Raw genomic sequence first — 72,089 nt, forward strand, 5'->3', positions numbered from 1 at the left:
GGCGGTGGAAATCGACGTCTTACACTCAAAAAAATGATTCTTGGCTTTAATAAACATGAAGTAATATTTTAAAGTAAAATGTAACAGAAATATATGAAATTTAAAGTTTATTTATCCGAAAAAGTCAAACATAATGTGAATATGCTTAGTATAATGGGAATCTAAAAAAATAAAGTAAACTTTATTTACTAGATCACATAAAAAGGCTGAGCGTCACAGCCAAACACAGTTTATGTAAAAGTTTGCATTAACTAAATCAAATCTGACTGAAGGTATTTAATTTATTCATATTGACTCAATATCATAGAAAAAACATTGTATTAAATGCAACTCTTTACATTAAACTTATGTAATAAAATCACATGGAAAATTTACATGTAATTAAAATACATAAAGTCAACATTTTTGGCTTAATTATTTTTTTGAGTGTACTTGAATCTCTAAAACTGACCATAAATGCTCAATAATGTTGAGGTCTGGGGACTGTGCCGGCCATACGAGATGCTCAACTTCATTAGAATGTTCCTCATGCCATTCTTTAACAATTCTAGCTGTATGGATTGGGGCATTATCATCTTGAGATGAAGGTGTTTCCATTATTTTGTCCAACCCCTGTATAAACCCAATTTGGTATGAATTCAATCAATAGTTTTGCTCCCAAGATGTTAACGAACAAAGAAACAAACAAGCCAAACCAAAAACAATACCCCATGCTTCCTCTTCCAGGGGGCGGGGTAATATATTTCATATTCAGAGTGGTTTTACGTCTGTAACCGTGTTGGTTTGACAATTAACAACATGAGTCACTGCCTGAAGTTCTGTGTGGCTTTCTTGTAGCGGTGTGTATTGGCAAGAATCTGATACAAATCACAATACTAGGATCATGATACGATATATCATAATACTGCTAAGAAGGCAGTATTTTGTTTGTTTCTTTTTTTTAAATTATTATTTCCTTGAAGAATTGAATTACACCAGAAATATGCACAAATACTAAACACATTTTTATTTGATCAGAACAGGATCTAATGTCATATCACAAAATGTTCCTGTGTTCAAACTTAAATTAAGTTATACAGACATTACAATTTAAGATCCTGTTCAAATGTTCATATTCTATTAGTTCAGAACTAACATCAGAACGCCCTACAACGAACTGGCGAAATGTCCAGGGTGTATCCCGCCTTCGCCAGTAAGTAGCTGGGATAGGCTCCAAGAGACCCCCATGACCCTAGTGAGGATAACGCGGGTTCAGAAAATGAATGAATGAATGAATGAATGAATAGCATCATAACATTATTTTTGTCCAATCCCAGCAAAGGAACTAACATGATTTAATAAAAGAGTGTTAAATAATAATAAATAAAATATAAACAAAAAAGAAAAGAAAAAAAACAAAACAAAAATGAACCTCCACTATATCTGCATTTGAATAAATACCTAAAAATATCGATACAGTACTTTTTAATGTCGATACAGTATCGTGAAATGAAACATCGCGATATATTAGAGAACCGACATTTTCTCACACTCCTACTTCCTTGTCATCCTCGAGTCGAAGCTCACATCAAACTGTCAGTCTAGAGCTGCAGCCGATTAATCGATTAGGTGCTTGAAGCCAATGCGAAAATTCCCAATTCAATTAATCGACTCGAATTGATTGAAGGGAGATATTCTATCGCAGTTTTCCTGAATTGAAGCTTCTTTGTGCGTCACAATAAGCGTCCGTGTGAAACACAACAGTGGAACCAATGTTTAACAGCAGAAAAATGAAGGAAACAAAGCTTTGATTCAGGAGAATTGTGGTTGAATGATTTTTTTGGATCACTTTGAGTCGATTAATCGGTTTGCAGCTCTATGTTAGTCAGCGTCAAGCGTTCAGTTCCAGCCTCCATCGCGACTTCTCTAATAAAGCTTTCGGGCCATTCGCAGTCTGACTGTCTAAGCGTTATAAATCATCGTCCATGCCAAGGGAGACGGCGTCCTTCAGTGTGACCTGCAACCTTCACACATCCTCACCCAGTCGAACCTTACGACACGGCGCGAGGGTAGAGCAATGACGTGCGAGCGGTTCGTCACATCCATCAACTCTCGACAAGGAACAATAATCCATAAAATGGTGCGAGCGAGTCGAGCGGCTCAGCTGAATTATGTCTGAGAAATACATCATTGTTTTCCACTGAATAAAAGCGAGCTACCTTTAGGAGTCTTTCTACCTTTTTTACTCACATTGATTAACCCGCGGGACACAACCGAGTTAGTAATTGCACAGAAAACTGAAGGAGGGATCGACTGCACGCAACATAAATTACACCGTCTGTGATTAAGCTATTCACCAGGTTTTTACCGTTCTACTGCGAGTCACCGAATATTTCTCCTCTGACATTTATCTGGGCTTTCCCATTGCTTCGCAGAGTCCAAACTGCAGATTATAGCCGCACAGATATGAACTATATGATGTATGATTCCCATTTTCCCGTGCAGGTGTCAAAGCCGTGTATGTGCTAATGATGAGTGTGTCCAGAGGAGCGAGAGGAAAAGCTCCCCAGGGCGATCTGGCGTTGGCGAGAGCAGGCCACTGTTCCAGACTGTCATTTTTATCAAGGGAGGGGCTGGGACTGACTGCGGGGTCAAAAACTGCTTTGCGTGGATTTTTTTTTTTTTTTTACAGCCTGGGAGATAGTATTTCTTCTGACTTCCATAAACTTTGTTTTTTCCTGACCTCCACATGGCCTTGGTTACTATGTATGGAATGCATGAGGTCCTGTGCAGAAATTAATGTGTAACTAGTGAACACACCTTTGATAAGACTATGTGACATAAATGGGCCTTTTCACCCTCAGTTTCCCATGAACAGAACACAAAGAATAAATCCTTATATATTGAACAAGGTTTGGACACATTTTTTGAGGTCGAATTCAAGTGGTTTTAAGGGTCATTTTCAAATTTTACCAGCACAGAACGCTAACGCCGGAGTAAAATACACACAGTCGTGGAAAAAATGATTTGACCACCCCTTGTTTTCTTCAATTTCTTGTTCATTTAATGCCTGGTACAACTAAAGGTAGGGCTGCTCGATTATAGAAAAAAAAAAAATCACGATTATTTTAGCAATAATTGCAATCACGATTATTAAAAACGATTATTTGTTAACCTTAAAGTTGTTTATTTTTTTCTTGCAAAACAATGTAAAATATACTCTTTAAACATGAATAAAGCTTTTAACCACTAAAACAAAGTATGTTCACTTTTGTACGAAACAAAAAAATCTTTGAATGCAAATAAGTGTACTGTAAATTCAAGTATGTTTCCTTTTGTAAACAAATAGTGCACTGGAATTAAACTGCTATAGACTTGCCATAGAACTGTAGTAATAAAAAAAAAAAAAAACTCACGTAAAGTGCAAATTATAAATTTAAGTATGTTCAATGTAGTATGAAACAGTAAATTCAGTGGCGTGCCGTGAGGTTTCAGTTCAGGCCTTTTGTATACATCAGCCATCTAGAATACGTATGTTAGGGTTATACAGGTTAGGGTTAGGTTAATACGGGAGTTGCAGCATAAAGAGATTCGGAGGCTGAAGATTGCATTGTGGACGAAGTTGTAAACGGAGTTGTTTTTATGTGTTTTAGTTTTTCATAAGATTATGATAAAGGTGGCGGTGGTTAAACTTTAGATGGTTACAAAGGTTTGTTGTGTTACCGGTCAGTGCGGACACAACTACGAAACACTTTTTGCACGTGATGTGTTTTTGCTCTTCGTCTTCTTCTTCAAACCCAAAGTGATTCCATACAATTGAATTTGACTTGCCTTTTTTGTTTACCAAGCACTTCTGCTGTGATTCTCTTGCCGTTTTTCCAGACCGCTAGGTACAACTTTCCTCTTGGGGTGGACCTGTCAGCTAGCTGGCAGCAGTAGCTTAGAGGGGGGCGGGGCAGAGCAGCTCATGGTAGCTTGCGTGCGCGTGAATTAAAACAGCTCAAAATAAATAATCGTTTTTTCTCGATTACATAATTTTTGTAATCATTGCGTGTAATAATCGAAATCGTAATTGAATTTCGATTAATTGCACAGCCCTAACTAAAGGTACATTTGTTTGGACAAATATAATGACAACAACAAAAATAGCTCATAAGAGTTTAATTTCAGAGCTGATATCTAGTTATTACCTCCACCAAAGAGGTAATAACTAGATACTAGTCCGACCATGCCAAATTCAGACTTGTATGTGCTTGGAGATAGATTCTGTGCATTTGAATGTTTTATTTTGTTTTTATTTTGTTTTATTTTTTGGTTTTTTTTTTTTCATGTTCAAAATAAATAAATAAATCAAATCAAATACGTTTTTGCCGGTGTTGGTTTGTCTGTCTGTCTGTTTGTCTGTCCGTGTGCAAGATAACTCAAAAAAGTTATGGACAGATTTGGATGAAAATTTCAGGAAATGTTGATGCTGGCACAAGGAACAAATTATTACATTTTGGTGGTAATCTGTGGGGGGTGGGGGCACTGACCTGCCTTGGCAGAGGTGTGTGCTCTACGAGAGCTTTTCTAGTTGTCTATGTTATGGACAGTTTATGATTTTAGTCAACTGTTATTAAGATACATGAACTGTACAAAAAAAACATCATTGAAAACCAGAAAAGCACTCCAAGAGCGCAGACCTCCACCAAGGCAGATCAGTGTGTGTGTGTCCCCCCCGATCACCACCAATATTTAATCATTTGTTCCTTGTGCCAGTATCAACATTTGCTGAAATTTTCATCCAAATCCGTCCATAACTTTTTGAGTTATCTTGCACACGGACAGACAGACAGACAGACAGACAGACAAACCAACGCCAGCAAAAACATAACCTCCTTGGCGGAGGTAAAAAATCTTTCTTTACTAAAACTATATGCTGTATATGACTGGAGAAACACATCTGGAATGAATATATTACAAGATGCAAACAGATTGCATGAATTCCTTTTGAGCAGCAAAGGTCTCCAGAAGAATAATATTGATTTTTTTAGACATTTTTAGACACCAAAGTTTCTTGATTAATCGATTGTTTCATTATATTGACGAGCTGTTGTCACATTATATACAGTGACGGAAAAAAATATTAGACCACCCTTCTTTTCTTCCATTTCTTGTTCATTTTAATTTAGACCATCAAAAGTCATCAAAAACAATGGTTATACAATCGAGTACTAACTCCTGTGTGTGTCATGTGACTAAAACAGACAGAAAATAAAACATGGAATGCGTAAAAGCACTGTTTTTGTCAGTACAATGCCATAGATATTGATGTAAAAACTGAAGTGATTTTGGTTATTATCAAGAAAACATGGAAAATGGATAGATATCAGCTCTGAAATGAAACTTTGATGGGCTATTTTTGTTGTTATCATTATTTTTGTCCAAACAAATGTACCTTTAGTTGTACCAGGCATTAAAATGAATGAGAAACTGAAGAAAACAAGAGGTGGTCCAGTCATTTTTTCCACAACTGTAGATTGAAGCACTTTTCAGACCTTGAAAACACATAAAAATTCAAGCATTTTTAAGTAATTCAAGCACCTTTACGAACCCTGATTAAACTCTGTCCTCAGGTGTTTTTTTTTTCTCTTTTTTTTTTTTTAACCATCTCTCCCATTTCAACACAAGCTCAGACCAGAATCTTAAAAAATTTTAATCACTCGAGTCCATCCACTGGTTTCAGTACCAGGGGCAAATCTGAAACACAATCTGCTCTCACTGAGTGGAATCAATGTTGCACTTGTGGCAGAATATCCATATTTAGTTCCCTGTTTATCATAAACATTCAATAAATTCCAATTTTTGTTTAACTTTTAAAAACACACGATTAATATTCAGTCATGCTTGTGACATCTGCAGCCTTGAAGAAATAGACGAGTTTATGAAAAAAACATGATCTGAATACTGCATTAATTTGGGTCAAATCGGCTGAAATTCACACTTAAAGCCAATCCAGTCTACAGGAATGGAAGATGGCACGGGAAAAATTATTATATCATCAAAAATCATCAAAAACAATGGTTATGCAATCAAGTACAAACTCCTGTGTGTATCATGTGACTAAAGCAGACAGAAAATTGGTGTAAAACACAGTTTGTCGTCTCATAGTTACCGTGGAAACACCGTCATCTTCTACAACATTGATTCAGCAGTAAAACCCGTGGAGTTGGATCAATGACAGTGGATGAACACACCGGGTTTATGTTCAGTTAATGATAGATTTTGTTGAAAAAGCCACTTTTTCTTCAATTTTCTCTGTTTTCTGATATAGTCGCAGAAAAAATTATTAGACCATCAAAAGTCATTGAAAATAATGTTTATGCAATCAAGTACTAACTCCTGTGTGTGTCATGTGACTAAAACAGACAGAAAATAAAACATGGAATGCCTCAAAGCACTGTTTTTGTCAGTACAATGCCATAGATATTGATGTAAAAACTGAAGTGATTTTGGTTATTATCAAGAAAACATGGAAAATGGATAGATGTCAGCTCCGAAATGAAACTTTGATGAGTTATTTTTGTTGTTATCATTATATTTGTCCAAACAAATGTACCTTTAGTTGTACCAGGCATTAAAATGAATGAGAAACTGAAGAAAACAAGAGGTGGTCCAGTCATTTTTTCCACAACTGTAGATTGAAGCACTTTTCAGACCTTGAAAACACATAAAAATTCAAGCATTTTTAAGTAATTCAAGCACCTGTACGAACCCTGATTAAACTCTGTCCTCAGGTGTTTTTTTTTTCTCTTTTTTTTTTTTTTTAACCATCTCTCCCATTTCAACACAAGCTCAGACCAGAATCTTAAAAAATTTTAATCACTCGAGTCCATCCACTGGTTTCAGTACCAGGGGCAAATCTGAAACACAATCTGCTCTCACTGAGTGGAATCAATGCTGCACTTGTGGCAGAATATCCATATTTAGTTCCCTGTTTATCATAAACTTTCAAAAAATTCCAATTTTTGTTTAACTTTTAAAAACACACGATTAATATTCAGTCATGCTTGTGACATCTGCAGCCTTGAAGAAATAGACGAGTTTATGAAAAAAACATGATCTGAATACTGCATTAATTTGGGTCAAATCGGCTGAAATTCACACTTAAAGCCAATCCAGTCTACAGGAATGGAAGATGGCGCGAAATAGCGAGCTCTCAGATTGATTTATGATCCTTCACACATTTAGTATTTTGCATTATGACAGCCTCTTCACCGCAACCATGTCACATCAGCTCTTTTCGCCAGACGCACATGCAGCATTAGCAAGTTAGATTTGTCTAACTAGATGTTCTGAGGACTGTTTGAAATTATATATGTCTTCTGCACCCAACCCTGTCTCCTTCTCCCCGTGGAGCCCAAAGGGGACAGGAGACAGCTGCTAATTACAAGTCTGAACCCAGCACATGGTGTTAAAAACAGATAACGGAGTATGACAGATAGTCTGCAATAAAAAACATGTTAGAGACAGAATATGCCAGAGAAAAAAAAATCTTTCTGCTTGGGATGACTGTCATTCATCCGTTTCGTAAGAAGCTTTGCAGTAACTTGGACCGAACCCATACAGTGATAAATAACACTATGTTAACATCTTTGTGAGAGACGTTTAGGGTTTTGGCGTTCTGTTTTACATTAACCCATAAAGACCAAAACAGACACCGGCAACTAAAACCATCTACTGATCTACACTGTTTAATACAAGTGTTTTTCAACCTTGGGGTCAGGACCCCACGTGGGGTCGCCTGGAATTCAAATGGGGTCGCTTGAAATTTCTAGTAATTAATTTAAAAAAAAGACAAAAAACTTACTAAAGTGGCAAGGTTACACTGTAAAACACAGGTGTCAAACATGCGGCCCGGGGGCAAAATCCGGCCCGCCAAAGGGTTCAATCCAAACCCTGGGATGAATTTGTGAAATGCAAAAATTACACTGAAGATATTAACAATCAATTCTCTCCGGGTACTCCCGAGAGAAAGAGAGAGAGAGAGAGAGAGAGAGAGAGAGAGAGAGAGAGAGCCTATGTGTCATGATTAATTTAGCCTGCTAGCTGGCTACCTAGCTAGTTAGATAGATAGATAGATAGATAGATAGATAGATAGATAGATAGATAGATAGATAGATAGATAGATAGATAGATAGATAGATAGATAGATAGATAGATAGATAGATAGATAGATAGACTTAATTAATCCCCAAGGACAAATTCCAAATACAGTCACCGCTCCACAGAAACAGTCATACCACATCAACAATAAATAAATAAATGCAGAGTGTAAATAGCTAAGAATACATTAGATTAAAAAGATTAAATGTAATTAAATACTTAGACACTATCGTCATAATTATAACGTTTTCATTCCTCTCCCTTTATCAGGCCTGAGGATATAGGCTAGAAGTTGTGTAAATTTTGTGTAAGCTTCAGAGTAAAACAGAGTCATAGAAGCCAGGAGTTGGATGTCCAAAGTTAAGTTTCATTTTCGGTTTCACACTAGTTACAGCAGTTGCAGCACTTACAGAACGCCCCCCCCCCCCCCCCCAATGTATATAGACCCCCCTTCTTTTCTTTTGTGTATTTCATAAACCAATTAGTTATTAAAACAATCCGCACATTAATCGATTATTAAAGTCATCGTTAGTTGCAGCCCTGTTAAACACACAGAATAATTCATTTGGGAAGTTCCACAGCAGAATCTCTGGGTCTTTATGGGTTCCACCTCTGAGGCTTCAGGCTTTTTAACAGCAGCAGCAGCAGTAGCCTCTCACCTCCACACACAACCGCCACTCCCTGACAGGTTTATGGACACACAACACTATCTTTCTTGCAGTGGCGTGCCAGAATCACCTGACATAAGCGCAAAGTGCTAGAGCACGGAAGCTCCACAAGAAAATGATAAGAAGACGCAAAAAAGGCCTTGGGGAACGTGTAACGCAGGAAGTGTTGTGTATACAGAGCACTAAGTGGATTGTACAGGATACACAGCAGCACTGACGTGGGGGGGGGGGGGTTATGGGATGGTTAATCTACGTCTGTGTGTGTGTTTTTTTTTTTCCTTTCTATTTTTAATTTTAACATTTTTAAACAATTATAAGATGGGGGGGGGGGGGGCTCCATATGCACTCATCTGCTTTTCATCAGATTGAAGGTAGAAAAACACTGAATTAGTGAAATACAAAAAATACACTGAAGATATTATAGTCAGGGAGCCAAAGTATCAAAGGCTCAATAAAACGGGTTGAACCTGATATGGTCTGCCATACTTTTTATTTGTGTTTTTTTGTTAATTTTGATCCTAAGGACCAATAACACTGGTCAACAACAAATTTATTGTTTAAGTTTTTTGAGCTGATTTAGGATAATTTTGGTGTGCTGAATCCAAAAATCACATTAATTTTGCTCAATCAGGTCAACTTTCTGAACTATGCTACATATTGGCTTTTTAACATTTTTGCTTACATTTATGGGCATTTTCACATCATATGATACAAAATTCTTTCATATTTCTTGCAATAAACAAGTTCTGAAGATTCTACTTTTGCCAATTTATGATTAAAGTTTTTTTTTAATATTACAGGTGAATGAAATGGCTTCGACTAGAAGATCTTGCAAAAATAAGCCTGATGTATTCTGCTACATCTGCGGTGAATACACCATTGTACCTAACAGGAATCAAGTGATCAAATGATTTTTTTCTCTTAAAACCTATTTTGGGTGAGAACTATATAAAAAATCAACAGATAAAGTCACAAAAATGTAATCAATTTTGTGAGAAGATCCAATTTTTCAAAATCAAATTAGCAAAAAAAACCTGACCTGATTGAGAAAAACAGATGTAATTTTTGGATTTAGCGGTGCAAAATGGTCCTAATTCAGTTAAAAAAAAACCTAGACAACTTGCAAAAAACATTTTTTTGTAACCCAGTGTAATTCTTAAAACACATTTCTGCATGATTTTGGCTCAATTTAATGCAAAAAATTAGGCGTTTTCTCACTTTTTTTCCCAATATTTTCAACTTTACTTCATTGGCAATCAACTCTTCCCCCAAGTTATGACATCAGACAATATGCCGTTCTTTCCACCAGACAATATACTCATTCCACAGAAGAAATGATAAAAATCCAATCAAAATCAATACAAGAGATGCAGGTGAGTAATCATAGAAAGACTTCCAGATTCATGATACTTAAGACTACGACTGAGGTTTGACAGATTTGATGAAAAATTGGTCACAAAAGTCTCCTGCACCTTTACTGATCCACCCACTGCAGGTCATTAAACTAACCTGATGTAAAGGTACAAATCAACCTTTGTTTATCTGTCTGACAAAAACCAAAAGGACATCTCTAAGCGGCCTATGTATAAATATTAGCTGTAAAATGATAAAGTGATGGCAGGAAAGGGACGACACCACTGACCTAACACTAACAGTACATCACAGTGTGGATGGTGCCCAGCCCCAGGCACTGACAACCGTTCAGCCGTCAAACATCAAAAGGCCAAGTATGAGTCATGTCATGCCCTGCAGAACAGCCCCCCCACCCCACCCCCCGCCATGCACTGTAAACCGTCTGCACCGTTTGACAGTTTCCTAGAAGGTGACGAATTTAAGTCTATTTTTAAGTAAATAATAATGACACAAAAAAGATCTCAGAGTTGCGGTACGCTTCACATTTGGACGAGTTTAGCAAAAAAAAAAAAAAAAAAAAAAAAAAAAGGACTGCTTCTACTCTGCAGAGCGTTGAAACAAAGCCTTCTTCTTCTCCAGAGATCAATTATTTCCTGACTTAAAAACTCAAGACTTAAAGTTCACTCCGGTACTCTGGAGGGCTGCAACACCGAGCCAGCCGAGCACGCCGCCTTATTTACGACAGCTCATCTCATCCTATGGAAAACGGCTGTGATCATAAGGCGACAGACAGCGCATGGCGATTTAAAAACGTCATGATAGGCTGTTAATTATTCTAATATGACGCAGACAGGAGCAATATGATGGGGGGGGGTCCAAGTAAACATGCACTAATTTAAATTAATTTTTTAAAAAACTCAAATTGATATTGAAAATTTGTTTGTTTGTAATCATGTGGAAACATTGTGTTAATTGTAAAATAAGTCTTGACTTCAGCCTAAACAGTTTTGGTCGCACTGTATATGAAACAACAGATAAGTTGTTTTTGTTTGTTGTTTACAGTAATTAACAACCAAATAAACTACGACTAACTGATAGAAATTATTAGAAATATTTAATTATTTAACCATTTTTTACTGTTATTGTGCCACAGCAATACTAACAAATTACACTATTGGTATTATTCCTATATAATGTTGTGTTGTTGTTGTTGTTGTTGTTGTTGTTATCATTGTCATTATTATAATAATTATTTACCCTCTCACCCCCCTCCCTTTCTCACTTTCATTCACCATCACCCCCTTTCCTTTTTCCCCATCACCCCTCATCAATCTATATTGCTTAGTTGCGCTTTATATTTATCTTTTTCATTGTAATATAATGTTGTCATGTTTGTTTGTTTGTTTGTTTGTATACTTGTTGTTTCTTTCCACTATGTCTTGTTAACTGCATCACTAATAAAAAAAAAAACTATAAAAAATAAAAAATAAAGCATGCATGCACTATGAGGAAAGAAGGATTATGTGGCATTTCCATAAAAACAAAAACTCTTTGCTCTTTATATTTATCTTTTTCATTGTAATATGATGTCATGTTTGTTTATTTGTTGTTGTTTTTCCACTATGTCTCGTTCATTGCATCATTATTTAAATAAATAAATAAAACATGCATGCACTATGAGGAAAGTAGGATTATGTGGTATTTCCATAAAAGAAAAACTTGTTGCTCTTTATAGTTATCTCTTGATGTTGTCATGTTTGTTTATTTGTTGTTTTTTTTCTTTTTCTCTATGGGACATTTCCATTACTCTTTGCTCTTTATATTTATCTTTTTCATTGTAATATGATGTTGTCATGTTTGTTCATTTGTTGTTTTTTTCTTCTTCTTTCCACTATGTCTCGTTCACTGCATCATTATTTAAGAAAATAAATAAATAAATAAATAAAACATGCATGCACTAGGTGGAAAGTAGGATGATGTGGCATTTCCATAACTCTTTGCTCTTTATGTTTATCTTTTTCATTGTAATATGATGTTGTCATGATTGTTTATTTGTTGTTTTTTTTCTTTTTCTTTCCACTGTGTCTCGTTAACTAATAAAAAAAATAAATAAATACCAAAATAAAACACGCATCTACTAGGAGGAAAGTAGGATTATGTGGCATTTCCATTACTCTTTGCTCTTTATATTTATCTTTTTCATTGCAATATGATGTTGTCATGTTTGTTTATTCGTTGTTGTCCTTTTCTTTTTCCTTCCACTATGTCTCATTCGCTGCATCATTATTTAAATAAATAAATAAAACATGCATGCACTAGGAGGAAAGTAGGATTATGTGGCATTTCTATTACTCTTTGCTCTTTATATTTATGTTTTCATTGTAATATGATGTTGTCATGTTTGTTTATTTGTTGTTTGTTTTTCTTTCCACTATGTCTCGTTCACCGCATCATTATTTAAATAAATAAATAAAACATGCATGCACTATGAGGAAAGTAGGATTATGTGGTATTTCCATTACTCTTTGCTCTTTATATTGATCTTTTTTTATTGTAATATGATGTTGTCATGATTGTTTATTTGTTGTTTTTTTTTCTTTTTCTTTCCACTATGTCTTGTTAACTAATAAAAAAAATAAATAAATACAAAAGAAACATGCATGCACTGGGAGGAAAATAGGATTATGTGGTATTTCCATTACTCTTTGTTCTTTATATCTATCTTTTTTATTGCAATATGATGTTGTCATGATTGTTTATTTGTTGTTTTTTTTCTTTTGCTTTCTACTATGTCTCGTTCACTGCATCATTATTTAAATAAATAAATAAAAAAAAAAACATGCATGCACTAGGAGGAAAGTAGGATTATGTGGTATTTCCACAACTCTTTGCTCTTTATATTTACGTTTTTCATTGCAATATGATGTTGTCATGTTTGTTCATTTGTTGTTTTTTAACTTTTTCTTTCCACTATGTCCCGTTCACTGCATCACTAATGAACAATAAATAAATAAATAAATAAATAAATAAAATTTTAAACATGCATGCACTATGAGGAAAGTAGGATTATGTGGTATTTCCACAACTCTTTGCTCTTTATATTTATGTTTTTCATTGCAATATGATGTTGTCATGATTGTTTATTTCGGGTTTTTTTTTCCTTTTTCTTTCCACTATGTGTCGTTCACTGCATCATTATTTAAATAAATAAATAAAACATGCATGCACTATGAGGAAAGTAGGATTATGTGGTATTTCCATAAAAAGAAAAACTCTTTAAAACCTGCCAATTCGGTTGAAAAATAGCTGCTTTCCTTCAGTCAAAGTGGGAAAACTTGTTCAAGTGGTGCATGGAAACAGCTCAGTGAGTCCTCACAGTTTATTCCAATACAATGAATGAAGCGCGTGATGCGTTCGCTGCCGGTGTGCGGGTCGGACACAGCAGGTGAAGGGTGGAGGTGAAGGTGGTGGGGTGGGGGGTGTAAATACAGGTGCTTGATTCATTGAAGTCTCCTTCCTACCTGTCATCGTAGCAGAAATCGGCGCCCAGAGTGTTGACATACAGGACCAGAGCCACGGCGCCGCACAGCAATTCTGCAAACATTTCTCTGGGAATAAAATAAAAAATAAAAAAAAAAGAAAGAAAAACTAAAATAATAAAAAGTAGATGATAACGCAGGAAAAGCTGCACAGCGCACAGAGGCGGCAGGCAGCTGTTAAAGCCCCCTCTGTGTTCCCTCTCAGTCCGCGGCTTTTGTCAGGATGCGAGTGCGAAAACAAGTCCGTCTGCCCCCCCCATCCTCATCCTCATCCTCATCCTTTCAGCTGAAGTGCACAAAGTGGATAATCCATGGAGCCGCGCGCCTTCTAACCCATGTTTGGGTCTGAGCTGGGGGTGGTGGGGTGGGGGGGGGGGGTGGCTGTTCGGAACCCACGGGTGTTCGGAACCCACGGGTGTTCGGAACCCACGGGGAGTTCGGTCACGAAAGGGAAACACGAGCAGCGTTCAGCGAGTCTGTGACAGCCGAGCACACCGCCTTTCCGACGGAGAGGAGGGTCAGTGATTCTGATGCACAGCGGCCCCCGCCACACGAACGACGGGATTGAGACCGACGTCAACACGCGTTACGCACGGAACCAACTTCCGGTAGGAGTTTCATAATAAAAGTCAAAGGCAGGAGTTGACTTTAAAGGAGGGGAATTTTTTTATTTATTTTTTTGCTGTTATAATTTCTTTATTATTATTATTATTATTCAGTTAATTTTTATTTTGAGCATTTACAGAATACATGCAAGTTCAAAATTCCAAAATTATTAATTTACGATTAAAAAGGAGTGGGATGATGATGATGATGATGATGATGATTATTATGATTATTATTATTATTATTATTATTATTATTATTATTATTATTATTATTATTCAGTTTATTTTTATTTCAAGCATTTACAGAATACATGCAAGTTCAAAATTCCAAAATTATTAATTTATGATTTAAAATTAGTGGATTATTATTATTATTATTATTATTATTATTATTATTATTATTAATGATAACAATAATAATAATAATAATAATAATGCTATTATTATTATTTAGTTTATTTCGAGCATTTACAGAATACATGCAAGTTCACAATTCCAAAATCATTAATTTACGATTGAAAAGGAGTGGGATTATTAGTAGTAGTAGTAGTAGTAGTAGTAGTAGTAGTAGTAGTAGTAGTAGTAGTATAGCTGATGTTCCATTTTTGCTGTTTCTAAAAGTACTGATGTTATGATAAGATAATTTTCCACTACTTTTGTCCTTTACATATGGTGCTATTCTGCTGCTGGAACCTTAATTTCCCTTAAAGGATTAATAAACTTCCATCTAATATGATGCAATCTAATACAGCGTAATATAATAAAATAATATAATATATAATTGTCTAAATGTATCATTTTGTGGCTAAATATATATATAAACAGAAAGTGTATTTGTTTTCTATCTGTTTTTTTTTTTTTTAATTGATTAGATTCTTCTTCCTGCATGAACAAAATCAATGTAAATCATAAAAAATAAGTAGCCCATGTAAATACAATAAGACTGAAGTAAAAAAAAAAAAAAAAAAAATCATTTGTATAGTCTTATCTTTCATTACAAACTCATCCTGTCTTTTTTTCTCTACATTTTGGCAACATTTCAACTTGAACTGTATTTGATCTTTGCTCTATCTCAGGCTTTTACATGTCCATCTGCTCCACTTCCGCTCCTCCTCCTTCTATGTTTTTCTACTTGACGCACTTGGGACCGAACGCATGTGGTTTGTAGATTTTTTGCGCATGCGCACTGTTGCTCCTCCGTAGACAGGAATAAATCACACAACATGACGCTGAGACCCGTTGTTAAGGGTCACTTCCAACGACTAACAGTAGTTCATAATACGGAGGGGGTCTGTGAATGTACAGGGGGCTCCAGCAGATTCCAACAAGGGATTCATGAATTTCTCACATATAATTAAGAACATTTTATGACATTTAATCTTATTTAATTCCCTTTAGACCTATAGGGTTTAGCTCCATAATGAAAATTCTTTCAATTATATGTGGTAGAGTAGTGAATATTTGACAGATTAAGTCATTATTATTATATATTGGGCTTTATATCATTGTCTAATTCCAAAATGCAATAATAATTAACCCTTTCATGCACAAATTATAAAAACCTTAGTCGAGATTTTGCTCCTGAGTGTTTTTATTCCTCTTTAGGCATAAAAAAAAACAATGCAATTGATTTTTTTTTTAAATGAACCTGTTTTGAGTTACAAACACGTCCACTCAACTGGACACCATGCATTTAACCCATAAAGACCCAAACATCCACTGTTGACGAAAAGCTTTTACTGATCTAAGCTGTTAAATGACTTCTGATCCACTAATCCTATCAATCCATGCAAGTAATTGGTGTAAAATACAGTTTTTCATCTTTTCATGGTCATCAGATATAACCCATTTGGATGTTTGGAGGCTCTGAAGTGAACATGGAAATGCTGTTATCTTCAACAACATTGATTCACCGGTAAAACCCATGGAGTTGGATCAATGACAGTGAATGGAGACGCTGGGTTTATGTTCAGTTAATGATAGATTTGCTTAAAATGTCAGTTTTTCTTCAGTGTTCAGTGTTTCTGATATAAAAACACTCGACTTTAATCTGAGCTTTTATGGACATCTATATGATCAGGAAATTCAATAGAAGAAAATACTTGATTTTCACTGAAAAAATGTAAAATACAGAGGATAACATTACAATAAATGTTGATAAATTAAAAAATAAAAGGTTAAATAGAAAGAAAAATTCATTAGGGAACTGACACAAAAGTCACACTGGGTCTTTATGGGTTAATTTTTGTGGCAAAGAAACATGTATTTAAAACCCATCATCAGAACGTCATATACTGTGTGAAAACTGTTCATTCATTCATTATTTTGTTTATTTCGAGCATTTACAGAATACACGCAAATTCAAAATTCCAAAATCATTCATCTACACTCGAAAAGGAGTTGAAAGAAGAAAAACTATGAAACAAAAACATTTTTCATGCAAATAATCCGGTGTTTTCTCACATTTTAACATACTCTGATACTAGTTATTACTAACTTCATGGAGATAATATGCAAAAAAAAACAAAAAACTTTTTGATTACGAAAACTGTTAATTATAGTCTAATAACGATTAGCAACTGATTTAAAGCATATTACTACAGATCAGGTTTATCAAGAACAGCAAAATTACAGTAACAGTATGAATGTCAGTGTATGGGATGAAGCGTAAGTGTCCACTGTGTTGTCTGACATGGAACTAAAACAACCTAACCTATGAATATACAAGAGAACAGCTGTAGAATAGCTGTCCACTGTAGTGACCACTATGCATGAAAGGGTTAAAAAGCCACAGTTCAGGCTCTTGTAATGGAAAATTAATATAAAATTATCTGTTGTGTTGTAAAAGTGTTCAGAGAATCCAACAGTGTTTTTTTTTTTTTTTTTTTTTAAAGCTGCTTTTAAATTTAAAATACATAAATGATGCCCCCTGCAACCACATCATCTGATTAAATCACAAACTGTAGGATATATTTTTATTTATTTCATATTATGTAATGGTATCATGTTTGTCCCTTTACCATTATTGACCAGGTCTTGTTTGGTTTGGTCCAGGGTGACCAGTAGAGGGCCCACAGTGCATGGGGTCTTCAGGGGGGACGTGCAGAAAGGGAGTCAAACTCATTTTAGTTCAGGGGTTAAGCCATATTTGATCTGAAGTGGGCCAGACCAGTTAAATAATAACATAATAATATAGAAATAATGTCAACTCCAAACTTTTTTCTGTGTTTTAGAGCAAAAAAAGTTAAATTATGCGATGAAAATATTTACATCTACCAACTATGCTTTAAAACAGGGGTGTCAAACTCATTTTCTTTCAGGGGCCACATAGTTGTGTTAATAATAAGAGATGGAATATTGTAGAAAATGTTCAAATTTTAGTTCCAAACTCCAAAATTTTAACAATATTCTGCCTGTTACCAAATGTTTATGGAACACTGTGTGTAATGTACATGTATAAATAATAAGTCAAGGCATAATATTGTTAAAATTGCACTAATTTTTCAAATGAAATTTCAGTTTTTTCAGGTTATTCCCATCTTTTTTGTAAAATGTAAGTATTTTCATAATTGAATTGGCTTTTTTTTTTTTTTGTACTAAAACAAAAAGAAAAACTTGGATTTGTCATTATTTATAGCAGGGGTGTCAAACTCATTTTAGTTCAGTTCCACTTTCAGCCCGATTTGATCTACAGTGGGCCAAACCAGTAAATAATTACAGTGAAAAAAGTAAAATTATATAATGATCAGGTTTACATCTACAACGTTTCCTTAAAAATCTGAATTACATGAACAACTTGAATTGTCTTAAGAAAAACAAATGCAATTTTAACAATATTCTGCCTCAGTTTATCAGTTTATCATTTCCACATGTTCGTAACAATCACACAAAACATTTAGTAACAGGCAGAATATTGGTAAAATTGCATTTACTTTTCTAAAGACATTTCAATTTGTTCATATTTGTTCATCATATTCATATTTTTTTGTAAAAGTATAGTTGGTAAGGTAAACATTTTCATGTAATTTTACTTTTTTACACCAAAAAAACAAAGAGAAAATTTGGGGTTGTCATTATTTATAGGTTATTATGATTATATTTTACTGGTCTGACCCACTTGAAATCTACTTGGTCTGTATGTGGAACCAGAATTGATTTTGACACCAGTGATTGTTAATATGTTCAGTGTAATTTTTGCATTTCACAAATTCATCCCGCGGGCCGGATTGGACCCTTTGGGTCAGATTTGGCCCCCGGGCCGCATGTTTGACACCTGTGCTTTAAAACAATGTGAATAACATGAAGAAAATGAAATTTCTTAAGAAAACTCAGTGCAATTTTAATAATATTATGTCTCAGTTTATCATTTACACATGTAAATTACAACTTACAGATCACCGTGAATCAACAAATACACAAAACATTTAATAACAGGCAGAATATTGATAAACTTGCACTTCAGACATTTCAAAATATTCATATTTTGATAATATTATAGAAAATGGTGAAAAATCGCTTAATAAAAGTTAAATATAGAGAAAAATGATTTTTGTAACTGCCAGATAAGTAGCACTGGGTCTTTATAGGATACATATATGGAAAATAAAGTTAAAAGACGGCAGTCATAATAATGAAAAATAAAATAATAAATAAATACATCTACATCAGGGGTGTCAAACATGCAGTCTGGGGGCCGAAACCGGCCCGCCAAAGGGTTGACTCTGGCCCATGGGATGAATTTATGAAATGTAAAAATTACACTGAAGATAATAACAATCAAGGATGTTCAATCTAAAGTGGTAAACCAGTAAAATACTATCATAATAACCTACAAATAATGAAAAAAGCTAATTTTTCTTTTTGTTTTAGTGTCAAAAAAGTAAAATTACACAAAAATGTTTACATTTACAGACTAGCCTTTCACAAAAAATATGAACAACCTGAAATGTCTTAAGAGAAGTACGTAGTATTTTAATAATATTCTGCCTGTTATTTAATGTTTTGTGTATTTGTAGATCCACTGTGATCTGTAAGTTGTGATGTACATGTATAAATGATAAACTGAGGCGTAATATTGTTCAAATTGCACTGATTTTTCTTAAGAATTTTCATGTTGTTCATATTTCTTCATGTTATGTTCAAGTACGGTTCGTAGATGTAAACATTTTTTACTTTTTTCACTCAAAAACAGAGAAAAAACTTTGGATTTGACATTATTTATAAGTTCTTATCCTATTATTTATATTATTTTACTGGTCTGGCCCACTGTAGTTCATATTAGGCTGAACGTGGAACTGAACTAAAATGAGTTTGACACCCCTGATATAGATGCACACAATTTCATCATGTAATTTTTTTTTTTTTTTTACTGTTTTTATTTTATTGGTCTGGCCTGCGTGAGATTATATTGGACTGTATGTGGCCCCTGAACGAAACTGAGTTTGACACCCCTGATCTACATGATCAGTGAATTAAATATAGGAAAAAAGATAATTTTCACTAAAAAAAATGCAAAGTAAAGAGGATAATATTAATAATAAATGGTGATAAATAACTATAGAAAGGATAAATAGAAGGAAAAATTCATTTAGGAACTGACATAAAAGTAGGACCGGGTCTTTATGGATTAATCAGAGGGTATAATATCTGTGTGGGGGAGTGCTGTCTGTACATTATGTTAATAAATTTTCAACTTCACACATACAAGGTGTCACCAAAGTGAAACCATGTGTGTGAATAACAGAATGAGGGGGGTGGGGGGTGTAGGGTCTTTTTTTTTTTCCTGATGTATGCGACAGAGGAAGACCTCCCTGGATGTCTTTGGATCCTGGATAGTCTGAAGGAATTACAGGGACACTGCTCTGGATAATTACAGGTTCAGATCTACGTCTGAGGGCGAGATCACTTCTGCATGGAAAAAACCAAGAAACGTGAGTGTGGTAAAATAGAAATTGATGCTTAACACAGACTCTCTTAAGTATGGCTTTGCACAAAGCCAAGAAGCTTAATGGACTTTGTGGGTGTTTTGGAGGAGACTGACATCCAGTGGAATATCAAACATGAAAATTGATATTATCAGCAGCATGTGATGAACGACAGCGATAATAATAACAAACCGAGGAGAAAATTATACTTTAACACATGAAGAATTCGGCAATGCTTTGCTGCTTTTAATCCGCTGATAAAATCTGGTTTTTTTTTCATGACTTAAATCTTTATGAGTTTTATGTAGAATTGTAACAGCAACCAAAAAGAAAAAGAAAAAGACAAACAAAAGAGACCCCAAAAAAACAAAAGAAACAATAAATAAACTGGAAAAGCACCTGGAAAGCACACACCTCTGCCAAGGCAGATCAGCCCCCCCCCCATCATCAAAATTTAATAATGTGTTCTTCGTCCCAGTATCAACATTTCCTGAAAATTTCATCCAAATCCGTCTGTAACTTTTGGAGTTATCTTGCTAACAGACAAACAAACAAAGAAAAAAATCTACCCCCCCATCACCATCAAAATTTAATCATTTATTCCTTGCGCCACTTTCCTGAAAATTTCATAAAAATCCATCCATAACTTTTTGAGTTATCTTGCTAAAAGACAAACAAACAGACAGACAAACCCCGATGAAAACATAACCTCCACTGTTAAACTTGGCGGAGGTAACAAACGGGGGAGAAAATGATACTTTAACACATGAAGAATTCAGTGATGCTTTGCCGCTTTTAATCTGCTGATAAAATCTTTTTTGGTGACTTAAATCTTTATTGAGTTTTATGTAGAATTGTAACAGCAACCAAAAAGAAAAAGAAAAAGACAAAGACAAACAAAAGAGACCCCAAAAAATGAAAGAAACAATAAATAAACTAGAAAAGCCCCTGGAGAGCACACACCCCTGCCAAGGTAGATCAGTCCCCCCTGCTTCCCCGATCACCAAAATTTGTTCCTTGTGCCAGTATCAACATTTCCTGAAAATTTCATCCAAATCCATCCTTAACTTTTTGAGTTATCTTGCTAACAGACAAACAAACAAACACTCAGACAGACAAACCCCGATGAAAACATAACCTCCACTGTTAAACTTGGCGGAGGTAACAAACGGGGGAGAAAATGATACTTTAACACATGAAGAATGCGGCAATGCTTTGCCGCTTTTAATCCGCTGATAAAAATCTTTTTTTCGTGACTTAAATCTTTATTGAGTTTTATGTCGAATTGTTGAAGAAACCAAAAAGAAAAAGACAAATGAAAGAGACCCCAAAAAATGAAAGAAACAATAAATAAACTAGAAAAGCCCCTGGAGAGCACACACCTCTGCCAAAGTAGATCAGTCCCCCCCGCTTCCCCGATCACCAAAATTTAATCATTTGTTCCTTGTGCTAGTATCAACATTTCCTGAAAATTTCATCCAAATCTGTCCATAACTTTTGGAGTTATCTTGGTAACAAACAAACAAACCAACAAACAGACAGACAAACCCTGATGAAAACATAACCTCCACCGTTAAACTTGGCGGAGGTAACAAACGGGGGAGAAAATGATACTTTAACACATGAAGAATGCGGCAATGCTTTGCCGCTTTTAATCCGCTGATAAAATCTTTTTTTGTGACTTGAATCTTTGAGTTTTATGTAGAATTATAACTGAAACCAAAAAGAAAAAGACAAACAAAGAGACACCAAAAACGAAAGAAACTATAAATAAACTGGAAAAGCACTCGGAGAGCGCAGACCTCTGCCAAAGTAGATCAGTCCCCCACCCCCACCCCATCACAAAAATTTAATCATTTGTTCCTTGTGCCAGTATCAACATTTCCTGAAAATTTCATCCAAATCCATCCATAACTTTTTGAGTTATCTGGCTAACAAACAAACAAACAAACAAACAAACAAACAAACAAACAGACAGACAAACCCCGATGAAAACATAACCTCCACTGTTAAACTTGGCGGAGGTAACAAACGGGGGAGAAAATGATACTTTAACACATGAAGAATTCAGCGATGCTTTACTGCTTTTAGTCCGCTGATAAAAATCTTTTTTTCGTGACTTAAATCTTTATTGAGTTTTATGTCGAATTGTTAAAGAAACCAAAAAGAAAAAGACAAATGAAAGAGACCCCAAAAAATGAAAGAAACAATAAATAAACTAGAAAAGCCCCTGGAGAGCACACACCTCTGCCAAAGTAGATCAGTCCCCCCCGCTTCCCCGATCACCAAAATTTAATCATTTGTTCCTTGTGCTAGTATCAACATTTCCTGAAAATTTCATCCAAATCTGTCCATAACTTTTGGAGTTATCTTGTTAACAGACAAACAGACAGACAAACCCCAGTGAAAACATAACCTCCACCGTTTCACTTGGCAGAGGAAATAAATCAATTAATAAAAATTAAAAAGAACAAATGAGAAAACAAATAAATCCAAAAAAAACTAGAAAAGCACTCTGAGAGCGCAGACCTCTGCCAAAGCAGATCAGTCCCCCTCCATCACCACCAAAATTTAATCATCTGTTCCTTGTGCCAGTATCAACATTTCCTGAAAATTTCATCCAAATCCATCCTTAACTTTTTGAGTTATCTTGCTGACAGACAAACACACGAACAGACAAACCCAGATGAAAACATAACCTCGGCTGTTAGACTTGGCGGAGGAAACAAATAAATTAATAAAAATTAAAACAAATAACTACAAAAGAAAACATAAGATTTCATCAGTATTTTCACCTATAAAATCTTCATTTGTTTCCGTCTTGCTTTGGTGGTCTGGTCCAGTTCAGTTTGCGTTACAAAGGCAGAATGTTAAACATGAGATCATCCCTTTGAGAAATTAGAGGTAGAATATTCATGTTGCAGCCGCTTACTCAGCAGTACGTTATCATCAGTAAATTAGTTTGCACTTTAGAGCTCGGGGCGTAATCAGAACAAATGTACCACTGATGGACAGATCAAGTGGCGGAGGTAGAACAAACGAGTGTCCGTCAAAGAACAGACAGTGACATTTCCATTAATATCATTTGTCGCTGTCATTTTCATTAGGGACTTTGCTTGTCTGTCTAAAGTATACTGCAAGTCCATTAACTCTGGTGCAAATTCAGAAGCAGGAAGTTTGATTGACATGCATGCAGACAGTATGGGGGAGCAATTTAAGAAAAAGGTCTGTGGGGGATTCAAGTTCTGTGATGGTGAGAAAATTATATGTTGGGAAAATTATATTTGAAACCGCTTTAAATATAACTGCATGTACTCACGCTCTCTCCGTCACATCTCAGTGTGTGGTGGTGCGTAGAGAATTTAAAACAACAATTAATATCTGAGCAAGGAATGGGAGAATCCAACGCATTAATAGTACGTCCAACTGCATCCAACTGTCATTAGGCTGAACATGCTAAAAGGATTTTCAGCTCTTTTAACCCTTTAACCCAGTGTGTTTCAACCTTGGGGTCGGGACCCCGCGTGGGGTCGCCTGAAAATTCTAGTAATTGATTTAAAAAAAGCATAAAAAAAGAAAAGTTACTAATAAAAATGTACATTATATAGCCTAAATGTCCTCTAAAATTAATGTTTATTTGCAACATAGTATAGCAAACTATTACAAGATCAAAAACAGATTAATTTTAGCAAAAAAAAAAAAAAAAAGGCTCCGTTTTGAATGTCTGGGGCCGCCTGAAATTTCTTATTATTGATAAAAAAAAAAAAAAATTAAAACTTACTCATAAAAATGTATGTTATATAGTCTAAATGTTGTCTAAAATTAACGTTTATTTGCAACATAGTATAGCAAACTATTACAAGATCAAAAACAAATTAATTTTAGCAAAAAAAAAAGTCTTGGTTTTGAATGACTGGGGTCGCCTGAAATTTCTAATAATTGATTAAAAAAAAATTTTAATTAAAACTTACTAATAAAAATTTACATTATATAGTCTAAATGTCTAAAATTAACACTGATTTGCAACATAGTATCGGAAACTATTACAGGATCAAAACAAATTAATTTTAGCAAAAAAAAAAAAAAAAAAAAGTCTCCGTTTTGAATGTCTGGGGTCGCCTGAAATTTCTAATAACTGATTAAAAAAAAAAAAAAGAAAACTTACTCATAAAAATTTACATTATATAGTCTAAATGTCCTCTAAAATTAACGTTTTGCAACATAGTATAGCAAACTGTTACATGATCAAAAACAAATTAATTTTAGCAAAAAAAAAAAAAAAAAAAAAAGTCTCCATTTTGAATGTCTGGGGTCACCTGAAATTTCTAATAGATAAAAAATTTAAACGTACAAATAAAAATGTACATTATATTGTCTAAATGTTGTCTAAAATTAATGTTTATTTGTAACATAGTATAGCAAACTATTACAAGATCAAAACAAATAAATTTTAGCAAAAAAAAAAAAGTCTTCGTTTTGAATCACTGGGGTCGCCTGAAATTTCTAATAATTGATTAAAAAAAATTTTAATTAAAACTTACTCATAAAAATTTACATTATATAGTCTAAATGTCCTCTAAAATTAATGTTTTGCAACATAGTATAGCAAACTGTTACATGATCAAAAACAAATTAATTTTAGCAAAAAAAAAAAAAAAAAAAAGTCTCCATTTTGAATGTCTGTGGTCGCCTGAAATTTGTAATAATTGATTAAAAAAATTATTACTCCGAAACCCGGAGGACGGTTCAGACGAGGACTTCCTTGGCTGCTGTCCTCAAGATCCTGTTCATTATCATAATCTTCCTAACTGTATACAATAAACTCTGTAAACTTTTACATCCGCTTCCGTGTTCTGCATTTGGGTTCTGGGTCTGTGCTATCAGCATTACATGATGTCAATAATGTGTGTGGCCACCATTCGCATCCGCAGGCTGTACTCCACTGGGAAAGTAAATTTTCAAGTTTCCAGAATTACACCCCCGAATATAGCAAAGTTATAGTTCTGATCCCTCGCAAATGTTGACTAGTGTATAAATGATAAACTATGGCCTAATATTGTTAACATTGCACTTATTTTACTCACAAATTTTTAGGTTGTTCATGTTATATTCAAGTAGAATTTGTAGATGTAAACCTTTTCATTACGGAATTTACTTTTTTCTCTCAAAAGTTCTTATCCTATTATTACCTCCGCCATGAGGTATTGTGATCGCTTTGCTTTGTGTGCCCGAACAATTTTTTTTTTTTTTTTTATATTGAGTTGTGTTTTTGGCCCCATTCAACAGGTGGTGGGGGGGGTGCACTGAGCATGCTCAGATGTCTATGGAAAGAACAAGCTCTATTCTATTGGCACGTTTTTAAATTTTTCCAAATGACCGAACTGTTGAATTTTTTGGAATGTCTAAAATAAATCATACATACAGAGCGCTCACCACAGACGCGTCAGGAGTTAAAGGGTTAAAAGAAAATCAACTCTTCTGTTTTTTTTCTTTCTTCAACAACCCCTAGCTGAGTCCATCAGCGTACCGTGCCTTCGCCTGGTGCTTTGAACCCTAATGCCCCCTACAGCGGCAGACGAAGCTGCTGCGTCTTCCTCAAGTCAAGGCACAGAAGGAAAGTCTTGATCTCTGGTGAGGAAGGGGGATGTTCTTTTCTCTCTTTTAAGTCATAAGTTCTGAGATTTCTTGATGTTTGCCAGGTAAAATTAAAGCAAGCTGGAGCGAGTGAGCCATGGATGAACACTTTTGATTTCTACCTTTTTCTACCCACACATCATCCTCACTGATTATATGAAGTAGGAGAAAGTTTGGCGTATACTCCTGCTGTTTACTGTTCTGACTGTATGCACCGGAAAGCTCCAAAGGATTCATGAAAGGAGTAGAAGCGGTTAAGTTTAAACAGCCAGTAAAGAAAAGAGGGGATGGCGATTATTTATGGTATCAAGTCAGATAAGGAAGGAGAATAATAAAAAGTATCTGAAAGGAAAGGCAGACAAGGAGTCATACCACACTGTAAGCCCGGATAAGATGAGTTTACTTAAAAAAAATTGAGAAAAGTGGTTGTCTTAAAAAAATTAAGTAATGATTAATGACTTTTTAGGTTAAATGTACTTAAAAAGTTCATTAATCATTGCTTAATTTTTTTTTAAAGCAGCCACGTTTCTCAAATTTTTGAAATAAACTCAACTTACAATACAGCTTATAATAGTTGCTTTTCCATCGGACACCTGCGCAAAACTTTACCGATAATTGCTAAATGTCGAAAAAACAGAAGTGCGTAATGTCAGTTTTTCCATTAAATCACAAATGAGATGATTTGTTTATTTATTATCGCGAGACGACACAAGAAACCATTCCATAAACATGACGATGAATGTAAATATGGGGTTGATTTACAGATATATTCATTATTATTATTATATATTACCCCTTTATCTCGTACTAAATAACAAAATGATTCCGTTTCCTGGTGTGTCCACACATACTGCGACATGTTTCTTCTTCTTCGCTTGTTGTAACGTCCGTCAACATCTGATTTTTTTTATTAGCGTGACTCTAATTGCAGAAAAAGGTCTTTCCGTTGCAGTTTTGCGTGATATACCAATTGCACTACACCTTAAAAAAAACACCTCTTGCCAGCCCAAAAACTTTTAATTGAAAACAATAGTTTTGGCGAAATTGTCGTTTTTCTAGTAGGTAATTTTTATGCGCAAGTTATATTCGTGCAATTTGAGGGTCAATGGAAAAGCAACTAGTGTATTGAGAAAAGTAGCAAGTCAGCTAGTGGACACCTAGCTAAGAGAAGTTATCAGTGAAACAGGTCAATGGAACTAGTGGACAATAAAACAAAACAACTGCACAATAAAACAAAACACTCCTCTCACAGTTAAAACAAACAATCATCGATAGCTCACAGCTGCTTAGAATTTTTTGAGTTGTATCTTATATCCTATAGCAGCTACTCTTTAACCAAAAGTAGGGCTGGGTGTTAGAACTCCTTGACATATGAAATGGACGACTCAAATGCCGCGTTTCCACTACGTGGAACCAGCTCAACTCGGCTTGGCTCGACTCGGTATAGAGGGTATGCACGTGACGTCACCGCTAGCGGAAGTCACCGTGGTTCTGTCCACTGAGTGGCAGAAAGAGGGGGATGAGTAGCAGCTTTGGCTTGAATACTGCGAAAACTTTAGAACAGTCTGAAAAATGGGGCAGAGCTGTTGTGTCATTGATCGCACAAATAAGTTTAAAAAGCACTCGGAGCTATTGTTTTAGCGGCGACCTAAAGCCAATGACAGAAGAAGCAGATGGATCGCTGCAATTTGTAGAAATAACTGGAATCCAGGCAACGAAACCTGAATTTGTGGAAGCCATTTCGTGTCAGGTAACGTTAATTTATGCAGTATTCTTGCGTAAAATCATACCGGATGAAATTACATATTGTTTTAGCTAACGTTACGTCTTAGTAAAGCTCTTAATGTTAGCATCTGTCATTTAGTTCTATGTTTCATACCTGAAACGTTTTTGTCTTCAGTTGTGTGATTCTGAACCTTGTGCTCTACATGATTTGTAAACTAGCTTAAACTGAGGCTAACCTAGTTTTCCAAATAAGGGGGTACTCTAGTACAAAGCTGTTGTAGCTGTGTTGTGTCAAGAATTTGATGTTAACTCTACTTAAATCTCCACGGTACCAGTAGATCATCCACTCACTTGGGTCAATACTAAGGGTTCAACTCCAGTAAATCAGTAGTGAACTGTGAGCACTACTGCTGGGCCTTTACCTTGGCAATCACCGCCAAGAAAATACGTCTGCACTGACAGAAAACCTCCAAAACAATAGTATGTTGAATTAAAGCACTCACCAGCTGTAATCCTCTAATTAACCATGACCAGGATGTCAACAACTCTTTGGCTTTTGTATGTTTTCAGCCTTTGCATTGTGGATTTTCCCAGTGTTGAAATCAGGTTCATATACAGGGTGGGGAAGCAAAATTTACAATGAACATTTAGTTGTTTTTTCTCAGCAGGCACTACGTCAATTGTTTTGAAACCAAACATATATTGATGTCATAATCATACCTAACACTATTATCCATACCTTTTCAGAAACTTTTGCCCATATGAGTAATCAGGAAAGCAAACGTCAAAGAGTGTGTGATTTGCTGAATGCACTCGTCACACTAAAGGAGATTTCCAAAATAGTTGGAGTGTCCATAAAGACTGTTTATAATGGAAAGAAGAGAATGACTATGAGCAAAACTATTACGAGAAAGTCTGGAAGATACTATTAAAGAAGAATGGGAGAAGTTGTCACCCGAATATTTGAGGAACACTTGCGCAAGTTTCAGGAAGCGTGTGAAGGCAGTTATTGAGAAAGGAGGAGGACACATAGAATAAAAACATTTTCTATTATGTACATTTTCTTGTGGCAAATAAATTCTCATGACTTTCAATAAACTAATTGGTCATACACTGTCTTTCAATCCCTGCCTCAAAATATTGTAAATTTTGCTTCCCCACCCTGTATATCTATATCAATATTTTTGTAGTAATGTTTTTAAAGTTATATTTTGAAGTGCATTCTAATTAATTTTTTTAAAGTATATTTGACATCTTACAGTGCATTGATTATTTAAAGTGAGAGATAGTTTGGCCTGTACTCCTGCTGTTTACTGTATGCACTGTAAAGCACAAAAGAATTCATGAAAGGAGTAGAAGTGGTTAAGTTCTAACAGCCAGTAAAAAAAAAAAAAAAAAAAAAAAAAGGGGGGGATGGCGATTATTTATGGCATCAAGTCAGAAAAGGAAGGAGAACAATAAAAAATGTCTGAAAGGAAAGGACAAAGAGTCATACCAAATGAACGGTTTCCACATCACTTTTCATTTACAATTAACACTTTACTTGAAATCCTTTTATAGTAAATCCTCTTATTAAATGTTATCATTTGCAACAGAAGGGTTCGGTAAGTTCTGATTCTTCTCGATAGGGCACTAAATTCTCCGCAGGATGAAAATGCCAGCACAGCAGCAGCCGGCTATAAATAAAAACAATAGATCCGAAAGTGAAGTTAAGCTGCGGCTCAGCATAGCCAAGAACTCCCATCTGTTTATGCTATACAGACATAGGCATTGTCAGAGGAATGTTGTGGCTTTTTAAGAATGCCATTTTCTTTCCTGTTAACTCAACCCAAAGAAAGGGAATAACTGCAACTGATCAGGGGATGTGATGGCGGCAGGCAGCAGGCGGCGGTGGCATCTCTCCCACATGTGTGGAGGTAGCTTTGCCAGTCTATCCACGTCGTGCCAATGCATGCCTGTGTCTTTTTCATCACCGTCGCAGGCACAGGAGCTCTCATACTCATCTGCATAATGAAATTACCCGGAGCAAGGTCTTTCCACGGATGAATCAACATCTCCAATTCAAAGACGATCATGAAACCTCTGCTATTTCTTACTGATGCCTACATTACCCACACTGGCAACTGGCAGGTTCCACATTCTACACTAGACTTATGGAGATTGGATTCATTCTGGATTCTTATGTTAGCTTCCAAAGATACAAAAATAAATACATAAATGAAGGACTGAAGCTTAATGGATAAAAGATTGTTACCTGACAGCTTCATTGTGGACCAAATACCCGTATGCTGCTGTTAAATCTGTATTTGCTTGAAGACAGTAGTGGAAAATAAGCATGTTAACCTCCTAATACCCAGCTATGAGGTTTTCTGTCCACATTTACTGACAAGAGTTTCACAACTTTTTGCAAAAAAAGAAAAGAACGGCTAAAATTTGCTTAGAGGTCTTATTTATGTCTTTGTGCATAAGAAATCAATATAAGTGAATCCCCAAAGGAACTTTGTGTTGGTAAATGCAAGTTATGCAAATTTGCAGGATTTCATTTCTGTTCAACATGTTGATGGTCATATGAACTATGTTTTGAGCTCAAAAATGTCCAATTTCATCACAATTAATGCTATATTTTCATGTCACAAATGGCCAAGTTATATTTGAACTGAATTTACCTGAAAAACAAATATTCTATTCTTTTAGATTCCCTAATTTTTCTTACCAAATTCTATCCTACATATCACGTTTTATTTTTACAGGTTCAATATGGAGTATGGTGCTGATCCATCCTGCTTATGTTACGCCAATACATACATGAAGAATGTCACACGTCACTTTTTAAATCAACAGTTTTCTAATAATAAGCATTTTTATAAAGAAATAACAATTCTATATTGTTATTTCCTCTTTAGTATGATGATAAACTATACAATAAATAATTCTGATCCTAGTTTTTGCACAGGGATCATTTGTGGAAACGGTGACATGGCTGCCGAGCATCAGTATGATGGGATCTGTAACAACCATGTCACATCCGTCCACTGTCACATTTTGTGTTTTTGTGTCAGCTGTTATTGTTTTAGATCCACAATACTAACATTTATGAATAAGAGGAGAATTAGCAATAGTAAGTATATAAGTTTATTACTAATAAAGTACTGGTACTGACCAGAGCATCATGGGTAATGTCAAGTCCGTCCACCAGCAAAAGTTTTCACATACACGCGCTATTCAAAATCCAATATTTGTGAAAATATAGCTTCCACTGTCAAATAATATCAGTAGTCTGTGCACAAATGGATTAGCATTATTTCAACACAGTTCTATGCATTTATGACAACTTTTTTTTTTTTTTTTGACAAAAATGGCCACTCATTTGACCCCCTAAGTAAATTTTAGCGGAAGAAAAGAAAACTGTCCACCACAAAGGACATCCCATAAACATTTTAAAAACTGCATCTGAAAAAACTGTTGCATCATGATGTTTCCAATATAGGCACTTATTTAATAAAAAAAAAAAAAAAAAAAAAAAAAGCTTGTATTTTGCTGACATTTCCTGGGTCTCAGGAGGTTAAGGTAATTAGGTATAGAAAAAGTCAGTGTGCCCAGTTGAGGTGGAGACTTAGATTAAGACTTAGTCTTAAAGGTCTCAACATGGACTTTGATCTTAGACCCCTCCTATAGACTTTTCATATGGGGATGCACTGATGCCGATAACAGTATCAGGTGTTGGGTCCAATACTCAGCATATGTACTTGTACTCGTAAAAGTACTCCGATACAACCGCACCGATACCACTTATGGCAGCATGACATTCACATTTAAGGAGGAGTAATGTCAGCAGTGTGGAGATTTAAAAAAAAAAAAAATGACGGTGACATATGTATTTAAAGCAGTGGTTCTCAATCTTTTTCTGTTGGGCCCCCCTTTGGAGCACGAAAAATCTCCAAGCCCCCCTCAACCCCAACAACATTGTACCTGTGGTGCAATTATTACTTTTATTGAAAGAAACATCAATATCATAAAAATACTTGTTGCTTTTCTTGAATAATTTGTTGTGCAAATTAAAAATAACATAGATTTTTGATTGAACAATACAAATGAACTCAACAAGACTGCTCCCTGAGACATTATTTTTCAAAATAAAAATAGGAAATGCGTAATTATCTTAAAACTATGACAATAAGGTAATTTTTTTTTTTTAGAACAACAAACACATTTTGGTAACAAAGATGAACATTTTAACAATATCAGTGGCTGCAATGAGCTCGTTTACGTTGCACATCTCAGAACATCAAAATGCAAACTGTACAAACTGTGCAAAAACAGAAACATTGCACATTTTTCTTTTCCAGTCCAATCCTTGTCCATTCTCCAAATCTAAACTCTTTGTCTAGTCCAGTGACAGATCACCATGGCAGTAGATTTGTTTGTTGTACGTCCCTAAAATGAGTCCAGAATGCTCCAACGCTAAAACATTAGTTCCACCTGCTACATGTTCTAACCTGAAGAAAAAATAAACACCTAGGAATGATTCTATGCCCCCCAGGAAAGCCTTCGCGCCCCCCCAGGGGGGCCCGCCCCACTTTTTGAGAAACACTGATTTAAAGCAACGTGATCATTGTAGTCACATGAACTTGTCGGACTTTAAAATTAACTTTTTTATTGTATTAGTATGAATTTGTCTGAATTTAAAGTAACTTGATCACTGCATTTGTATGAACTTGCATGAATTCAGAGAAATTTGATCATTGTATTTGTATGAATTTGCATGAACTTAAAGTAACTTGATCATTGAATTTATATTAACTTAAAAAAAACTTGATTATTGTACTTGTATGAATTTAAAGACACATCTATTTAAATGTTACTGTTAACATGAGATAATTTGCATTTCCTGTCATGTGATATTGGGTTTTTTTTTTTTGTGATATCGTAATTAGCATCCTGTATAAATGCCTTTGTGTCATGACCTGTCCCATGTCTGATGAAACGTCACTTCTGTGGGGGCTCACAGTTTGTGCGGACCTTGTCTTATGTTTTAAATAGTGGAAAATAAAAAAACTCAAAACTACATCCTGGTCTGTAAATAGTATTAAAGAACACAAGACTGAAATGTAATACAAGAAATGCAGGTAGCTGATGATTTTCTATATCTAAAAGCACACAGTTTGTTCGATCTCTTATAACAGCTTGTAATGTAAGCCTCTTAAAAGATCATTTTAATGAGACCCAGTGGACAGCTTAAGTTTAGCTCGCACATTTCTCACCAATATCCAATAAATATGTTCTATGAGAGTATTTACAACCGCTTTAATGAGCACATATTTGAAGCTGAATCGCTCCCAGCATCCTGAGTGTGCTGTGATTCCCTTGGCTGTAGATAAGCATATATGTGACAGTAAGTGTGTGTGGAGGGAAGATACTGTGTAGGATGGGTTCCAGAAACACATGCTGGACAGTGTTCTACTGTTAAGGCTGTTTTGCATGTGGATGAACAATGAGTGCGAACAATGTGTCTGTTTATAGGATCATCTGTTTATACGTCGGTCCATGTCTTTTTTTTTTTTTTTTTTTTTTTTTTTTGATGTGTAGCATTTGGTCTTGAGCCTCGGTGTGTCTGATGAGAACCACAGCTGATCTGTTTTAATATGTTCAGCAGAGGAGTGAAGATGAGAGCCAAGGCAGGAGATCCTTTAAACATCGTCAGCGCAGGTCGGCTCGCAGCGTCTCCTCTTCTATAAATTTACACCAGAGGAGGCCGAATATGACCCAAAGTCTTCTTCATGTCATGGAAGTGTGTATTTTTTTAAAAATTTTTTTTGCATGCATGAATTATGAGAACCGTAGTAAAGATTTTTTTCTTGAGTGTTTTTATTCCTCCTTAGACATGAAAAAAAACAATGCGATCCATTTTTTTTGTCATGGAGTTACAAAAATGTCCATGCATTGAATTTTTGAAGTAAAGAAACGTGTGTTTAAAATCCAATATCAGAAAGTACAGAAGAGGATTAGGGCCACTGGAAAAAAATACAATGAATTAAAATAAGGCCCACTATATGTATATTTTTTATTATTATTATGATAAAGAAAGTCAGAATTCTGAGATTCAAGTCAGAATTCTGTGGGAAAAAAAGTTAGAATTCTGAGTTTAAAGTCAGAATTCTGAGGAAAAAAGTCAGAATTCTGAGTTAAAGAGCAGAATTCTGAGTTAAAAGTCAGAATTCTGAGTTAAAAGTCAGAATTCTGAGGGAAAAAAGTCAGAATTCTGAGCTTAAAGTCAGAATTCTGAGATTAAAGTCAGAATTCTGAGTTTAAAGTCAGAATTCTGCTCTTTAACTCAGAATTCTGAGTTTAAAGTCAGAATTCTGAGAATAAAGTCAGAATTCTGAGTGTTACATCAGAATTCTGAGATTAAAGTCCAGTGGCCCTAATCCTGTTCCGTAAGAAAGTAATATGAAAACAATGAAATAAAAACATTTTTAATGCTGCAAATCTGATGTTTTCTCCTATTTTAACATATTCTAATGCTAGTTGTTACTCACTTCATGGAGATAACATGCAAAAAAAACCTTTGTGTCTAACAAATAACAAGCGTTTTACACTCAAACATGTTAATACAGATCCGTTTTCTCAAGAACAGCAAAGGTACATTAATGGTCTGAATGTCAGTGTATTATGGGATGGTGCATAAGTGTCCATTGTGTTGGCTGATATGGAACTAAAACAACAAAACCCATGAATATATAAGAGAACAGCTGGAGAATAACTGTCCACTGTAGTGACCAGTATGCATGAAAGGGTTAATGTAAAGTCTTCAGTAAAAATAATACAGAATTACATGATCTCCTTGTCATGAGTATCTTGGTTCTGCTGCAGTTTGGCTGATGTCTGAATAAGAAGCATGTCCTAAAAATAGAAATACAGTGGTGTAGTGGTCCCTGGAGAAGTGGGTATAGTCTCAATTTTTTTTCCCTTTTTCTTTTCTTTTTTTTTTTTTTTAAACTCATCCAGAAAAACAACATTTTAGAAACAGTAACAGATTACTCTATTCAGTTTACCCAAAAATCCATCAGTAGTATTTGCTCATTATTATAAAATTATCATGACTTGATCAGGAGCAGTTTGTAGGTTTTACTGGTCACACAAGCAGCTGCATGAATGGAAATGTATTTAACATGAGGCAAACATAGAATAATGTTAGCCTTTCATAACGTTAGCCTTTCATAATATTAGCCTTTCATAACGTTAGCCTTTCATAATGTTAGCCTTTCATAACGTTAACCTACTCACACAGTTTAACTGTTGGTGACAAAATCTCTTCTTCTCTAAATGTGCAGTCACATGACCAGTAGTTTAAAACAGTGACTCATTCTGAAACCACCTTAAAACTTACCTCAGAATTATGTATTCCAAGGCTGTCAAACTCATTTTAGTTCAGTTCCACATTCAGCCCAATTTGATCTCAAGTGGGCCGGACCAGTAAACTAATAACAGTGAAAAAAGTAAAACTAAATTTTGATCAGGTTTACATCCACAAAGTTTCCTTAAAAATCTCAATAACATGAACAACTTGAATTGTCGTAAGAAAAACAAGTGCAATGTTATCATTTTAACAATATTCTGCCGTGTTTTATCAGTTTATCATTTACAAATGTGCTTTACAATCACACAAAACATTTAGTAACAGGCAGAATGTTGATAAAATTGCATTCACTTTACTCGAGACATTTCTGTTTGTTCATATTTGTTCAGGTTATTCACATTTTTTGTAAAAGTATAGTTTGGTAATGTAAACATTTTCATGTAATTTTACTTTTTTACACCAAAAAACGCAAAGAACATTTGGGTTGTCATTATTTGTAGGTTATTATTGTGATAATATTTTACTGGTCTGACCCACTTGAAATCTATTTGGACTGTATGTGTCTGTATGTGGAACCTGAATTAAAATGATTTTGACACCAGTGATTGTTAATATCTTCAGTGTAATTTTTGCATTTCACAAATTCATCCCACGGGCCGGACTGGACCCTGTGATGTATTCCATCAAAGTAGGTTCTCTCAATAAGTGTCACTCATTTGAAAGATATTTACTCTGCCTTTATCATTCGCATTTCCAATAATCGCACATCTTTCAACGTGACGTGCAGTGACCTGTCAATCAACTGGGATGACACTGATACTGGAGGTGACCAATCAGGTTTCAGAGGTGGCCAGCGCTAAGCAGAGCCCTGGCTCTGGCACTAAGCTAGCAATATTTTCCTCGGTATGACCCTCCCTTCTCTGCCTCTGATTGGCTCATCAGTCCTCATGCCTAAAGTTAACCAATCTAATCAGTGAAGGTAGCAAGTCCTAGCCAATTAGAAGCAGAGTAGGGCGGGTCATGGCTTCACTATTAGGGGGATTTAGAAGTGGGTATACCCAATACTGACTGAAAAATAAGAAGGTATACTCCATATACTGCCGTACACCCTGGACTACACCACTGTAGAAATAGGAATGTCATCTTTGACTATATTTGACTTAAAGGGGTCATATTTTGCTAAACCCACTTTTATTAGTCTTTGGTTCATTTATTTGTGTATTTGGACCCTAACAGTTCATAAAGTTTGAATTTGAACCCTCCAGGTGCTGCAAAGTTATCTTGATGTTCATTTTAGCAAAAATCAAGTGGATTTCTATGACACAATTTAATTCCTGCTTAATTTCTTATAGCTAGTTACGTCACAAGTTTTGCACATATAAGGTCAAGACTTCCGACGAACATTTTTCCGAATACGACATAATTGTTTGTCAGCAGCAGCGGTTGTGGTAAAAACTGAAAATATGTCCAAACTTCGAGCCAATTACCTAAAATGTTCCATTGTTGGTTGTATTAATGAACACAAATGGCTGAACAGGAAAGAGCAGCACAGCCAACAACCTGAAGGGGGGGGGGGGGGGGGCGTGAAGTGGCTCATGTGCATTTAAAGGGCCAGCGCTCGAAACAACCTTTCTGGTGTCATTACTCAGAAATAGGGTTGAAGATGGACCTGTGGAGTTGAAATACTACTGTTTATTTGACCGTTGCCTGTTTTCATACCCAACTATTTTTTTTTTATTATGTTTTTATTTAGGGTGACACAATGGTGTAGTAGATAGCATTCGTGCCTCCACAGCAAGAAGGTCCTGGGTTCCATTCCAACACCAGTCGTTGGGGGTGGGACCTTTCTGTGTGGAGTTTGCATGGGTTCTCTCCGGGTACTCGGCTTCCTCCCACCATCCAAACACATACACTCATAGGTTAATTGGTTAATCTAAATTGCCCATAGGTGTGAATGTGAGAGTGATTGTTTGTCTCTATATGTTCAGCCCTGTGATGAACTGGTGACATGTCCAGGGTGAACCCCGCCTTCACCTATAAGTAGCTGGAATAGGTTCCAGTGACCCCCATGACCCTAGTGAGGACAAAGCAGGTTCAGAAAATGAATGAATGTTATATACCTGTTGTGAAGCACATTGAGTCTGCCTTGCGCATGAAATGTGCTCTATAAATAAAGTTGAATTGACCTGAATTAATTAATGAAGAATTCAGACACAACCATAGCATTTACAGGGTGGGGAAGTAAAATGTACAATATTTTGAGGCAGGGATTGAAAGACAGTGTATGACCAATTAGTTTATTGAAAGTCATGAGAATTTATTTGCCACAAGAAAATTGACATAATAGAAAATGTTTTTATTCTATGTGTCCTCCTTCTTTCTCAATAACTGCCTTCACACGCTTCCTGAAACTTGCGCAAGTGTTCCTCAAATATTGGGGTGACAACTTCTCCCATTCTTCTTTAATAGTATCTTCCAGACTTTCTCGTAATAGTTTTGCTCATAGTCATTCTCTTCTTTCCATTATAAACAGTCTTTATGGACACTCCAACTATTTTTGAAATCTCCTTTGGTGTGACGAGTGCATTCAGCAAATCACACACTCTTTGACGTTTGCTTTCCTGATTACTCATGTGGGCAAAAGTTTCTGAAAAGGTATGGATAATAGTGTTAGGTATGATTATGACATCAATATATGTTTGGTTTCAAAACAATTGACGTAGTGCCTGCTGAGAAAAACAACTAAATGTTCATTGTAAATTTTGCTTCCCCACCCTGTACAGTTTATGTAGACCATAGGAAAATGTTTAAAAATGCATAATTCCATTTAAAAAAGCAAAACATCACTCCTTTAAGACATCCATCTTTTTTCATGGTAGACATTTTGACTTGTGGGTATAGGAAAAGCGCAGATGTTACTTATAACGTTACTTACGTCTCTGTTCTATTCAAACACACCAGGAAGCAGTGAGTGTGACAGCGTGCCAACATGAACATATCCAGGACCCTGAAACCAAAGCAGCTAAACGGAATTTAACTATCATTTTTTTTAGTATTTTGTCTATGCTTCTTCAGCTGTGAAATGTCAAAATGTCCTCCACGAAAAACTGTTTGCTTTAAATCTTCATATGAACCCAGGTGGTTAAAGTCACTGTAACTGAATAAACCCCCACTAAGGTTCAAGTCAGGCTGAGCTTAGTGGGGTTCTTAAGATCTACGCTGTTGGAATAGAGGTGACAGTTTCAGTCCCCAAATGGTAGCGCTGATATTCTCACTATGTGAAAGAACAATAACCTTCAAAGTACAACACCACATGTAAATATAGAGGAACAAGTATTTTGGAACTGCCACATAAGTAGCACTGGGTCTTTATGGGTTAAAGGTAATAGACAGATCATTAAATATGTGAATATAAAAACACTAATTGAATATTAAAATGTAATTAAATAATGAAATGTACATATGGATTTAAAAATCAAGCCCATTAAAGAATAAACCTATGTAGCAAAGGTTTGATTTTTATATCTATACATACATTTAACCATTTTTTTTTTACATTTTAATACTCAATTAAACATACTGGCACATGACTGGAAAATCAGTAATTAGACAAAAGCTTTGTTTTGTTTTTGTTTTTGTTTTTTTTTTACCCCACATTGATCGTTAAAGGAGTGATATTTTGCTTTTTTAAAATGGAATTATGCATTTTAAACATTTCCCTGTGGTCTACATGAACTGTAAATGCAATGCTTGGGTCTGAATTCTTCATTAATTCAACTCCTCAGGTCCATCTTCAACCCTATTTCTGAGTAATGGCACCAGTCGTTTTGAGCGCTGGCCCTTTAAATGCAAATGAGCTAATTCATGCCCCACCCCCTCCGGGTTATTGACTGTGCTGCTCTGTCCAGTTCAAACTTAATATTTTAGGTAACTGGCTCGAAGTTTGGGCATATTTTCAGTTTTTACTACAACTGCTGCTGCTGACAAACAATTATGTTGTACTCAGAGAAATGTTCGTTGGAAGTCTTGACCTAATATGTGCAAATGTCGTGACGTAACTTGATATAGACGTAACAAATTAACCCTGTAAAGCCTGAACCATTAAATCATTGACAGAAAATTCCAGTTCTTTGAAACTGGAGCCTTTATTGATCCTTCTGAACAACCAAAAAAAATGTTTTTTTAAAAATAAATTTCCATGTATGAGTTTCAATTTTGTATCATGTTTGTTAAGACTTCTGGGTGAAATGACAAAGCTGTTAAGACTGAGTAAATGGGTTTAAATAATTTCACTGTTGAAAATGATAATTGTTTGGTTTCTTTAAATTTCTTTATATGTTTACATATTTTTGTCTAATTTTGTTAATAATAGTAATGTTTATATTACGGTTAAATAAGTCTGGCAATTTATATTTATGAGCAGGCAGGGTTGCCTGAGGTTATATATGGCGGCTGTGGCCTATTCTAATCAATCCATTCATTGATCTGTTCACCATCGGCAGAAGCACACAGCCCATTGGTATGTAACAAACGCTATCAGCTAATGTAGACTGCTAACGGTGTTTAATCATTAATAGATGCTTGTGTATGTTATCATTTGTCATGCTAAGTTAGCGTTACTTTACAGTGGAAGAATGTTTGTGTTGTTTAACTATGAGTTGCGGGAATGCGGAAGTTCGGCTGTGGCGTGAGTGCTAATTATCAATGCTAATCGTATCTTACGTTGCCTTAAATATTCTTTAAGTTAATGATCCTGGGGACTGCCATAGTAAACGCCGTAGTAAGCGACAACGTTTAATTCTTAATCTGTAACAATGTCGTGCTGCAGCGCATTTTGGGTTTGTTTACGTTGTGGTCAGCATGTGTAGTTATTAGCCCATGGGCTCCCATTCATAAAAAGGCTACGGTGGCGCTGGGGTGCGCTTTGCGCATGCTCCAAGGACACATCTAAGTCAGTACAGTCACTGTAGTTAGTCTAATGTGTTTTGTCTTTTAAGTCTGGTTGTCATGTGAGAGATGACTTTGTTTGCTTGTTGTTGTGTTTTATGTGTGAAGAGTGCATTGTAATTATGAATTTCTATGTGTTTGTTTTTATTTAAAGGTTTATGACCTGTGATAAATCCTGTGATGAACAAAATAAATTAAGCAAGAAAAGGATAAACACGAGCTGTAACATTGTGTGCTGCCTGTCCAGCCTTTTCGGAGGGCTAAAATTCTTGAAAAGTCTGAACAATGTTTGATACATCAAGTCTCAATGCTCAAATATTATTATTTTTAGAATAGAATAGAATGTCTTTATTTTCATTATACAATGAAATTTAAAAAGTGCAATCGTCCTAGGTGTCATAAAAAGTATAAATGACATATTAAAAAAGAGTATAAAAGCTAAAATATAAAAGAAAAACCCTGACAACATAAATATCTAAAAAAAAAAAAAAAAAAAAAACAAACCAGCATAAAAAAGTGTTACTAGAAGTATAAAAGACACATAAAACATCACCATATACTCCGGACAACATTCAGCATTCCACGCAATTAATTAATGTCCAGCAGTGTTCAGTGTAATTATGGCGCTGGGATAAAAACTGTTTTTTAGACGGTTTGTGCTGGCCTTTAGTGTCCGGAAACATCTGCCAGAGGGTAAAAGTTCAAAAAGTGGAAAACCAGGGTGGGTTGCACCCCTGATTTTGAACAAACAAAAACATAATATTACACAAATATGTCTAACAAATTGGTAATTCCTTTTCAAAATTGTCAAAGTTCTGCCTCCTTCCTCATTTATTACAATCATGTAGTGTCACTGGAAAGGCCTCTGGTCAACAAATTCCTCCCTCTGGTGGATTATCCATGTATTGCATGTATCTAATTGTATACATCAGGTTTTTCAAGGAAACAAATATCATACTGATCATGTAGAGGGCTTCAAAACTCATGTATCAAGTGTGATATGTTTGGTGTTAAAGGGTTAAGCAGGAATTAAAACAGGTTGTAGAAATCCACTCGGTTTTTGCCTAAATGAATATAAAGACAGCTTTGCAGCACCTGAAGGGTTCAAATTCAAACTTTTGGAACTATTAGGGTCCAGATACACAAATAAATGTACCAAAGACTAATAAAAGTGGGTTTAGCAAAATATGGCCCCTTTAACATCTATGTGAATATAAAAACACTAATCCAATCTTATGCTGCATTTTATCCTGAAAATATCCAAGCATCTGCATGTGTTTATCCATGGTACACAGCTGTAACTTTTACACTGATATGTTTAACTGGCTTTAACCTCTGTTTTTAACCTTACACTTACTGCGGCCAAAAAACATCCTTTCTTCTCCGTACACTGCGCGGTAATAAAAAGGAATATAAACAACCAGTATTTCCTGAATGAGAGGTCTGTCCCAGCGCTCCCACAAACGGCCCAGACATTGGACAGCCTCATGACTTTGTATGTCACAGTTCAGTCCGACTGAGCTGTGTGTGATGTGTGTGAGGCCGTAAGTGGTGTAGCCGAGCCGATCCACATACACATGAACGGGCTGAGAAATCAGGTGTGACTGTACTTTTAAGAGGTGTAACAGCAGAGCCAAGGAGCTGTTAATCAAGCAGGGTCAGCTCACACCCACACAATCCTGAGGAAAGGCTCTTATCAGCCAGTAATTGAAAACAGCCACAACAGACTTACTTTACTTTTAAGTATTAAATCACATGCTATACAATCATTTACCCAATCAGATAGTAAGGAAAGTTTTGGCAGGAAAAACAGTAACTTTCCGTGTTTTTAACCCATAAAAACCCAAACAACCAAAAACATTTACTTGTAACATGAGGGTTTGTTAGTGGTTAATGGTTAATTCTTTATAAAATGAGACAGCAGGACAAGATGGATTTCTTCTTGAACAGTGCTTTACTTTTCACACACGGCACCTACTGCATCACATGACTGAACTAACCAATCAGGAGCTAGCAGTACTTATATTGGTAAATGTAAGTGATTTTTGGAAAGGCAGATTCAACACATTATCTTAGCGGCTTGTACACTGCAAATGAGAATATTTAAATGTGTAAATGTGTAAGTAATAATTCTGCAAGCATAAATGTAAATAGTTAATTGGGTAAACGCTGTCAGTATATTTTTTAACAAAAGTTATGAAGATGGTGAGAAAGACGGTTATGAAGACGGTGATGAGTCGGTGACAAAGATGGGAAGGAAGATAGTGAGGAAGACGGTGACAAAGAGGGTAAGGAAGACGGTGAGGAAGACGGTTATGAAGTTGGTGAGGAAGATGGTGACGAAGACGGTGACAAAGAGGGTAAGGAAGACGGTGAGGAAGTTGGTGAGGAAGTTGGTGAGGAAGATGGTGAGGAAGACGGTGAGGAAGACGGTGAGGAAGACGGTGAGGAAGACGGTGAGGAAGACGGTGAGGAAGACGGTGAGGAAGACGGTGACAAAGAGGGTAAGGAAGAGGGTAAGGAAGACGGTGAGGAAGACGGTGAGGAAGACGGTGAGGAAGACGGTGAGGAAGACGGTGAGGAAGACGGTGAGGAAGACGGTGAGGAAGACGGTGACGAAGACGGTGACGAAGACGGTAAGGAAGACGGTAAGGAAGACAGTGAGGAAGACGGTGAAGACAGTACGGAAGACGGTGAGGAAGACGGTGAGGAAGACGGTGAAGACGGTGAGGAAGACGGTGAAGACGGTGAGGAAGACGGTGAAGACGGTGAGGAAGACGGTGAAGACAGTGAGGAAGACAGTGAGGAAGATGGTAGTGAAGACGGTGAGGAAGATGGTGAAGACGGTGAAGACGGTGAGGAAGACGGTGAGGAAGACGGTGAGGAAGATGGTGAAGACGGTGAGGAAGACGGTGAAGACGGTGAGGAAGACGGTAAAGAAGATGGTGAGGAAGATGGTGAGGAATACGCCACCAAAGAAGATGACAAAGGCGTTGCCTCTACAACAGCTCATGTCCTATCATCAGATCAGCTAAAAATCATCTAAATCTGAATCAGCGCCGGTCTAAACTCTAGCCGTTTTAACCACGCCCACTTCTGTGATGCTTTTCTGGAGCGAAAAACACCAAATGAAAGTGTATGTTTAGTTAAAAGGGCAGAGGGTGACGTAGGTGGAGTCTGTGCTGTTCCAGAAGCCAGTGAACACAGGCTCAGTGAAGGTGTCGTAGAAGGTGTGGAGGTGGGTGAGGGTGTTGAGGACTGCTTTGTAGAAGGACAGCGTCCCCGCAGGCCAGTCCAGGAACACACCGATGCGACTGAGGTCACCAGAAGGAACGAACACGCGCTGCTCTTCAATGTGAGTGCGGAAGTACGACCCAAACCTGCTGCCGAAGTACGAGGACTTGGGATCGAAGCCGAGGGAGCCGTCACTTCTGCTCAGGCTGTTATACGTCACACCGACGCCGACATCGTCACTACTGCCGTTGCTCCACTCCACCTCCCAGTAATGGCGCCCGCTAAGCCCCTCCCTGCACATGACCTGTTTGGGTCCTGTAAACCTGTCGGGATGTTGAGGATACGAATTCTCGCCTCCACACGTCGCCGTCTTGTTCCCATCGAACAGACGGAGTTTTTGATGAGCCGTGTTCAGGTCCAGGGTGAGATCACAGAAATCTGTTGGAGAAACAACAACACAACCTGTTATCAGTGTCCACAACTGTGACCTCTGACCCCCAACAGCACCCTGACCCTGTTTACATCCACAAAACTGAACAAATTCGAGAAAAATAATGACAAAAGGAACAAAAAAAACAACAAAAATGGAATGAAATAATGAATAAAATGAGCAAAACTAAATGAAAGGTGAATAAAGTAATGAAATAATGAAAACCAAAGAAAAATTGAATAAAGTAATGAATAAAATGAGCAAAACTGATCAAAAATTGAACAAAATAATGAAAAAAAAAAAAACCTGAAAATATTTAATAAAACAATGAATAAAATGAACAAAACTGAACAAAACTTTTATAGAATAGTGAATAAAATGAGCAAAACTGAACAAAAAATTAATAAAATCAACAAAACTGAACAAAAATGGAATAAAGTAATGAAATAATTAACAAAACCAAAGAAAAATTTTATAAAGTTATGAATAAAATGAGCAAAACTGAACAATTTTTTTTTTTATAAAATAGTGAATAAAATGAGCAAAACGGAACAATTTTTTAAAATAAAATAATGAATAAAATGAACAAAAATGAACACGATGAGCTAAAGACAATAACAGGAAGTTTGATTCTACGTCACTACTTATGCACAAATTCTGATTTGTGGTATTATCGGATTATTATTGATCATTTAAACAGTCTAATCTGATCTTTATAATCAGATAACAGCAGTAATCTGATTATATTAAAGCCAGTAACAGACTGAATCGTCTAAACCAGGTGTCTGTAGGTTCTCGTTTGTCCAGGTCATCATTCTTCTCAGTTCAACTGGACTAATTTAGCTCTTTTAAAAATGTTTTGACGAAACGTTTTCAAAAGACCTACAGTAGTCCACTTGAACTGAGAAGAACTACCAAGAAGTCTAAACCAGGGTTTATGGATTATCCTCTTTCTGAAGTGCCTGTAAATGCACCACATCTGATTGTCATAATGATCTGACTTGGATTTTTATGGAAATTGTAAACTCATTCACGTGGTTCTTATTCATCGTTCAGTCGTCTGTCACTTACACCAGATGAAGTCATTTCTGTCGGTGATTGTTGTGACCTTGGGCATATCCGGTCTGGTGAAGTCCTCGTTGACCAGGTTTCCTTCTTTGAAGTGGTAGACGGTGGCTCCTTTGTATTTGGGGTTCTCTACGATGATGATCAGGAACTTGACTCTGCTGGTGGATCGCAGCTGTTTCGCCAGATCTCTGAACTCTTTGGCTTTTGTCCTGATTGCGCTCCTCACGTCCTGGGACCAGTACCACTGGTTCTGTGACAGCGGATCGGCTTCGGCCGGATCCGCATCGTGCCATTTCAGGTTGTCGGCCATGGTGTGGAGGTAGGGGTCGTCTTGTTGGACTGAGGTGAAGACGAAGCACAGGGCGTGGTCCACATCTGCAGCCACGACCTCTCGTTCCAACTCCAGGTGACTGGCGGTGATCTTCACGTTGGGTCCGTCGATGATATCCATGCACGACTGAATGACAGTGACTTCGTTCTCTATATTTTCCAACCACTTCCTTAAGTTTTCGTCGCTGAATGGGGACTTTTCTCTGTTGTCCAAGAGTTTTTCCACAGCGGTAGCGTCTTCTAGACCTTCTCGGATGGTGGGAAACTTCTTCTCCATGGTGCCTTGAAAGCTCATGGTGTAGTCACAGCATAGTTTTTGGAAACTACTCAAATTTTTCTTAAGTTGAGGGAGTTTCCCGACCACTCTGTCCACCATTGAGTCGTTGCACCTCATTCTGATTTCCTTCAGACTCTCTAGAGCAGTGGTTCTTAACCTTGTTGGCGGTACTGAACCCCACCAGTTTCATATGCGCATTCACCGAACCCTTCTTTATTAAAAAATACAATACGATTTTTTTCAAATTCAAGACACCGGCATATGTTTTACTGGTGCACAAAATGAACCGTGCATTTACATCACTGTGCTCAAAGAACAAAACCAATACAGTGCATGAACTTACAACAAATGACATACCTTTTCACAAAGACATGATCTTTTTTAGTACAACCACACTGAAATGGTTTTAATTTTTAACCTTATGTATTCCAATAATGAACTTATTGTATTTATGCTATCTATCATTTTTAACATTTTAACACACACCCATCACCTAATTTCCATCAGGCTACAATAATAATGACTATTTACTGCAAATCAGTGTGACTTCTGCTGTTGTGTATATGTATGTGTAGGCCGTCGGGTCAACCCGGTTTTCATTTCATCTCGCTCCAAACTTTCCGAACCACGCAATTTTGACATAAAAAAAAGATATTTGCATGTAGTGTATCAAAAAAAAAGTTCTCGTTATACTCCTTCAGTATTTTTGTGATCGTTGTTTTATTATGGAACTAGCTCGGCTTTAGCGTAATACGATTTCTCCATCCGCGACGGTGCGTCGGTTGTCACATGATTGTAACTGACCAGTGCGGTGACCGAAAAATGTAAACAAACGCTACACATGGCTGCCTCTGTGGTTAACAGGAAGTAGCAAAAGTCATAACAACGATGTGGAAAATACTCAAATAATTAATCGTCAGACGAGTGGAAGAGATTATAAACACTTCCGGATGTGTTGTAGTGCTGTAAGCAACAACAATACACCGCATATATTGGATGTCAATCAGAGAAAGAGTCTCCGAAGCCGTTTGTTTACATACACGGACCTAGCCCGACACACACACCCAACTAATGAGTCGAGTGTGTGTCTTGACCTCCGCTGAACCCCTGAGACTGACTCACCGAACCCCTAGGGTTCGATCAAACCCAGGTTAAGAACCACTGCTCTAGAGTGTTTTCGGCTTTCCACAGGAGTCCGGAGCTGATCTCACCCTTCAGCTCAACAGCTTTTAGGTTGAACTTGTCCAGTGGCATCAGCCAGACCTTCAGGGGGACAGAGTTGTACCCGCTGGCTTTCAACAACTTGGGCAGCTCTACATAGGTCTTCACTGCATCTTCAAAGGTTGCAGGGTTGGTCTCAAGAATGAAGTCGCCGTAGAACTTGCAGGTCATGTTTTTGGTCAGAGCTTGTTCATTTTCAGTCAGGCTCAAATTGATGTGTCCTTCAATACTGAAGGATGGGATCTTGTTCACCATTGCTTTCATGCCGCCCTCGACTTCCTGAAGGCTGCTGGTGTTTACGTTTTGGCTGTCGAACACAAAGAAGGCGTTGGTGCCGTACAGGATGCCGGTGACCACATGAGTCGCGGGACTTTTTTCGATGGATCCATCTTGCAGTTTGCTCATGGCTTCAGCGCGGGTCATGGACAGCTGCTCGAAGTGGGTGGTGGCGTGGTACTGAAGGGTAACTCAGCTCTGGTTCTTGAATTGTTTGTGGTCATTCAGAAATTTGGCAGAACCTTCAACTTGGATCAAACCACTCATGAAACTGGCCTTCAGACCGGCTTGAACATCCAGGAGAGAAGATTTAGAGTCGATGGTGTCAGAGGTCAGGACGTGATAGCTGCTGCTGTTCTGGGATTTGACAGTCGTGAAGTCTTGAAGAGATTGTTTGTCCCACAGCGTCAGTCCTGAAGGAAACAGAAGGCACAATGTCTCAGTACATGTCCAACTTCAACCTGCTGTGGTTTTCTTCTCCCACTACGATCTCAGAAAATATCCAGGTTCATTTACATACATTTACTACTTTAATCAAAAAACGGAGCTTTTTCCTCAAAATATTATTTACACTATCTGCATTCACAAATGAAAGATTTCCAATTGTACTGATAGAATAGACCTTGTTCTTTCCATAGAAATCTGAGCATGCTCAGCTCAAGCCCCACCCCCTGTGGAAAGGGGGGTTAAACACTGAGCAGTAAGTTAGACCAACTCAATATAATTTTTTTATTTTTTATTTTTTTTACTGTTTCCTTGTGTTTTTTTTTTGTTTTGTTTTGTTTTTCCTGTTGTTTCCAGTGTTGTGGTGATTTTCCTTTTTTTTTTTTTTTTGTACTTTTTTTTTTTTTTTTTATACTTTTTTTTTTTTTTTACAGAGTTTTGACCGTGGAACTTTTGTATGGAGTTAAACAGGTGTCAAAAAATCAGCTGGACTGATTTAGAAAAAAAGAACCAAAACTAAAACTACTGGGACCATATTACAATACTAGTTGCTTATTTATTCTCTTTTTTTTCTTTATTTTAGTTAATTATTTGCATATTCGTCATGTTACTTATTATTTTATACATATTTTATTCATTTCATTTAATTTAGTTGCTTATTTTGTTTATTTTACTACATTTAGTTTATTTTTTCTTCAATTTTGTTTAGTTTGTGGCTTATTTTGTTACTTATTAATTGTTAGTTTATCATTCTTCTTCTTTTTCTTTTTTTTTTTTCATTTTATGGATTTAAACAGGTGTCGAAAAGCAGCTGGTCTGATTTAGAAAAAAAGAGCCAAAACTAAAACTACTCTGACCAAATTCAAATACTAGTTGCTTATTTTATTTTATTTTTACTTCATTGTAGTTCATCTAATTTATTGTTATGTAAATATTTTGTTTACTATTGTTAATTTAGTTGCTTGTTTATTTTTCTATATTTGTTTTTTATTTTGTCTTAGTTTGTTCATGTTACTTATTTTGTTGTTTTATTATTCATTTTTGTTCATTTTATTGGTCACTTTGGCTGTTTTTGTTCATTTTGTTGCTTATTTTACTACTTTTTTTTTTTTTTTTTTTTTTTTTTTTTTTTTTTTGACTGCTGTATGGAGTTAAACAGTGTTGAAATGCAGCTGGACTGATTTATAATAAAAAAGCCAAAACTAAAACACTGGGATTAAATTCAAATCCGAGGTGCTTATTTTATTTTCTTTTATTCTCTTTATTTTATGTAATTTTTTTAGCATATTTGTCATGTTACTTAATATTTCACACATGTTTTATTAATTTTTGTTTATTTAGTTGCTTATTTTGTTTATTTTTCTACATGTTATTTGTTATTTTGTCTTATTTTGTTCATGTTTTGGTTAATGATTCATTTTTGTTAATTTTATTGATCACTTTGGCTGTTTTTGTTCATTTTGTTGCTTATTTTATTCTTTTTTTTTTTTTTTTTTTGAACATGGAACTAAAACTACTGGGATCAAATTCAACTAGTTAATTTTCTTTTTACTCCATTTTAGTTAATTTTCTGCATTTTTTTTTTTTTTTAATCGAATTTATTATTTTGTAAATATATTGCTGCTTTTGTTAATTTAGTTGCTTATTTTGTTAATTTTTCTACATTTAAAAAAATATATATTTTATAATCTTTTTATTGAATTTTGTTCGGTTTGTCGCTTACGTGGCTCATGTTACTTTTTTTTCTGGGCCAATTATTTATTTTTGTTCATTTTATTGATCACTTCGGCTGTTTTTGTTCTTTCTGTTGTCTATTTTACTCTTTTTCTTCCTCAGTGGAACGGCTTTAGGGAGTTAAACAGTGTCAAAAAGCACCTGGACTGACTTTGAAAAAAAGAGATTAAAACTAAAACTACTGGGACCAAATTCAAATTCTTGTTGTTGTTCCGTGTGTTCCAGTTCACAGTTGATGTTCAACATCCTAAATCTCTTATTGATGTCCATTCTAGTGCCTTATGTAGTCCAAAACTGTCAAACTTCAGTTCCTCTCTTTGTCTTTTTCTGTTATTCCACCTGTTTTGAACCAGTACTCAGGGATTAAAGGATTAACCCTTTAGGGCAGGGGTGTCAAACTCATTTTAGTTCAGGGGCCACATTCAGCCTAATATGATATAAAGTGGGCCGGACCAGTCAAATAATATAAATAATAGGATAAGAACTTTTGAGTGAAAAAAGAAAATTCCGTAATGAAAACGTTTACATCTATGAATTGTACTTGAACATAACATGAAGAAATATGAACAACCTGAAAATTCTTCAGTAAATTAAGTGCAAGGTTAACAATATTACGCCTTTTATCATTTATTTTTATTACGCCGTTTATCATTTATACATGTTAATCACAACTTAGAGATCACAGTGGATCTACAAATAAACAAAACATTTAATAACAGGGAGAAAATGATTAAAATTACACATACTTCTCTTAAGACATTCAGATATTCACATTTTCTGTTAAAGGCTAGTCTGTAAACGTACACATTTTTGTGTAATTTGACTTTTTTTTACACAAACAAAAAGAAAAATTTGCAGTTTTCATAATTTACAGTTTATTTCGATAGTATTTTACTGGTCTCATTATTTTTAGATTGAAATGACCTAAAATGATTTTAACACACTTGATTGTTAATATCTTCAGTGTAATTTTTGCATTTCACAAATTCATCCCAGGGGCCGGACTGGACCCTTTGGCGGGCCGAATTTGGCCCCCGGGCCACATGTTTGACAACTGTGCTTTAGGGTAAAGGTTCACATATTAAACCCTGTATTCCCTGAGTACTGACTGCAGGTAGAGGTGCAGACCTGCAGTCAGTACTCAGGGGTTAAAGGGTACATGGTCAGACTGACCTGGGATGACCTTATCCGTCCTCACATCATAAAGCATCCCGAGGGTGAAAGGTTGACCCAGGGCAGCCACTTCCATCTGATCCATGTCTATAGCCTGTTTGAAACAACACAGTAAAACACAGGGTTAAAAACATGGACATGCCCTCAATAATCCTGTAAAAGTCAGTGAAGTACTGGTGTTCTCACCTGGTGAAGGTGTGTTTTGTCAGTTGGTTCGTCAGGAAGTCCTTCTGGAGAACAGTGAGACACCAAAGCAGATGAAACACACCTATTTATAAGAGGAACCATCTGACTCCGCCCACCAACATGCAAATGGAACATCTGCAAAGGTTCCTGGAACTGTTTGGATGTGTCCTTTGGATGTGTCCCAACAGGTTCCTTAAACAGATTCAATCAATCACCTCATGTCATTTGATATCAAAACTGGGAGGTCCATCTTCTACTGGGATCAGGGATCAAACACTTACATAACCCTGGCCCCAACTGATCAAAATGGATGGATGGATGGATGGATGAAAACGTTTTGACAAAATGTTTTTAAAAGAACTAAAGAGAACCCCATATTTTGGAACTTCCACAATAGTAGCACTGGATCTTCATGGGTTAAACCTTGTCTTAACGAGTGGATATTTCTTTGGAGTAGACATAGATACTATCTGAAATGATTGTATCACTAAAGGTTTTGCTCATAGGAACTGGAGGAAATCACTAATTGCATTGCCTTGAATTAGGGACAGACTTTCTCTGCAGAGGAAGTTGCGTTGTCTGTCAGACACCAGTGAACCTATCAGTTCCATCGATCTTATCAAGATGTTCTTCTGAATGTTGTTAGCATAGAGTGGCCTGTCAGTCTGTAGGCACTGCACATCAAATCCAAATCAAATGTTTAGTTCACAGTCTGGCCTCATGGTGTGTCTTGCATCAGCAATAACCCACCCCCACCCCACCCCACTCCTCTGCAGTTCACTCCTCTGCTGTAAACATGCTGTTTGATTTATAGCAGAGTGAACACATAGTGGAGAGTGACTAGTCACTGAATGCTAATGTGCCAAAGTTAAGCCCTGCATACCAATTTTTCCCTCTCCGGTCTTTGCCAATCCACTTCTCGCACTATTTCTCCTTCTGTCTTCTTTCTCAGTTTTCTGGACTCGTGTGCTCCTGCTCTAACTGTCATTCTCACTTACTTTTGTGCTTTTTCGCCTAGGACAAGACACAGTCGACAAATAGCCGGGCCACACTCACACTTTTTACACAGTGGTTTTTGAAGACTACACGCAAGCAAGGAGCGGCAAGTGGCTTCGATGTTTTCCTTTGTTCTCCTACTGCTTTCTTTTTCTTGCAGCTCCATAGCATCTGGAGCCAGAAATTCCCATGGTGCTTCAGTGTTTAAGTGGAGCCACACACCAGGATATTAGAGTGGAGTGATACGGAGAGAGAGAGAGAGAGAGAGAGAGAGAGAGAGAGGAGAGAGAGAGAGAGAGAGAGGAGAGAGAGAGAGACAGAGAGAGAGAGAGAGAGAGAGAGAGAGAGAGAGAGAGAGAGAGAGAGAGAGAGCGAGAGAGGCAGAGAGAGCAGGCAGGCAGGCAGGCAGGCAGGCAGGCAGGCAGGCAGGCAGGCAGGCAGGCAGGCAGGCAGGCAGGCAGGCAGGCAGGCAGGCAGGCAGGCAGGCAGGCAGGCAGGCAGGCAGGCAGGCAGGCAGGCAGGCAGGCAGGCAGGCAGGCAGGCAGGCAGGCAGGCAGGCAGGCAGGCAGGCAGGCAGGCAGGCAGGCAGGCAGGCAGGCAGGCAGGCAGGCAGGCAGGCAGGCAGGCAGGCAGCAGGCAGGCAGGCAGGCAGGCAGGCAGGCAGGCAGGCAGGGCAGGCAGGCAGGCAGGCAGGCAGGCAGGCAGGCAGGCAGGCAGGCAGGCAGGCAGCAGGCAGGCAGGCAGGCAGGCAGGCAGGCAGGCAGGCAGGCAGGCAGGCAGGCAGGCAGGCAGGCAGGCAGGCAGGCAGGCAGGCAGGCAGGCAGGCAGGCAGGCAGGCAGGCAGGCAGGCAGGCAGGCAGGCAGGCAGGCAGGCAGGCAGGCAGGCAGGCAGGCAGGCAGGCAGGCAGGCAGGCAGGCAGGCAGGCAGGCAGGCAGGCAGGCAGGCAGGCAGGGCAGGCAGGCAGGCAGGCAGGCAGGCAGGCAGGCAGGCAGGCAGGCAGGCAGGGCAGGCAGGCAGGCAGGCAGGCAGGCAGGCAGGCAGGCAGGCAGGCAGGCAGGCAGGCAGGCAGGCAGGCAGGCAGGCAGGCAGGCAGGCAGGCAGGCAGGCAGGCAGGCAGGCAGGCAGGCAGGCAGGCAGGCAGGCAGGCAGGCAGGCAGGCAGGCAGGCAGGCAGGCAGGCAGGCAGGCAGGCAGGCAGGCAGGCAGGCAGGCAGGCAGGCAGGCAGGCAGGCAGGCAGGCAGGCAGGCAGGCAGGCAGGCAGGCAGGCAGGCAGGCAGGCAGGCAGGCAGGCAGGCAGGCAGGCAGGCAGGCAGGCAGGCAGGCAGGCAGGCAGGCAGGCAGGCAGGCAGGCAGGCAGGCAGGCAGGCAGGCAGGCAGGCAGGCAGGCAGGCAGGCAGGCAGGCAGGCAGGCAGGCAGGCAGGCAGGCAGGCAGCAGGCAGGCAGGCAGGCAGGCAGGCAGGCAGGCAGGCAGGCAGGCAGGCAGGCAGGCAGGCAGGCAGGCAGGCAGGCAGGCAGGCAGGCAGGCAGGCAGGCAGGCAGGCAGGCAGGCAGGCAGGCAGGCAGGCAGGCAGGCAGGCAGGCAGGCAGGCAGGCAGGCAGGCAGGCAGGCAGGCAGGCAGGCAGGCAGGCAGGCAGGCAGGCAGGCAGGCAGGCAGGCAGGCAGGCAGGCAGGCAGGCAGGCAGGCAGGCAGGCAGGCAGGCAGGCAGGCAGGCAGGCAGGCAGGCAGGCAGGCAGGCAGGCAGGCAGGCAGGCAGGCAGGCAGGCAGGCAGGCAGGCAGGCAGGCAGGCAGGCAGGCAGGCAGGCAGGCAGGCAGGCAGGCAGGCAGGCAGGCAGGCAGGCAGGCAGGCAGGCAGGCAGGCAGGCAGGCAGGCAGGCAGGCAGGCAGGCAGGCAGGCAGGCAGGCAGGCAGGCAGGCAGGCAGGCAGGCAGGCAGGCAGGCAGGCAGGCAGGCAGGCAGGCAGGCAGGCAGGCAGGCAGGCAGGCAGGCAGGCAGGCAGGCAGGCAGGCAGGCAGGCAGGCAGGCAGGCAGGCAGGCAGGCAGGCAGGCAGGCAGGCAGGCAGGCAGGCAGGCAGGCAGGCAGGCAGGCAGGCAGGCAGGCAGGCAGGCAGGCAGGCAGGCAGGCAGGCAGGCAGGCGTCACATAGCAACCTCTTCTTGCGTCTAACAGAGCTACACTTAGGCTGTAATATGTGGTTTAGAGGGTTATGTATTATTGTACATCAGAGAAAACCAAAATTGTCTGCACTGGGATAATGTCATTACATGTGTTTAACAGCAGAGGAGTGTGATCGGAGACAAAAACTTAGAGGACGGGAACATGTTTCCATCCAGATCCGTACTAATGCTGCGTTCCTGGCAGGTTTTTGTGCCCGTAAGTCTTCAAACCACGACTCACGACTTTGTAACGTTCCAGGCAAGTCACGCCAAACTGCCTGAGCGCAAGGAATTGTGGTAGTTACTGTAGATGTAAACAAACCAGCATGGCGGACCGTACGTTAGGCTCATTTCCAATCATTTCTATCGCAAAAGGTGTTTGTTCTGTTCCTATTTGAGGGAAACAGAGGAGGAAAAACAGCACATAAGGCAAGAGAAGTTGTTCTACGTTTTCATTCATTTTTTGAACCCGCTTTATTCTCACTAGAGTCACGGGGGTCGCTTGGAGCCTATCCCAGCTACATATGGGTGAAAGCGGGGTACACCCTGGACATTTCGCCAGTTCATCAAAGGGCTGACATATACAGGGTGGGGAAGCAAAATTTACAATATTTTGAGCCAGGGATTGAAAGACAGTTTATGACCAATTAGTTTATTGAAAGTCATGAGAATGTATTTGCCACAAGAAAATTGACATAATAGAAAATGTGTTTATTCTATGTGTCCTCCTTCTTTCTCAATAACTGCCTTCACACGCTTCCTGAAACTTGCGCAAGTGTTCCTCAAATATTGGGGTGACAACTTCTCCCATTCTTCTTTAATAGTATCTTCCAGACTTTCTCGTAATAGTTTTGCTCATAGTCATTCTCTTCTTTCCATTATAAACAGTCTTTATGGACACTCCAACTATTTTTGAAATCTCCTTTGGTGTGACGAGTGCATTCAGCAAATCACACACTCTTTGACGTTTGCTTTCCTGATTACTCATATGGGCAAAAGTTTCTGAAAAGGTATGGATAATAGTGTTAGGTATGATTATGACATCAATATATGTTTGGTTTCAAAACAATTGACGTAGTGTCTGCTGAGAAAAAACAACTAAATGTTCATTGTAAATTTTGCTTCCCCACCCTGTATAGGCAATTTTAGATTAAAGGTGGGTTCTGAGATCTTAGAAAAATGGTTTGAGCAAGCTACATTTTGAAAATACTCAGTTCAAAAGTCCAAACCCCTTTCTTCAGACGTCCCTCTGAAGCCACGCCTCCAGAGTAGTGGGACGCGAAATGCTTGTTCCCGAGGGTTCACGAGCGCTGCACAGCAACAATTCGCCAGCTGAGGTTCTGCTCTGCTTGGGCTCCGACGTCGTCTATGGTCCGGTCCAGTCCGGTCTGGCCGAACCATCTCCGACACCGGCTGAGGCTTCGTCCCCTGCTTCGCTCCCGTACACCTCGGGCTCCGACACCTCCAGCTCACGCATCTATACATATCTCACTCAGTTTCCTCTAACACCCCCACTCTTCCAGAACAGCCCCAGTTTATACATATGTGACTAATGTTACATTTCCTTGTGGTTTATGTTAGTGACAAAACAGTTTGCAGGTGAACTTTCCATCCTAATATGGATTATTTAGCCAAGCTCTGGCTTCGCTTCCTGTACAAGCGCTCCAGCCTCTGGGAATGCGAAGAGGGGTACGCGCAGAGGGGGGAAGGGGGGAGGGACAAATGGCAGTTGAGTTTGATAGACACATCACCGTTCAGTCATTTTGAGTGGGCGCTCAAAAAGATTGGGTGGTGTTTTTTCAGTCCTGCCCGTTCCACAGGTGACTGATTTTTTTACATTTTTGTGTTAGAGCATTTAATTAATTAGTTGTAATCCGGGTGTGAAGGGGATTTTAAGGAATATAATAAAAAATACTCCAGAAAAACATCCCAGACCCCACCTTTAACCAATCAATGCATGTCTTTGGATGGTGGGAGGAAGCCAGAGTACCCGGAGAGAACATGCAAACTCCACACAGAAAGGTCCCATCCCCTGTCGACTGGTGCTGGAATCAAACCCAGGACCTTCTTGCTGTGAGGCACAAGTGCTATCCACTGCACCACTGTGTCGCCCAAGTGGTAGACCTTTTATATTATTTTATTTGTATATTTGGATACATATTTGGTATTAATTTGTTCTTGCACTCATTGGACTGAAAACTAGCTAATGCTACATTAGCTGCTGATTATGCAGAACATTTGCAGATAAAAAATATCTGAGCAATACCTTGCTTTAATAAACAACCTGCATAAACATCGCATCCATGGGGGCTGCCATTGCTGCGTGACGTCGGAACTCGGAACTGGGAGTACATCGATCTAGTACGAGTTCACGGGTGGGAAGTCACAGATTTGACTGACGTTCCAGCGCCTTTTCACCGGTAGAAGGTTGGAAAAACACGAGTTACGGGTGGCCTGGAACGCAGCATCAATGTATTTGTCATAAGCCCCTTTTACACAGCATTTCTGTTCCAGGAATATTTCACCTTTATTCTGGAACGACGTCTGTGTAAATCACAGGTGTCAAACATGCAGCCCGGGGGCCAAAACTGGCCCGCCAAAGGTTCCAATCTGGCCCGCAGGATGAATTTGCAAAGTGCAAGTTAGGGTGTCAAACTCAAAAATAATATCATAATAACCTATAGATAATGACAACAGCAATTTTTTCTCTTTGATTTAATGCAAAAAATCATTAAATTATGAAAATGTTTACATTAACAAACTATCCTTTAACAATAAAATGTGAATAACCTGAACAAATATGAACAACCTGAAATGTCTAAAGAAAATTAAGTGGAATTTTATTTTAACAATATTCTGCCTGTCGCTAAATGTTTTGTGCTTTTGTAAATTTGATCTGTAATGCATATGTATAAATGATAAGTCGAGGCAGAATATTGACAAAATTGTACTTATATTTCTTAACAAATTCAATTTTTTTCAGGTTATTCACATAGTTTTTGTTTGGATTGTTTGTAAATGTCAATATTGGCATAATTGAATGTTATTTTTTGCACTAAAACAATTTGGAGTTGTCATTATTTATTGGCATTATTTATCGTGCTATTATTTTACTGTTCTGGCCCACTTCAGCTTAAATTGGGCTGAATGTGGCCCCTGAAAGAAAATGAGTTTGACACCCCTGCCCTAGCCTATCCTATGCTAAGTAGGTTTACCCTCCCCCCATTAACTATTTAAAGATAAAAATTTCCCAACAGTTCCATTATTTACCCCATTAACAACATATAAAAAGATATACTTTATTAAATTAACAGTGAACAATTTTAAAATTTCCATAAGATAATTTTAATAGGTCATTCAATTAAAACACCCCTGCTGTTCCTGCCCCAATGGTCCCTCCCGGAACCTTCTTAAAGGTGCTCCGGCACCCCGGGGACTCTTTTTGCCGGAACACCTGGGACCAGACACAGACACAGGCAAGTTAATTTCATGCAATTACCCCATCTATTTTCAATATTCTTTTTCCTCTATTTTCTGACCACATCACCACCAAGAGCAACACAATGAAATAAACACTTTAACCCTTTCATGCATGAATTATGAGAACCTTAATCAACATTTATTTCCTGAATGTTTTTATTCCTCTTTAGGCATGAAAAAACAATGCGACTGGAAATTTTCTTATGAACCTATTTTTCATGGAGTTCCAAAAAATGTCAGCTTGACACCAAGCGTTTAATTTTTGAAGCAAAGAAACATGGATTTACTGATATATCGTGTGAAAACTATGAAATAAAACCTTTTTAATGCTGCTAATCTGCTGTTTTCTCACATTTTAACATACTCTAATACTAGTCATTACTCACTTCATGGAGATAATATGCAAAAAAAAAAAAAAAGACTTTTTTGTTAAAAAAACAAAACAAAACAGTTAACTGCAGTTTAGTAGCAATAAAAAGCAATTGATTTTTTTTTAAGTTTAGTTTATTTTGAATATTAAACAAGACAAAATAATCTTAATCTTCAGAAATAAAACAGGTAGTAAGAGGTCATGGAAGAAAACAAAAAAACAAAAACAAAGCTTATACATATACATGACTTCATTTGCATATTTGAAAAGGAGTGGGAGGAAGTATAATTTATTTAATCCCACCCCTTCAACACTCAAACAGGTTAGTGCAGATCAGGTTTATATAGAACAGCAAAGTAACAGTATGAATTGCAGTGTATTGGATGATGCATAAGCGTCCACTGTGTCAGCTGATATGGAACTAAAACAACAAAATCCGTAAATATACAAGAGAAGAGCTTTGAATAGATGTCCACTGTAGTGACCAGTATGCATGAAAGGGTTAAAACTAGTGCTGGGCAGCAATTAAAAATTTTAATCGCAATTAATCGCACAGATTTCTGCAATTAATCACGATTAATCGCATAGTTATATAGGGGGTTGCCGGCATCAACAGCGTGTATTGCCTTTAAGTGATATTTCAGACTGGAAGTACTCCGGTGATAAAAATAATTCCACATGTCAGTGCTTCCAAACAACTGTGTCCTTCTCACCCCCACCATCTGAAGACATTTAAAGTGTAAATGTCCATGGAAAATGCTGGTACTTTTCTCCACATTTAGGTCCACACCAGTTTATTTCCGCTTGAGAGTGATTGACAGGAGTCTTAAGCCCACTAATAAGTACTAATACTAATAAGCCCAGTAATATGTGATGTTTAGTTGTTCAAAGTAAGCAAAGGGGCCCTCTAGTGGTCAGAATAAGTTGCACTAACGTATGTTTTGTACTTGCGGTGTTCCCATAGCCAGTTCAGACATAAGAAGGAACTAACAGACACGTTTCTTTCACTGTTTGTATGGCCCGAAAAACGTTTGCCTGTGAGTATTTTATGTTCAATTGTTGTAAGAATGAATAGTATAAAATATCTCTGATGTGAACCTTTGTTGCTGGATAAAAAGACGTAAATCTTAAATTAATCTGTAAATGCTAATTGTTAGCGTGTCTATGGATTTTCCCATTCAAGTTAGCATCGAGCAAGCAATCTTTTCCCCATTAATTTAAGTCACAGGTGTCAAATATGTGGCCCGGGGGCCAAATCCGACCCGCCAAAGGTTCCAATCCGGCCCCTGGGATGAATTTGTGAAATACAGAAATTACACTGAGGATATTAACAATCCTTTTGGTTCAGGTTCCACATTCAGACCAATTCAATCTCAAGTGGGCAGGACCAGTAAAATACTATCATAATAACATATAAATAATGACCACTCCAAATTTTTGTCTTTGTAAATGTAAATATTTTCATGTATTTACACTAAAACAAAGTATAATTTCACAAAAAATGTGAATAATCTGAACAAATATGAACAACCTGACATTCCTGAAGGGACGAAAAGTACAATTTTACCAATATTCTGCCTGTTATTAAATGTTTTGTGTTATAAATTATAATGTACATGTGTAAACGATAAACTGAGGCAGAATATAGTGTAAAAAATTACACTTATTTTTTTCAATTTGTTCATGTTATTCACATCTTTTGAAAGGGTAGTTTGTAGATATAAACCCGTTCATAATGTAAATTTACTTTTTTCACTCTAAAACATAGAGAAAAGTTTGGAATTGACATTATTTATGTATTATTATATTATTATTTTACTGGTTCGGCCCACTGCAGATCAAATTTAGCTGAATGTGGCCCCTGAACTAAAATGAGTTTGACACCCCTGATTTAAGTGTTTAATGCCACGTAAATGTACTAAGGCAATGAACATAACAGACATATTTTGTATGTATGTTGCAGTTTGACAGTGAGTCTTAAGTAAAAGATTTGGAGAGAAGTTTTCGACGTTCGGCTTTTCTTGTTTTGTTTTTTTTTTTTTTTTTTACCTTCGGCTTTTCTTTCTGTTGTCTATCTGCCGAGCTAATTGCTACACGCACACAAGCAGGGGCAGAAGAATATGAGTTATAATAAAATGGCATTAACGGGAGATTTAAAAAATTGTCGGCGTTATTTAACCCTTTCATGCATGAATTCTGAGAACCTTATAGTTGAGTTTTGTTTTTGTTTTTTTTGTTTTTGAGTGTTTTTATTCCTCCTTAGGCATGAAAAAACCAATGAGATTAAGGGTTTTTTTTTCATAGATTTACAAAAATGTCCACTCAGCTACACCATGAATTTTATTCTTGAAGCAAAGAAACATGTATTTAAAACCCAATATGATAAAGTGATATGAAAACAGTCAAATGAAACCATGTTAATGCAGCTACTCTGATGTTTTCTCACATTTTAACATATTCTAATACTAGTTATTACTCACTTCATGGAGATAATATGCAAAAAATAACAATTAACTATTGATTTCCACCTAAGAACCAATCGACAACAGCAAAGTTACAGTAATGGTATGAATGTCAGTGTATGAGACGATGCATAAGTGTCGGCTGATGTGGAGCTAAAACAACTAAACCCATGAATATACAAGAGAACAGCTGGAGAAGAACTGTCCACTGGAGTGACCACTGTGCATGAAAGGGTTAACTAGAAAAGCACTCTGAGAGCGCAGACCTCCGCCAAGGCAGATCAGTGCCCCCCCCCCCCCCCCCCCCCCCCGATCACCACCAAAATTTAATCATTTGTTCCTTGTGCCAGTATCAATATTTCCTGAAATTTTCATCCAAATCTGTCCATAACTTTTTGAAAGATCCGGATCAGTCTTTGCCATTTGATAGAACACCCCATTGTAAATCCCTGAGTCAAATTGCATGAGATTTGCACAATTCCCCCATACTGTGATTTCCACCATAATATTAGTCCCATATTTATTTTACCTATATTTTAAGATTGCTTGACCATGAAAACGTACCATTAGCAACTGGATCATAATTATATCCTTATTAGTTCAGTAGTTATTCACGAAAATCACATTTCTCGTAATGGCGGTTTTCTTCTGGATATAGCTCCTTAAGTATTAAAGCTACATGAAATCCGGTGGCATACTCCCGATGCGGAACTGACTGAGCTACACGATGGCGCTTGTCAGAAATTTCTACCTTTAATATTAAAGGCACAGTAGGCCAAAAAGTAAGGGCACCCCCATTTTTTATATAAATTGAGATAAAATCCGCCTTCTGGATCAGATCCGGATCAGCCTTTGAAATGTGATAGAGGACCCCATTGTCAATTCCTGAGTTAAATTTCATGAGTTTTGGTCAATAATTAAGCGAGATATTGGGAAACAAAAATTTTGGCCCCATTTACCACAATGTTAACGAAAATTTCAAAGTGATCCAGAATCCAGGATTTCTTCCGGATCACCCCCAAAAGTTAATCATTTCTTCCTTATCCCATTTCCAACAAACCCTGAAAATTTCATCAAAATCTGTCCATAACTTTTTGAGTTATGTTGCACACTAACGGACAGACAAACAGACAAACAAACAAACAAACCCTGGCAAAAACATAAGCTCCTTGGCGGAGGTAATGAATGTGTTAATGCGGTAATAACGCATTAACTTGCCCAGCCCTAGTTAAAACATAACGTGCGTGTCTCTTATTCAGTAATGGACTTGCTACATTACAGTGTCTTTTCTAAATAGACCACAGATAGGCTGATCAAATGAGACAGACGACTATAATACCCTTTGTATTTGCTGTTCTAGTCAAATTCTGCTGGGCTGTTCCACGTATAACAGCCTTTGCAGCATAAACAGTGACAAAATGACTAAACTGTGACCTTTGGAACTTGACAGACAAGAAATAAGATGAAGCCTGAGGGATCAATCTTATAATTTGCAGAATGTAAAGAATGAGCCCTTGCAATTATTTCAGATGATGAGTTAATCTTATCAGACAAATCTGTATCCGCGTTTCATTTTCGTAAAGGACGACAGCACTTGGCCTTTCAGCGGAGTCGTGTTCCCCAGCTCACGCAATGTAAGGCGAAGAGATGACAGATACTAAACAAAGGCTGAACATTCAAAATACCACAATACCACAAACAGCCTCTACATATTTTCCGTCAAATGTAATAAAATTGGATTTACGTGTTGCACATTCGCAAACGTCTGCCAGGCCCACCATACTGTACACGGACTCAGACTGTGAGATGATTTAATGTGATGTTTTCCAGTGCTGTTCAAGTCAGTGCTTAACTCTAACTGAGACTTACAGCCTGCTAAAATGCTACATCATAATCTCTGGTTGCCAGTAAACCAAATGGATTGCAGCAGAGGTTGTTTATCACTAATTAACATTATTCTCGCTTTTCAGAAATGGAGAACAGTTCCGTAACTGGCACTAGCACAGATGTTACAATGAATCAGTAACGTTTGGTATGAAAAAATAAACTGTAAGAGAAGGAAGAGAATACGGTTTTTAACCCATTAAGACCCAGTGCTACTTTTATGACAGTTCTCAAATGAATTTTTCTTTCTATTTCACCTTTCTTAAATGAACTATCACCATTTATTATAATATTATCTTCAGTATTTTTGCATTTTTTTCAGCGAAAGTCAAAATTTTCCTATATGTAATTTGCAGATCATGTACTTTAATCATCATTCTGAGATTACATTTGAGGGTTATTATAACAAAAACAGATCAAACTTAAGAAAAAGTGACTTTTCCAGTAAAATATGTCATTAACTGAATCTCCAACAACTGTCATTGATCCAACTCCATGGGTTTTACAGGTGGACCAGTGTTGTAGAAGATGATAGTGTTTCCACGGTAACTACGGAGCCTGTAAACATCCAAATGGGTCATATCTGATGACCATGAAAAGATGAAAAACTGTATTTTACACCAGTTATTTACATGTATTGATAGGATTAGTGGATGAACACACTGTAAAAAAAAAAAAAAAAAAAAAATCACCATAGAATTAACACCAAAAAGCTGTAAAATTGCAACATAAAAAAGTGAAAATACAATGCAAAGTTGTATATTTGAAAAGATTTTTGTGTTCATGATTAAGTCAAATATAACTGTAGTTTTTACAGGAAGAGTATGTTAACAAAAACTGGATTTGTTTGTAGAAATAATGGATTTCTATTGTTTTGAGAAAATAAAACTGTAAATTGAAAAACAATGCGGTGCCGTTTAAATTGCAAGACCATAATGTTGAAATAACAGCCTATTCTCATACTTTAAAAACAAAAGGAATAAAAAAGGAAATGTAACATTCTAAACATGTAAATATCACTGAAATCCAATGTTGAATTCACATGTTTAAATCGTTAACCCTGTAAAGCCTGAACCATTAAATCATTGACAGAAAATTCCAGTTCTTTGAAACTGGAGCCTTTATTGGTCCTTCTGAACATCAGTTTCCATGTATGAGCTTCAATTTTGTATCATATTTGATACATCGGGTCTCAATGCTCAAATATTATTCTTTTTGAACAAACAAAAGCATAATATAACACAAACATGTCTAACAAATTCGTAATTCATTTTCAAAACTGCAAAAATTCTGCCTCCTTCCTCATTAATGACAGTCTTGTAGTGTCACTGGAAAGGCCTCTGGTGAACGAATTCCTCCCCCCTGGTGGATTATATGTGTATTGCAAGTATCTAATTGTATACATCAGGTTTTTCAAGACAAAAAATATCACACTGATCATGTAGTGGGCTTCAAAACTCATGTATCAAATATGATACGTTGGGCGTTATAGGGTTAAAAAGGAGTAGCTTTCATCAGTAAAGACATGGAGACCTCCTGTACAAAAACCCCACTGATGCAGCTCTTCACCAGCCTCATATCACAAATAATAACTGTGAGTGAGACTCCTACATACGCATAATGACGTCTTTTGTCCTTGCTGTGCGTTGGGCGCCGTGTTTGTCAAACTGTTTATATCATCCACTAGGATTACACGGCCCCTTTACTCTGTAATTCCTTTCCACTCCTCTGTGATATGAGATCCAGTGTCACTGAGGCTCTAATGGGCCCTTTAATCTGCACATCCTTTCAGCGCGGCGGGTCGGCCCGGCAGACATGGGTGGGGACGCATGTGGAGGATGTCGGGGAAAATATTTTGACTGGTGATAAACAGTGCCTTGATAATGTTTAGACATTTTTCTGCAACATTTCAATTTGGAAGAAGAATGTATTGTGCAGGTCTGTGTGTTTGTTTGATTTTATTCTGTCCTGGACATGTGGAAATGATTCAAAGATGAATTTCTTGTGTTGTGAGATAAACTGCTTTATTCAGTCTTCATTCATTCAGGTCTTATTTAATCTTTTGAATTATTTCACCATATTGTGAAATATGGTGAAAATACATCCTAATACATCCCCATACCAAGTTAATTCATGTATGTATGTGTATATGAATATATGTGTGTATGTATGTGTGTGTATGCGTACATGTACATATGTCCGTGAGGGATATACAGTACAGGCCAAAAGTTTGGACACACCTTCTCATTCTCCGCATTTTCTTTATTTTCATGACTATTTACATTGTAGATTCTCACTGAAGGCATCAAAACTATGAATGAACACATGTGGAATTATGTACTTAACAAAAAAGTGTGAAATAACTGAAAACATCTCTTATATTCTAGTTTCTTCAAAGTAGCCACCCTTTGCTCTGATGACTGCCTTGCACACCCTTGGCATTCTCTTGATGAGCATCAAGAGGTAGTCACCTGAAATGGTTTTCACTTCACAGGTGTGCCTTGTCAGGGTTACTTAGTGGAATTTCTTGCCTTATTGATGGGGTTGGGACCATCAGTTGTGTTGTGCAGAAGTCAGGTTGATGCACAGCTGACAGCCCTATTGGACAACTGTTAGAATGCATATTATGGCGAGAACCAATCAGCTAAGTAAAGACAAACGAGTGGCCATCATTACTTTAAGAAATGAAGGTCAGTCAGTCTAGAAAATTTCAAAAACTTTGAATGTGTCCCCAAGTGCAGTCGCAAAAACCATCAAGCGCTCCAACGAAACTGGCTCACATGAGGACCGCCCCAGGAAGGAAGACCAAGAGTCACCTCTGATGCTGAAGATAAGTTCATCTGAGTCACCAGCCTCAGAAATCGCAAATTAACAGCAGCTCAGATTAGAGACCAGATGAATACCACACAGAGCTCTAGCAGCAGACACATCTCTACAACAACTGTTAAGAGGAGACTGCATGAATCAGGCCTTCATGGTCAAATAGCTGCTAGGAAACCACTGCTCAGGAGAGGCAACAAACAGAAGAGATTTATTTGGGCCAAGAAACCCAAGGAATGGACATTAGACCAGTGGAAATCTGTGCTTTGGTCTGATGAGTCCAAATTTGAGATCTTTGGATCCAACCGCCGTGTCTTTGTGCGACGCAGAAAAGGTGAACGGATGGATGCTACATGCCTGGTTCCCACCGTGAAGCATGGAGGAGGAGGTGTGATGGTGTGGGGGTGCTTTGCTGGTGACGCTGTTGGGGATTTATTCAAGACTGAAGGCAACCTGAATCAGCATGGCTACCACAGCATCCTGAAGTGACATGCCATTCCATCCGGTTTGCGTTTAGTTGGACCATCATTTATGTTTCAACAGGACAATGACCCCAAACACACCTCCAGGCTGTGTGAGGGATATTTGACCAAGAAGGAGAGTGATGGAGTGCTGTGCCAGATGACCTGGCCTCCACAGTCACCGGACCTGAACCCAATCGAGATGGTTTGGGGTGAGCTGGACCGCAGAGTGAAGGCAAAAGGGCCAACAAGTGCTAAGCATCTCTGGGAACTTCTTCAAGACTGTTAGGAAACCATTTCAGGTGACTACCTCTTGAAGCTCATCAAGAGAATGCCAAGAGTGTGCAAAGCAGTCATCAGAGCTAAGGGTGGCTACTTTGAAGAAACTAGAATATAAGATATGTTTTCAGTTATTTCACACTTTTTTGTTAAGTACATAACTCCACATGTGTTCATTCATAGTTTTGATGCCTTCAGTGAGAATCTACAATGTAAACAGTCATGAAAATAAAGAAAATGCAAAGAATGAGAAGGTGTGTCCAAACTTTTGGCCTGTACTGTATATGTGTCATTATATATTATGTATGTATGTATGTGTGTATGTGTGTATATGTATATTTATAGATGTATATGTGTGTGTGTGTGTATAGATGTATATTTATGTATGTGTATATATATGTATGTATATGTATAGATGTCTATGTATAGATGTCTATGTATGTATGTGTGTGTATATGTTTACAGTATGTGTGTATATATAGATGTATATGTATGTATGTATAGAGTATGTATGTGTATATGTATAGATGTCTATGTATGATTGTGTATATGTATGTGTATGTATATGTATAAATGTCTATGTATGTATATATACAGTATGTATATGTATGTGTATGTATATGTATAAATGTCTATGTATATACATGTATATGTATGTATGTATGTATGTATACAGTATATGTGTATGTATGTATGTATGTATGTATGTATACAGTATGTATGTGTATATGTGTGTATATGTATGTATGTATATATATATAGATGTCTATGTATGTATATATGTGTGTATGTATATGTATAAATGTCTATGTATGTATATATGTATGTATTTATATATACAGTATGTATATGTACAAATGTTTATGTATGTATGTATGTATGTATGTATGTATGTATGTATATGTGTATGTATTTGTGTGTATGTATGTATGTATGTATGTGTGTATGTGTGTGTGTGTGTGTATGTGTGTCTGTGTATATACTGTATGTATGTGTGTATATGTATATTTATAGATGTATATGTGTGTGTGTGTGTGTGTGTATAGATGTATATATATGTATGTATATGTATAGATGTATATGTACGTATATGTATAGATGTCTATGTATGTGTGTGTGTGTGTGTATATGTTTACAGTATGTGTGTATATATAGATGTATATGTATGTATGTATAGAGTATGTATGTGTATATGTATAGATGTCTATGTATGATTGTGTATATGTGTGTATGTGTGTGTATGTATATGTATAAATGTCTATGTATGTATATATACAGTATGTATGTGGAGATGTGTGTATATGTATGTGTATGTATATGTATAAATGTCTATGTATATACATGTATGTGTGTGTATGTATGTATGTATGTATGTATACAGTATATGTGTATGTATGTATGTATGTATACAGTATGTATGTGTATATGTGTGTATATGTATGTATGTATATATATATAGATGTCTATGTATGTATATATGTGTGTATGTATATGTATAAATGTCTATGTATGTATATATGTATGTATTTATATATACAGTATGTATATGTACAAATGTCTATGTATGTATGTATGTATATATATGTGTATGTATGTGTGTGTGTGTATGTATGTATGTATGTGTGTACGTGTATGTATAGATGTATATGTATGTGTGTATATATACAGTATGTATGTGTAGATGTGTGTATATGTATGTGTATATGTATGTATATATAGTTCCTTTTTTCGCTCCTTTCTTTTCTTGGTGATATTTTGTACCTATGTTGAAGTAGAAGTTTGAGTCTCACAAACTGTTGCATTTGTTCATTAGAATAGGTGGCGTGTTTTGTGTTTTTTTTTTTTTTTTTTTTTAATGTGTTTTGTGTATGATCTGTTCTGTATAAAAACAACAATTCCTATTGTCTAGACATTTTTTTCTTCACTATTGCTCTAAAATAATTCAATTAAAAAAAACAAAAAAAAAACCCAAAAATACATCCTATAACCTCGCTGTAAATTTCACATTCCGTACAAACAAGTGGATAATTCCATTAATCCGTCATATGACATTTGGAGTCGCCCAAACAAATCAGCCATTGAGGCTACACTGGGTATTATCCTGCAGGGAATTTCCCAGAAACCATCCTCTCCTTTAAAACATCAGTGTCCATTCAAATGAATTTTTGTTATTGCATAAAACTTAACTGTTTACTTCATGGTGGATTTACTGAAGCACCAACAGTCCAATGCTGAACCACCTTAGACAGTTCAAACTCCAGACTATAGAGTCGCAGAAAAAAGGATTAGACCGCTTCTGTTTCGTGTTCATTTTAATGCCTGGTACAACTAAAGGTACATTTGTTTGGACAAATATAATGATAACCACAAAAATAACTCATAAGGGTTTAATTTCAGAGCTGATATCTTGCCATTTTCCATGTTTTTTTAAATAACCAAAATCACTTAAATTCTGACATCGTTATCTGTAGTTAGCATACGCGGCACACAACACGGCATGGAAACGGCATTAAAACATGAGAAAACATATGAAAACACTTATGCTACCTTACACAAACAATACCGTAACATAGTTTTTCTCACTCACTTGTAGCGGACAGATGACAGCAGGATGAGTAGCAAATACGTCTCACTCGGTGGTCAGACTGCTAACACTGTCATAGACCTACATCCAATATGAGTTCTGATTGGTCAATAAGCTGTGCTGAGCGAGGCGTAGAACAAATGAGGAGAGAGAGCCAGTCAAACACACAGCGCAACATGGTCACCAGGGGGAGCCTTTTTCACAGCTGCCCCCAGATTTCTAATCGAAATCTGAAAAACAAAAGAGCTCCCTGATGTCTATAGAGCAGTCCACGGGCTGTTAATGAGTACAGCAGTGGTGTCTAGTCCTGTATGGCTGGGAGCTGAATGAGTCGAGTGACAGGACGTGTAAGTCCGTTCACCTACTTTGACGTCAGCTGACCTGACTTTTCCATCAAGTCCAGGGAAGATACTGGTGACCTGGCCCACTGGCCATAGAGATCGATCGATTGAGGGTCCATGATCATGACAGTCTTGCCAACGTGTAGATCTGGCTTCTCAGCATGCCATTTTTGTCGAGCCTGAAGGCTGGGCAGGTAGAACTTAGTAAAGTGCTTCCAGAAATGGTCAGCGAGGAGTTGACTATGATGCCAGCATTTACGGCCTAGAAGGTCAGACTCAGCATAGACCACCTGTGGCAGCAAGGCATCGGGCCGTCCGATTAGTAAGGAGTTAGGGGTGACTGCATCAGGGTCGGCAATGTCCGCTGATGTGTAACCTAAGGGTTTGGAGTTTAGGATCCCTTCCACCTCGACAAGGAGTGTCCTCAGTACTTCCTCTGTTACACGCTGGGTTCCAAGAGTGACCTGCAGGGCTTGCTTCACCGAGCGGATCTCTCTCTCCCAACAGCCACCGAAGTGAGGAGAGTTAGGTGGGTTAAATCTCCAGTGGATCTGCTGGGGTGCGAGCTGTGACTGGAGGTCTGGCTGCAGGGCTGTAAACGTCTCTTGGAGTTCTCTTTCACCTGCTCTGAAATTAGTCCCTTGATCTGAGAGTAGTTCGAAAGGCTTGCCCCTCCTGGCTATGAAGCGCCTCAGAGCCATTAGGAAGGTGTCGGTGTCCAGACTGGAGAGGATGTCAATATGTACCGCACGGGCGGTCATACATTTGAATAATATCCCCCAGCGTTTCTCGCTCCTCCGCCCACTCTTGATATAATAGGGACCAAAGCAGTCTACGCCTGTAGAAAAGAAGGCTGGCTTATGTAGGCGTAATCTGGCAAGGGGCAAGTCCGCCATCTTGGGGACCTGCGGTTTGCTACGCCATCTTTGACACTTGAAACATTCGCGCTGATAGCTGCGAATGGCCTCTGTCCCGCGCGGGAGTTAGTACTTGATTGCGTAATGATTATTTTTGATGACTTTTGACGGTCTAATAATTTTTTCCGTGACTGTAATTGCACAGTACGGTGGCCCAGAAGTGCTACAGCCCAAAAAATTATCCACAAGCCCCAAAAAATTCTCCACTATAAGAAAAAAAAGAGAACAGGAGAAAAAATTATCTACTATAAGAAAAAAAAAAAAAACAGAACAGCCCAAAAAATTATCCACTACAAGAAAACAGAACATCATCCACCTTTTCAATCAAGGGGGTGCTGTTTACCCAAAAGGACTCTTGCTTTAAAATTAAGGCCACCACAAAAAATAAAAGCATAGGCTGAAATTTTTAAGGCCTTCAGCTAATGTAGCTAATGCTAAGGAAGTAACCCACTGGAAGTGGAGTTCGGTGCGCTAAAAATAAAGTTATTTTAAAAATATTTACATCAATATAGTTTGCAAAGCCTTTAAACAATTAATTAAGGTTCTCGTATCTGCTTAAGGTTAGGTCCGGGTGTTAAATGGTAAAGGTTAGGGTTAGGGTATGGGTGGGGTTAGTTTTCATTGGTAAATGGCCGTTGTGTGCACTGTGTGAAGGTTTGTTGCTAAGCTAATGTTAATGCGAAAAGTGGATCATTTTTTGGGCTGTTCTATTTTTTTTTCTTATATAGGTAATTTTTGGGGTTGTTCTCTTTTTTTTCTTATAGTGGATAATTTTGTGGGCTGTTCTCTTTTTTTCTTATAGTGAGTAAATTTTTTGGGCTGTTCTTTTTTTTTCTTATAGTGGATAATTTTTTGGGCTGTTCCTTTTTTTCTTTTAGCGGATAATTTTTTGGGCTGTTCTCTTTTTTTCTTATAGTGGATAATTTTGTGGGCTGTTCTCTTTTTTTCTTATAGTGGATAATTTTTTGGGCTGTTCTCTTTTTTTCTTATAGTGAGTAAATTTTTTGGGCTATTCTCTTTTTTTCCTTATAGTGGATAATTTTTTGGGCTGTTCTTTTTTTTTCTTATAGTGGATAATTTTTTGGGCTGTTCCTTTTTTTCTTTTAGCGGATAATTTTTTGGGCTGTTCTCTTTTTTTCTTATAGTGGATAATTTTTTGGGCTGTTCTCTTTTTTTTCTTATATGGGTAATTGTTTGGGCTGTTCTCTTTTTTTTCTTAGTGGACAATTTTGTGGGCTGTTCTCTTTTTTTCTTATAATGGATAATTTTGTGGGCTGTTCTCTTTTTTTCCTTATAATGGATAATTTTTTGGGCTGTTCTCTTTTTTTCTTATAGTGAGTAAATTTTTTGGGCTGTTCTTTTTTTTTCTTATAGTGGATAATTTTTTGGGCTGTTCCTTTTTTTCTTTTAGCAGATAATTTTTTGGGCTGTTCTCTTTTTTTCTTATAGTGGATAATTTTTTGGGCTGTTCTCTTTTTTTCTTATAGTGGATAATTTTTTGGGCTGTTCTCTTTTTTTCCTTATAATGGATAATTTTGTGGGCTGTTCTCTTTTTTTCCTTATAATGGATAATTTTTTGGGCTGTTCTCTTTTTTTCTTATAGTGAGTAAATTTTTTGGGCTATTCTCTTTTTTTCCTTATAGTGGATCATTTTTTGGGCTGTTCTTTTTTTTTCTTATAGTGGATCATTTTTTGGGCTGTTCCTTTTTTTCTTTTAGCGGATAATTTTTTGGGCTGTTCTCTTTTTTTCTTATAGTGGATAATTTTTTGGGCTGTTCTCTTTTTTTCTTATAGTGGATAATTTTTTGGGCTGTTCTCTTTTTTTCTTATAGTGAGTAAATTTTTTGGGCTATTCTCTTTTTTTCCTTATAGTGGATAATTTTTTGGGCTGTTCTTTTTTTTTCTTATAGTGGATAATTTTTTGGGCTGTTCCTTTTTTTCTTTTAGCGGATAATTTTTTGGGCTGTTCTCTTTTTTTCTTATAGTGGATAATTTTTTGGGCTGTTCTCTTTTTTTTCTTATATGGGTAATTGTTTGGGCTGTTCTCTTTTTTTTCTTAGTGGACAATTTTGTGGGCTGTTCTCTTTTTTTCTTATAATGGATAATTTTGTGGGCTGTTCTCTTTTTTTCCTTATAATGGATAATTTTTTGGGCTGTTCTCTTTTTTTCTTATAGTGGATAATTTTTTGGGCTGTTCTCTTTTTTTCTTATAGTGAGTAAATTTTTTGGGCTATTCTCTTTTTTTCCTTATAGTGGATAATTTTTTGGGCTGTTCTTTTTTTTTCTTATAGTGGATAATTTTTTGGGCTGTTCCTTTTTTTCTTTTAGCGGATAATTTTTTGGGCTGTTCTCTTTTTTTCTTATAGTGGATAATTTTTTGGGCTGTTCTCTTTTTTTCTTATATGGGTAATTGTTTGGGCTGTTCTCTTTTTTTTCTTAGTGGACAATTTTGTGGGCTGTTCTCTTTTTTTCTTATAATGGATAATTTTGTGGGCTGTTCTCTTTTTTTCCTTATAATGGATAATTTTTTGGGCTGTTCTCTTTTTTTCTTATAGTGAGTAAATTTTTTTGGGCTGTTCTTTTTTTTTCTTATAGTGGATAATTTTTTGGGCTGTTCCTTTTTTCTTTTAGCAGATAATTTTTTGGGCTGTTCTCTTTTTTTCTTATAGTGGATAATTTTTTGGGCTGTTCTCTTTTTTTCTTATAGTGGATAATTTTTTGGGCTGTTCTCTTTTTTTCCTTATAATGGATAATTTTGTGGGCTGTTCTCTTTTTTTCTTATAATGAGTAAATTTTTTGGGCTATTCTCTTTTTTTCCTTATAGTGGATCATTTTTTGGGCTGTTCTTTTTTTTTCTTATAGTGGATAATTTTTTGGGCTGTTCTCTTTTTTTTCTTATATGGGTAATTGTTTGGGCTGTTCTCTTTTTTTTCTTAGTGGACAATTTTGTGGGCTGTTCTCTTTTTTTCTTATAATGGATAATTTTGTGGGCTGTTCTCTTTTTTTCCTTATAATGGATAATTTTTTGGGCTGTTCTCTTTTTTTCTTATAGTGAGTAAATTTTTTGGGCTGTTCTTTTTTTTTC

General features: G+C 37.3%; 1 pseudogene; it reads right to left on the bottom strand.

Moving 5' to 3' along the window:
• Positions 1-43,021: 43,021 nt before the first annotated feature.
• On the bottom strand, positions 43,022-54,883 carry LOC115421016 (neoverrucotoxin subunit alpha-like; annotated as a pseudogene).
• Between the last annotated feature and the right edge of the window lie 17,206 nt (positions 54,884-72,089).

This window comes from Sphaeramia orbicularis, chromosome 6 (genome assembly GCF_902148855.1).
Source record: "Sphaeramia orbicularis chromosome 6, fSphaOr1.1, whole genome shotgun sequence".
Taxonomy (NCBI): domain Eukaryota; kingdom Metazoa; phylum Chordata; class Actinopteri; order Kurtiformes; family Apogonidae; genus Sphaeramia; species Sphaeramia orbicularis.